Source organism: Lineus longissimus, chromosome 10 (genome assembly GCF_910592395.1).
Source record: "Lineus longissimus chromosome 10, tnLinLong1.2, whole genome shotgun sequence".
Lineage (NCBI taxonomy): Eukaryota > Metazoa > Nemertea > Pilidiophora > Heteronemertea > Lineidae > Lineus > Lineus longissimus.
Genome location: NC_088317.1, coordinates 6,619,247 through 6,691,335, shown reverse-complemented (window position 1 = coordinate 6,691,335; position 72,089 = coordinate 6,619,247). Strand labels below are relative to the sequence as shown.

Genomic DNA, 72,089 nt, shown 5'->3' with positions numbered 1-72,089 from the left:
AAAATAGTTGCATCCGATATATAAATCTATCCATCACACACTGAGTGAAATTGCAAAGCGACATGACCATCAACTTTGGTGTTATGACTGCATACAAAGTCCACCATGAAACTGTTGCTTAGTTATCCTTCCACATCTTTTGTGTGGTCTTCAAAGAAACAATTACGAGATTCCACACTTCAGAATATCCCTCGATGCCTGCGAAATGAATGTGCCCACCAAATGGAACCGGTTTTATTTCAACTAATTCAATAAAATGTCTATGCTTTCGTTTTTTCCTTGAATCTGGCAAGCCCAATTGACGAGATGCCTTCAGCAATTGATTTTTTTTCTCCAAGGTGATATAATGAATAGCCACTGCCATGCCTTTCATAGTCCACATCTTTCGACAGTTTTTCAGTTCCCAATTACTGGTCGCCAACAGGTGAGAGGTTTCAAGTACCATAGAAAACACGAAGATGGTCCTCAACATTGATCAGATAGACCAAATAAAAAGCCATATGCACAACACTTTGCCTTTGGCCTATACATATTTTACACGTATAGTATGCACGGTATATCTGGCTTGTGGTATTCGACTCGGTGACTCGACGACGCGATGACTCGATGACGCGATCGAGTTGGACATTTTTTGAAGAATATCACTGCTTAGAATGTAATTTATACATATAATCATAAGTGGAGGAAAATGCAATAAGTACCAAACGTTACAACCCCCTTTCTAGCTGTTTACACCGTATTTAACCCGTCCATTTCTCGTTTCCCACAAGTTCGCATTTTCGTTAAAACGATGCGCCATGTTTTTATGGAAGCCAATTCAACTGATACCCGTCCCAATTTTGCATGAAGACAGTAAGAAAAGATAGTCTGGTTCTTATCGCTGTTGATACGCGGCGCTGGGGTAGCTTTGGATCCGTTTAGCACGGCGGAAGTGGAAATGTGAACCATAATGATAGCGATGGCGCATTTGCCCCACATCCTTCCATAGCTGGTACTCCAATAGCAGGGGTATTGGGATGCGCGGTAGCCCAGATCATGGGATTCCGTATTTTAGCAAAATCCATAGCAACGATCGCGTCATCGAGTCATCGCGTCGTTGAGTCATCGAGTCGAATACCACAAGCCGGTATATCTGTACCGTACATGGTCATGCAAGGCTACAGAGAGGCCTCGTCAGACACATCTCTCCGTTATTCGATCTATACCATGTATACAGACACACACACACACTTTTTTGGGAGGGGGGGAAATAATTTACCAAAACATACCGATGGTTATTTTTTTGGAATAAAAAATAAGCTGGTTAAACTATGGGTCGCATCTTAAAGGGACAACTTGGGCATGAGATATGCTGGTTTTTCATACAAAACTGGCTTCCAGCTGGACCGCAACTTCTCCAAATAGGATACTTAAAGGTCTCTGAACTGCAAATGTATTAGAACGGGGTATAAACAAAGGCCTTCCCGAAAAGTTATGCCATGTCGAAAACTGCCTTGCAATTCTGGCGAAAATCCTTATCAGAGATCAGCATTTGCTCGATACAACAAGTGGCGGCGCATGGTGGCAAACATGGGTATTATCCTCCTTGCCAGGGTAATCCCACGGCCAAGTTGTCTCTTTAAGGAACCTTGTTTAAGGAAGATATGTCTTGTAAATCCTTGTGTAACGTTTGGAAATGGTGTCCATATGGATATTTCATACTTTACTTTTTGGCAAAATTCAGGATTAAGGGTGGGCATAAATCTGAATTATAGCCGGGCATAAATGGGTATTCGAAAAAGCTGGATTACTGGACGGCTGGATTTATTGTATTGTGACTCATGGATCACCACCGCCTGGATGGATTGCCCAGTTCCAAAATCTCTACCATTTTCAACCATTCGTGCTTCAAGTGCCGGCATAGATTTCTCACAGAGGAGTCACCAGGCTGGACCACGCGTGAGCGTAGGGTTGAAGAACCTATCTGATCAATACATGTATATACACATGCATATCATATCCCATTTTGGTAACGATTCCCATTCCAGGCGGTGGTGATCTATGAGTCACAATCCATGGAATCTATGCCAGCAGTCCAGCGATCCAGGGTTTCGAAAACCCGTAAAAGACTGGTCTTCCAAGACGTTGCTGACTAGTTTTATTCAAATGGCGCCTGCAGGAGCTGGATCTATATAATGATAATGATAATGATAATGATAATGATGATGATGGTTATGATGATTGATGGATACGACGACGACGACGACAATGAAACTCTCTTTTTAAAAGCTCCGTTCGTTTAAAGATTCGGAAATTGAACTTGAATTGAAAATTACAAGCCGCCGAAAAATGAAGTTATGACCATCGGACATATTTGTACCGCCAAGCCGTTAATTGTCTATATGCAAATTGAACATGTTGAATACCATCGAACGACTAATTCCATCATCTTTTCAGAAACGGTTTTAAATCGGCGAAACTAGAGCATTCAGTAACAATGTTGTCGTCTGTTGTTTGCTCTCGAGCCAGCCGAGCTGGGTGGATCTACAACTATTTCAAAGGAATTAGTTCAGAGAATCGGCTTCTACGACCTTTTAACCATTTGATATGAAAAGCGCAGTTGCAAAAATGATTGCCCGATATTCCTTTAAGCCATGCAGATGTGCATGTGTTTAGGCCTTCCTCTTCATCTTCATCCTCATAATGATCGGGTTCCTTTCGGGACGTAATTGATCATGTGGTGCTGTTTGCGTGCTTAGCGATAAAACATTTAGTCGGTGCGGTTTAAAACTATGTACAATGCTTAAGGCTGGATTTTAGAGTATGGAGAGAGAGGCTAGTTGGGACTAGAAGGCCTAAAGGTTTTCCAGCTCTCTCATGTCTTCAAGGAGACGGTTCCGCATGGGGATGGTACGGTGGAAGAAGGATTGGCGCTCTTGGGAGGTGTCACAACGCTCTTTGAAGAATTTCTTTTTCCTCTTGTTCTTGTGTCGTTTGCATTAAGGTATGATGGGGAGATGTCGACGATGTTGTTGGTAATTCGAAAGAGGGCTATTAAAGATGCTTGCTTTCTACTTTGTTCTAGGAGGCTCCAATTTAGGTCTTTTAGGAGGGAAGTTGATTATCCTCTGGCGCTTGTTAGGCTGCAAACATGAGTGTTCAACATCCATCGAACTACATCAAATTGGATGCGGATTGATGACTCTCATCAGCTTCAGCATGTCGTCTGCCAACTGCACTGCTGCTTTCCTCATGTTTTGAAATTATAAAAGCTGAACGAGTTTATCTCATCACTGCGTGCTGTACCAATATATCATGAATGAGAAAACATTAACTGGTTTAAATTATCATGACAAGCCTATCGGCCTCAGGTTCACTATTGAATTAATAATACCTCCATGGTAAGACCACAGGCCACTGAAACCTATGTACTGTTTAATAACTTGATATACATTTGGCACATCGCCATCGCCAATTGCCATTCGCCAGGTATTGAACTAACCCATGAAAAAGCTCGCGGTCACATAACATACAAAGTGGTGGACGAACCAGAAGTATTAAGGTAGCAGGAAGGGGTGGGCGTTTGTGGTTTCTGAGTGTGAGGGGGTATAGTGGTGTCTGTTGACTGTGCTTTAAGAGAGACTAGGCATGATGCCAGTCGCTCGTGCTTTAAGAGAGACTAGCCATGATGCCAGTCTCTTTTTAAGCACAGTCAACAGACATGTGGTTTCAGTATTAGGTCTTATATTGTAGCAAGGCGAAAATATAAGCAAATATTTTGGTTTGGTCCGTCATTTTTCATCACCGAGTAGCTTCTACTCTTGATTACGGCGGCCGCCTCAGCGCCACCACGCGGGGCCTAATGGTATTAGGCTAAGTAGCTTCGCGCGATATGCACCATTCTGGGAAAACTTAATGGAAGTATGCTCATTAGCATAATCTATTCTTAGCTCCAGCTCGAGGTAATCTTGCGCAGTGTTTCTTCTGCCCATATACTTTGTGGTGGAAAACGTCTAGTACAAAGAACGCCTGGCTTGCGCCAGACTAATAAGTAAAGAAGGTCTGGCTGCGCGAAACTACTATGATAAAAATGACGATTGTAGAGACTCTGTGACGTAGGCATGTACTTTTTACAATTAAAAATGCTCTCAAAAGACGATAAGGAATGATCATTTATTAACATTTCCTGGACTGTATACCTTCTAATTATCACTTTACATAAATAGGTTGGCGTTAGGTCGCGTGCTTTTCTTTCCTCGTGACTATATACAGCAAAATAGTTAAAACACCATAATCGCGCTATAAGTCCATAATGAGATCACGGTCACCCGCTATAGATGTTTCGCCAGCTTCGATATTTTGGCGCTACGCGGCGCGTTGGGTCCTTGCGGCCAGAAAATGTAAACAGCGAGATTTCAACATGAAAATTATCAACAAAAACACCTCGACGGACTTGATCTTCTCTTGCAAAAGATTGGATACATAATTTAAAACATGGGGATGACGAAGGCATAGTTGTCATTAAAAACAAAAGCAATCTTACGGACAAAAACGCTACCGTAGTCGTTTCAATATTCAGCTTTCAGCCCTTCGATTCCTATTTTACCGCCTTGAAACCTTAGAAGGCGGCCCGCACTTACAAAAATCAATGACATAATACTCTATAAATAAACGTCAAAATGATCCTCAAAAGTAAGAAATAAATTGCAATAAACATATAAAACGTGGACACATGAATTTTGGCCACGGCATTCTCAAAGGGAAAGGTTCTAATTCATGAAGTGAATATTATACTCTCATCACTGTGGATATATTTTCGTCATTCCCGCTTAACTGTTCAACAGTCAGCATCCAACGACAATCCCACTCGATAAATAGTAATATTGATTCATAACAAATACCTTAAAAACCTTTGATTTGATTTTAAAATCAGTTATCGAGTAAACGGACATCACGAAAATACCCACGAAATAAACGGACAAATGACCACAAAAACACCTTTTCTCAAAAAAAGACTAGCGATTTAATCTGACGGGAGACAAAACTGTATACAAATTTAGCTAGGGTATGAAAAATGATAAGACATGTAGTGATAGATTTCAAGGAGAAAATCGATGAAGAAAAAATTGAAAGGCAAAAAAAAGGATCACAATTGTGAACCAAAAATTAGCCCTGAATTATACATTTCGCCATTTTTGGTATTTTTGTATTGGTGATAGATCGATCATAAGGCAAATTCATTTGGCATTGAAGCGTTCAATTCGATCAACTGATATACATCTAGTTGTCTGATAAAGTGTTCTTTTCCTGTCATAAAATTTTCCTTCCAAAGTCCCTTGACAGGGACTGTTAACTGAAAACGATCTCCCGTATTGTGCTTACATGTAGCTTAGTATACGGCCATCATGTATGTACACTGTGCGTTGTGTCTATGGTACAAATGTATTTGAAATCTGTGTCGCTCTCGTTAGGAGAATACAATGGAATTTGTCCGTCTGCAGTCCAGCAATGTAGCAACGACCACATTTGCCTTTTTTGCAGACCAAAACCGAAATCACATTCTAAATGCATACCCGGTCCGGTGTGGCGGGGATAGTAGTCCTAGGGCTGATAGTCCGTGTAACAATAGCCCGCATTGCTAAATGTTTTGGTTAGGGTTAGCGGTACAATAGACCATGCTGCTTAATTGGTCAAATACAATGCTACCGGACTATGACTCCAGGGGGACTATATCCGCTGTCACACCGGTAACTCCTTCAAAATGGGACTCCATTTTATACCAGCCATGTATTGCTTCTTACATACTTTACTCTCGGTTTTAAACGACCAGTTCAGTAGTTGGTGTGTCCGGTCCCTTTTCAACAATGAGTCGGTCATAATTTAGCATTGCTATAACGCTCAGGCCAATCCGGGCCATAGGCCCGCAGTGTGTAATCTTGCCGCTTATTGAAGAAAGGGTGTCAATTACTAGTTGGTCAAAATGGTAGTTGATAAAGCTTGGAATCAGTGAAACCTTCGAACCAGTGATAAACCTTGGAATAGTCAGTACTAAACCGTGGAATCACTGTGCAAGTACCGCGTGAAATCGGGTGCGTTTCTTCCACGATTTATACACTTCCAACTGCCAATCTCGTCCCAGCTGACTTAATTGACAGCAATTTGCCAGTAGTTCCAGAAACCACCTTTTTGTGGAGGATGACGTCATCATGGAATGCATTTGAAATGCGTTGTTGTCGTTAAAAAATAAACTTATATTCATGACGGGCCGCAAGTGCAAATATCTAATGGTTTCTTTTCAAAGAAAGCAAAAGAAAGGTTTTGTGATTGTTTTGTATTCCATATGCTAAAATAAAACGTTTTTATTAGAAAAATCATTTTGTCTATATAATGCTCTGATTAAGCTTGGTAGATAGGACAAACATGCACACGGGAATCACTAAAAAATTTGTCCACTTAGAACTGGTGACATCACGAAAAGATATCTACATCCCTCGATGTGTACATGAAGATGTACGAAATCGCTCACAGCGAAGGAATTTCACATTTTTCATCTCCAAACCCGGCTACAACCTTCGGTAATAAACCTTCATCTACGTTTCTTGTCATATTTAAGATGATGTACGGATAAGTGCCAGCCGGTACTGCATGATGTAGTCAATCTTCTCTGTATCACCCTGTATGATCACACCGCTCCGTAGCTCAAATAGGCCCCGTATGGTGGCGTAGTAAGCGGAGCGCTGATTGGTCCATATTTTGGGTGTGTGGTGGGCGTGTCGTGACGTGCATGCCCATATTTGGGAGATCAGTAATGTACACTGGAGGCGAGGTATGACAGGGTTGTTCTAAAATATAGCTTGTTGAATCGGATATGCGACTGGTTTCTAAACTACCGTCAAATTCCGATCTGATCATGTAAAAATAATCTCCAAATATTGATTCGTAACCACCTTAGGTTCCGATGGCATTATTTCATGTTTTTATGCATTTTTAGGACTGATTCCAAGGTTTATCACTGGTTTCAAGGTTTCACTGATTCCAAGCTTTATCAACTACCGGTCAAAATACCAGAATGATGACCAACCGGTTACGACAAATCTGTCAATTCATTGCTGAACTAGCCTATCCAGACAGAATTCGTGTTTGAAGACATGCCTCCGTTCATGAATGTGGCTATGCAGTATTGTAATCGTGGATTGGGGCATGGCCAACGGACTGGTCGTTTGAAACCGAGAATAAAGTACTCTCTTTTACACATTAAGATGTCAGTCCTTGTAAACTTGGTTATGCCACCCATTATTAATATTGGAAGGTCAAATATACCAATATAGGCCCTATATCAAGCCCGATTGGTCAGAAATTCATGTACATTTCCATAAGGTCAATCAAAAGATTGATAACCACCTGTTAGTAATGACCACTATTGGAAATGTACAATTCTGGTAGCCAATGGAACATAGAATTGGGGTGTGTTACCTGTCAATCATGTTTTCTGTACACTCTTGAGACTGACCTCTTAAAGGTCATATATCAAGGTTTGAAAACATGCTTGATACTCATGAAATATGTTGAGGGTTAAAAAAACAAGATCCCAGACATTAAAAAAATTCTAATAATAAAGTCATTATTTAGTTATTTCAATTTTCAATTTTAAACTATTTGAATTTCCCACCACACACAACTTTAGATTAGTTCCACATGTGGCCGCTAGGGATTTTTTGATGACGTAGGTCAGGTCAGTCAGAACAAAGCAAGATGGCTTCCGCATACAGTTCAGAGAGTGAGAGCAGTGAATTTGAGGATGTTTTGGTCGATACAGAAGGATATTTAAACGTCAAAAGTTGACAGAATTTGTGGTTAATCAATTTGCATGGCAGACCTGCCGATATAGCAAAGAAGACATTGATAGATGGTTGCAGATGCATAACATGTATGATTTTTGAACAGACTAATGTTGCACAATATTGTTTCGCCTCGTCTGTGTTGTATCGCCAGTTATGTCATGACGCTGAACTACTATTGAAAAGTGACGGTATTATGCACAATCATCTTGACGTGACGATATAATGCCGTGCAACGTTAGATAGGCCTAGATGTCAGATGACAATAATCTGTCATTGACAGTGGCTGTCACTGACACTGACCTTTGTCGCTGTCACCTCGCTGTCACCTTGCTATGGCTGGAACACAAGAAGACACTATGCGGTATCACAGGCCCCAATAGGGCCTACACATTATGTATAACAACCGACCTCAGCAGCCTCGGGCATTAAATGCAATTGACATGGTTGTGTAGCCACTGTACAGTGGATGACATGTGCCATTTGGGTAGTATGAGTGTTGTGTGCATCAGCAGTGTATAAATCATGAAATAGTGTTCAACTCACTTCTTGATGTTTACGTTTTTTGGCTAACGAACGTTCCTTTGGAGGCTGTCGCATGTAAGTGGGGTTGGTCAAATCGAATACAGATGGAACAGCTGTTTTTAACAAGTGGCATTTAATATTCAGTTGGATGCAGATATCCGGCTTCATGTGATAATCCGTATCGATAAAGTGATCACTGCAAAGTTTGGCCGAAGGCCCAGGCTTCCAACACTCCAAACGTTTGCACTTCCGAATCCACAGCTTCCTCCTCTCTCGTTCAACTGGCTTTGGAAATTCATGAAAATGGGTCCCATCCGTCATTCGATTGTTCTTTGTGCTAGCCTTGACACAATTCGGAGCCACACAATACACCATAGCAAGGAGGATACCGCGGTGACGTCACATCACGTGATCCCGACCCATATTAGTGATCGCTATGGCCAATCAGATTCAGTCTACTGACAGCACCAGCACTGAACACATCTCCACGTCTCACTGTCTGGTGCGCTCCTGTACACAAAAACACCAATAGACATGAAATATTGCAATACCTAGTATGGATTCTTCCTGTGTAAAATAAAATTTACAGAGCAGATTAACTTCTACGAATAAAAAAGACGTTTCGCGTGGCCAAAGTGCGGAAATAATGTCTCCGCTAAAATACACTACGAAATACACTAAGCAATACACTACGCAATATACAGTAGAGATGCAGTTGAGTTTGTTATTGTTTTGACTTAGAAGCCCGCCCATATCATAATATATTCATGTATTCATGAAGTATGAACTCATTTCTGTCCCATACAACTCTAAGAACAGTCAATTTCTCCTTAAATCATCACCGAAACCGCGATATCCGCAGGAAGATTTCGTTCTAGTGTCCGAAAATGCATGATCTTACAGGGGCGCTAACTCGACAAATAGAGGGGATCTATGGGGATCTATGCGAGTTTTAGATATTACAGGTCTCGAACTTGTAAAATCTGTAAACATTCCTCCAAATCCCATTATGATAATGAAGAGATTGCCCCATATCTGGGAGACTGTTTTGAAACCATCGCTGATTTTGGAAGATCGGTGCCGGCTATTTGGTTTAAAAAACCCTATTTTTCCCCATCAAAATAGCACTTTTTATTATTCAAATGATAGCTTATTGTCTGAAGACTTATTTCATAGCAGAAAAGTACTAATAACTCTGACTTGATGCGAAAAATCTAACTTTTTTGATGACTTGATTTTCCCTTGGCCGTGGATCGAGTTTGTTTACAATATGCAGCGCCATCTTGGAAAAGCCGTGACGTCACCGCGGTATCCTCCTTGACACCATAGTGAATGAAACACATTACTTCCAGGTGTGCATAATTAATTAAGGCCCTCCTGCTTTTATGATTGCATGACATGTACAGATGACCTGATCTACATCACAACTTTTGCTGAACCCGCCGCCTGGCTCTAACAAGCCAGTTGCTAGCCTGATCAGGTAATCAAGTTGTCAAACACATAATTGGCTATATCTTCAAAATGGATGGAGCTAATTGCATTTGGTTTTCTGTATTGTATAAAGTGTTAGGTACACTTTTGAAATCGTCTTACAGCAGAAAATGGCAAAAAACCTTGATATATGACCTTTAATGTGTAAAAGAGAGTATACTCTCCTTTCGTCTTCCTGAGGTTTATTCCAAATATTTAGGCCCAACCCCCTAGTTACCAATACGATGCACCATTTACTGTCTTATTTAGCATTTTTATCCAATGGCTGAATTGCCGCTGTTTGCACCGGTCGCGACGGTTGACAGTAAGTAGACTGGCCATGTTATCAAATGGATCGATTTCATATGGCAACCACAGTCAATCGGATCAATCAATAGCTGGCCTCACTTAATGGTAATGCAATGTACCATGAAAAATGCTGCTATCTAGCCAATGGTGTGGCTTTAACTAGAGACACCAGTAACTTTGAAAATATTTTATTTCGAAATAATATTAGATAAACTATTATAAAACCTCAAATGTATCATTGTTGGTCCAGAAAGGGTTAACATTGTATCTAAATCAGATAGATTTATGATCAAATAATATAGTTCAGGTATAATAATAAAGAAACCTAGCATCTTCATGATTTATGACAGGATATATCGAGCTATTTATAGGGGCTACAAATACCCCGAACCAACGGGCTACAAGTACCCCGAGGGTACCTTGGTCAGAAAAGTGTCTCTGAAAAATTAGATTTTAATAATTACATCAAATGCCGCATACAACATCCTCTTCACTCAATACTGATCACTGAACCGAGTTTAAAGTATATAAATGCTCTATAAGAGTGGAAAATTCATACTTGCAAAAAGTTCGATCCCAACCTTTTTTGTGCATATGGCTGATTTGTTTACTTCTTATGGCCAAAGCTCTTACATAACATTTTGCATAATCCAAAACTATTAATGGTGTGATAAGAGTCACCTCTTTAATATCCATGCTTTGGTTGGCTGAATAATTCTATGGTTACCGGAATATGAATCAAAAACATTTCCAGGGGCTACAATTAGTAGACCGGGGCTACAAATACCCCATTTTACCTTTCGTGAGGAAACAGAGTATGTTAACCTTATGTTAACCCAGACACCTAAAATTGTGGTTCAGGTTAACATCCTGTTTATCATGGTGTTGACATCATCTTGCTTCTTTCAATGACATACCACTGTGGATTGACAGATCTATTTACATATCTGTTACAATAACTACGAATGTGAACTCGACACAAACATTGGTGTTGCATACATAATACTGGCATTAGTGTGACAGATCTGTTGAAAACAAATATTTTCTGTTAAACCAAACAGATCTGTAACAGGGGATGTTGACTTAATCACAGCAAGCTGGGTCTGTTAAATCATTGATGTAATTATTTTCATATTTTTAGTGGATCTTTACAGTTTTTTCGCAAAGATATTGCTTTTGGTCAATACAAAGAGGAATAGTTGCCTCTCTACGATCATTTTATCAATACCATTGATTTTAGAAAACTTCATTAACACAAACCGCTAGAGGTTTAGCTGGTGTAATATCGTCATGATTTCAGAGCTCAGATCTGTTAGCAGTCATCTACAAAAGCACATTTAGAGCAAGATGATGATGGAGCGCCAATATTCCAGCTTTATTGATTGCATGGCATGTACAAAACCTTAGAGACAGCGGGCAGCGGGTTTACTGACATAGATCAGGCTGATGTTGGCTTTCTTACCAAAATATTATTACCTTATCTTATTCTAAGGTATTACCATAATGATAGTATAAAGTATCGTATAAATTGATACATTTGATACAATTTTCTGTGAATATAATCGAACTAATAATCAAAATTTGCCTAAATTGTCTATAAAACCTAAATTGGACTATTTGTTGGGGTCTATGTTGTTTTTGGGATTGATTTAGTTTTTTCACTTCAGGCATTAGCTCAAATAAAACTTTTTAGAATTCACTGAAATATGTATGGCAAGTGTGTATATAATGAGGATGCATGTTCCAGGTGTGACCTCATGTTCACAAAGGTCACGTAGGGCAAAGTTCAATAGTAAATGATTGGTCCAACGACTAATTAACGACGTAAATACTCTAACTTCACACTGCTATTGTACGATTTTCTTTTCATAGGCGGTCTTTGAATTGTTCTCCAAATATTTTACTTTGGGAATGGTGTACATTATATAAAGCTGTGGTGTGAGGCCTACAGATATGTGGAGATATATCAACATATCAGTTACACTAACACCAACACAAACACACATGTAACACAAATCAGTTCATATTTATAATTAGTGTAACATATCTGCTCCAAATATGTTACACTAACACCTCAACACCAGGTTTAATCAGCAATGTGAACTCACCCATTGCCTGGGTTTATTTATCCAATCATGTTCCAGAGGTTGTTTGCCCTGTATGTTGTAGGTGGTCTAAACCGGGCTTTATGAAGGTACCTTAGAAAAACAAAAGGAGAGTATAGCGCGAATGATTGGTTTCCTTTTCGAATCAAGGTTTGAATATTTTTTTTTACAATAATGCCGATCGATTTACACGCATGTAGGATTCAATATGTCACCTATCACGGTTAAACGTGTCACTCTATCGTGCATCTTGGTTTAAAAAGTAACACTTCGTGGCGTGTCATGGAGGTGAGAGGCTACATCGTGAATACTATGTCGCCTGCCCTATGTGGTAACGACTTGTTCGTTATTAAAGTGACATATTACACGTGGCAACGAGAACTCTATGTAAGCTCAGCTTAGTTCAGAATTCGAAAATGAAAAACAAAGGAATCTAAAAAGCATTTGAAGCAAACTTCATTTTCTGATAAATCCTTGGACAATTTCAAGTTCTACAAGCCTAGTTTCGATTTTGTTTCTGATGACATTATTTTCAGTAGAATTAGCAACTCTTTCTGTATCGCTTGCAAGCTAAAACAAACATGTACGTGTTCACAGCGCATGCCATGCATGATAACGGCCATACCCACGTTCAAGGTCAACCTCTGCCACTTCCGAACATATGGAGTTTCCTCAGTTTGCCAAGCATTCCAAAACTCGGTATCTGAATAGGAAGGGAAGAAATAACAAAAGCATGAGTTCGCAATTACAATCTCAAACTTTTCGAAGTGCATTGCCCGCTGTAGACCAATGAAATCGCCAAGGCTATGGCAGTAGCAATGCGCGCTTTCTTCATCAAGCGAACTGATCGCCTAAGCGGCCGTGTAAGTGTGATGAATCGATCAACAGCTATTGCTGTAAGTAAAAACGGCAGCCCCTAGAAAACAACGTGACTACAAAAAGACAATACAGTAAGGTCCCCCCAAGATTGGCAGATAACTTTGGCAAGATTGACATGACATAGCGTAATCTCTTATCAATAGCTTAAGAGATTTTAACTTTGACCCCTTTTAAAAAGGGGGTCAAAAATAGCCAAACAGCACACCCCATAGGGAAGCAAGTTCTCGAGTAACTGTATTTGCCATTGTGCATGAAAGCGTAGCTGAAACTGTTCCCAATGATGTCAGCAACGATTAAAAGTGGCGGAAGAATGAATTCAAAACTTGCAAAAGACTCTCTCGACGTAGAGTAATCCCTCCGACTAATGACGACGGCGCCTCATTTGTCATCTGTGCGGGAGCAGCGTTCGGTTCAATATGGACTAAAATGTTTTACCTCTGGCTCACCCAGTATGTTCATATAGGCTTTTACTTAGATAGACTAAACTGACATAATTACCAGGGAGAGCATTTGAAGTTTGAAATCGTAGTTCAAAAACTGACTTCGAAATTCAAGACCAGGGACCTGTTTCATAAAGCCTAATAAAGTACATTTAGCCCTAATGCTAGGATAAAGTCACTCCTAAAGGAAGAACGCGTTTCATAAACGTGCCTTTAAAATATCTAGGTTAATGTTACCATTAAGAGTGTTTCAGGAAGTGGTTTTATCCTGTCTTTATTTTATTGGGTTCCTTTAAACCTGAAGGTAGTCTAGAGTTCCTTTATTCGCGAGGACTTCGTCCAGGGTGGACGCAGAATCACATTGCGCTTGATTCAGGAACGGAATAGGCGAAATCTTCGACGAGAACGGATATTCAGGGATCGATTCAATCCGCTGGATTCCATGAGAGATGATTTATTCATCAAGAGATATCGTTTCCCGAAGAACATATGTTTCGGTTTTGTCGTCAGCTGTCGGAGGAGTTGGAGCATCCTACTCAGAGAAATGACGCCCTCCCAGTATCATTGCAAGTGTGTATAGCATTACGATATTTCGCAACCGGGCATGAACAATCTAGTATCGGTGATATTCACCATGTGAGCACTGCGACAATATCGAAGTGTATTGGCGCTGTGTCATCCGCGTTTGCAGCACGCATTGACCAACACGTTCACTTCGAGAGGGACCTCCAGAAGGTCAAAACCAAATTTTTTGATAACACGGGTTTTCCAAGAGTAATTGGATCGATCGATGGCACCCATTGTCGTATACGCAAGAATCACATCAACGAAAACGTGTATATCAATCGGAAAGGATACCACAGCATTAATGTCATGCTAGTTTGTGATTGGGATATGATCATAAATAACTGTGTGGCACGTTTTCCAGGAGGGTCTCATGACGCCTTCGTTCTGCACAGTTCAGCCCTTAGCCAGGCATTTGAAAACAATCCACCGAATGGTTGGATGTTGGGAGACTCGGGGTATCCTTGCAAGAGGTGGCTTCTGACACCTCTTGCCAATGCCCAAATCAGACAGGAAAGGACATTCCAGCGGATGCAAATAAGAACCAGATGCATCATAGAACGATCTCCTAAAGCAACGGTTCAGATGCCTCCGCAAGGAGATTCAATACACACCACAAAAGGCAAGCATTATTATTCAGTCCTGCTGCCTGCTCCACAACATTGCTGTCCGGGATAGATTGCCCTTAGTGGAGGATTCAGATGACGATGACGATGATGACGAGGACTCTGATGATGACGCAGGGATGATGACTTTCCTCCTCGAGACATGGATGTTAACGGCAATCAAATTCGCCAGCTTGTAATTGAGTTCTGAGTAGAACTCCACTAAAACATCAAATTCAGTATCAGCCCAATTGCGAGATCGCTGTCTCTTGGCCATGTTCCCGGCACAGAGTTAATGCATGGAAAGAAAGTTTTGTATGTCGAAAGGGCATTCATATAGTGTATAGGAACCAAAGACACTGAAATTGAAACATTTTGCCACGGCTCGATCATGTATTACGAATCTCAACACAATAAATCACTCTGCGTTCGAGTTTTTTTTTTCACCAATGAGGTACACCATACAATCATTTATTAATGGCAGGCCTGTTAAATTTCATGTAATGGCAGAGTAAAAACTAGTTATGAAACGCTTTTAATACGCAGCTTTAAATAGACGTTATATCCTTCCTCTATGGTACCTTGAAGGAAGTCTGTTAAAAAGTGTTATGAAACAGGCCCCTGACTTCGAAATCTAAAACGACTTTGAAATTCAAAAACCGATTTCGAAATTCAACTTCAAAGTTGAAACCTAACTTAAAATTTTCAAACATCGGTTCAGAAATTGACTATTCAAACGTGTCATCGAAGTTCAGTCGGCTACCTTCACCTTGGCCAAGTTCGCTGCCTCGATGATTGGTCGCACACGAGGCTGCCTTAGGTGACAGAAACGAAGGTGGTCACATCTTACGTTTTAAAAGACAGGAATTTGATATCTTTATCTTCTGACAAACCCTTTATAGTCGGAAAAAACACATTTTGTCGAAATATCTGAAAGCCCTCTCATCAAAAACCCACATCTCGATCCTCAGCATGTTTTTCATCCTCGGTATGATGGTTAGCTCTGTCACGATTGCTAAAGTGCCTTGGCATGAAGTTCGCCAAAGATCTGCTGGTGTAAGCACATAGCAGCAGACTGATCAGAACGACGCTGACCAACAAGACAGCTTTCCAGGATTTTAGGAAACGCCCAGGGAAGGCATGCAACATACTACAGACGGTCGAAGAACGATGTACACAACGAACAAGCCTATAGAATGGTTCTGGCACATTGAGAATGTTGTATTTTATTAAACATGTGTCACCGTTTAAACCTCGTCCTCAGATGCCATCTTAATGTCTCAGTTTAGATTTGCCAACTACAGTAATAGGATAATGAGAGTAAGACAAACAACGACTATTCCTAAAACAAGCATAAAAAACATTCGTTTTCTAGCTAAATTCAGGTAAAAGGCCATTTCTAGTCTTACCACTTTTTCCTATTACTAGGGATAAGCTTGTGTTATTAGTAGTGATGTTACAAAATAAAACAAGTGGTTTAGCACTAAATAAATAGAAATGGAAGCACTACCAGATTTTTGGCATGGCAGGAATCATTGGTCCCCTGAACGGGATTTTATTCGACCAGCAACAGTGGTTACCCCACCCAAAAAGTGGCTAGCCCACCCAAAAAAGTTGTTAGATATAAGATTTATTACCCACTAGCAACTCAACATAAGGATTATGTTACCCTAATAGTTTTTTCACAAAATTAACATAACGGGTTAACATACGGATTTAAAAAATAGAAAGGACTGTCTAGAGAGACGAAAAATCCATTATTCATTTATCAAAATCTATTTAACATGGCTGTATTGTTTGCAACAACTTGTTTGCAACAACTGGTTGTTGGGAATCTAGGTAAAATAAGCAACGGAAAAAAAGACAACGGAAAAAAAGCCCGGTAAAAAAGACAACGGTAAAAAAGACAACGGGTAAAAAGACAACAGGTAAAAAAGACAACGGAAAAAAGACAACGGGTAAAAAAAGCAACGGAAAAAAATAATATAATAATAATTTCTAATTCGACCCTATAAATTCATTCAGGAATTTTGTCAGGGCTTGAACAGATTGGGGGCAAATAACTTTCTATTAAAATGATGAAGAGGTCGACGGTGACAGGTATAAAAATAATTGGGTCAATCAAAATTGAAGCGAAATTTCAAATTATGCAAAAATAGCAAACTGGAGTGGCAAACCACCGAAAAAAGTGCTCAAAAGTAGTGTAAACAGGTCTTTACTGTCAGGAATAAGCAGAATTCATATACCGACGCGAGATTGCCCCAATCAAAGACATGTTGCTGACAATTTGTTGATCCATCCCTTCATTTTGTCAGAGGAGTACAGACCAACTCAGGCGCATCTCCTCAACCAAAATGGTGTTCGACCAAGGATGGACCTACACTCGCCAAATAGAGCGATGATAAAAAATATTGAGTTGAGAGCTGAGCGTCAACTTGGACAATATTATCTCTTAAATCATATTGGGCAATTGTAAAGCAAACTTGTACATGTACAATGTAGAAGGAAACCGGATACGACAGAGGGAACCACCCACTCTATGACATAAAGTGCCGGACAGACCGGGAATTTAACACGGGACCTCGGAGGTGTGGTGACAGGCGCTGATGTTTCAACTGCACAGCCGGCACTCCGACAGCCCTATCATGCCTAGAGCCCTAGAGCGATGATGTTCCTCCCTTTAATGACGCTTTGTTGGCTAATAAGATGGAACCCTTCCTCTGGAAATGAGGCAATACTGAATACTAGTAAATCAATACAACTAATTTGGCTGTAGTGTGAAGTTAATTGGGTCCTCTTTGATAGTAGTCATCTTTTTTACCTGTTGTCTTTTTTACCTAGATGGTTGTCTTTCTTTCCGTTGCTTTTTTACCCGTTGTCTTTTTTACCGTTGCTTTTTTACCTGTTGTCTTTTTTTCCGTTGCCTCTTTTACCGTTGCCTTTTTTACCTGTTGTCTTTTTTACCGGGCTTTTTTTTCCGTTGTCTTTTTTTCCGTTGCTTTTTTTACCGTATACCGGTTGTTGGATTTCAATCAACGACAGTGATCCAATGATAAGATCATTTTACAAGCTTCACAGCTTTTACCAAAACTTGGACAGTTACTTAGCGAGTTTAAACTAAATGATGAATATGATTTGAAAGTTTTTGAAAGTAATAACGGTTGGAAATCCTGGAGTGTACCGGATTTTGATCCAATGGTAACCGATCCAAGTTATTTCGTAAAAATAAGTAAAATCGCAAAAACAGTTCTCATTCGAAAAAGTAAGAGAAAACAACATACGTACCTCCAATGTTTAAAGAAGAATGGGAAGATGTATTGGATAAATTCGGAGGTTTCTATTTTGCATACAAGAACACTATCACCCCACATAAAAATGTAGTTGATGTAAGCAAACAGAAACCATGTCAAACATACCAACAATTAATGATACTGAAGTCAAATTGTTTCTCTAATCCAGGAATACAAAGTTTGAATGATTCTATCAGAACTTATGTTTATTGCATACTTGGTGCACAGGCGCTCATAAGAACCCCCATTACAGGTCGAGCAGGAACACAATTAGATGCTCAGAAGGAATTCATCAAACTTTTCCAAGATTCGATTGATTAAGATCCTGATATCCCCACTTCCATTCAAAGGTACCAGAAATCATTGTATGGTACACATACAAGACTGTATTATGTAATAACCCCGGGACTGTACCTCATTGGATCTGATATAATACTTAAGATTGGTAAATTAGTTAGTTACAATAACAATATCTTTATTGCGAATCCAGGTAAAAAAAGGCACTGGTAAAAAAGGCAACGGTAAAAAAGGCCCAGTAAAATAGGCACTGGTAAAAAAGGCATTGGTAAAAAGGCACCAGTAAAAAAGGCACTGGTGAAAAAGGCACAAAAAATTAAGGGGGTAGGTAAAAAAGGCACTACCACCGAAAATGCATGGCTTGTACATGCTTGTTATGTAGCATAAATATGATGCTTTACTTTCATTTATAACTGCATATTTCAAGACATGTTTTGACATTTTCAAATGAAATTGCACTCAGTGTAATGCGCGTTGGGACAGATTTTCAAACTTTTTTTTCATGGAAGACCTCCTAATTTCCTGTTCTTGAAGTCCAATGTAAAAAAAATCGAAAAAAATCAAGGATTAAAAAGTTCATTTTTGGGCCTTTTTTCAACTGCCTGTTACGTAATCATGGAATATCAAAATTTCATGAAACACATATGGGAAAGTTGCCCAAGAAAAATTCTTACATTATGGTATAAAAAACCGCATAAAATTATATCAAGAAATGACTGAGATACAAGCAAAACATTGTGTCGATTTACTTTTTTGGAGGACTGTCCAAGCCATGCATTTTCGGTGGTAGTGCCTTTTTTACCTACCCCCCTAATTTCTTGTGCCTTTTTTACCAGTGCCTTTTTTACCAGTGCCTTTTTTACTGAGCCTTTTTTACCGGTGCCTTTTTTACCAGTGCCTTTTTTACCGTATACCGTTACCCCTAATAGTTTTTTAACTGTAAAAAATTAACATAACGGGTTAACATACGGATTTAAAAAATAGAAAGGACTGTCTAGACAGACGAAAAATCAATTGCTCATTTATCAAAATCTATTTAACATGGCTGTATTGTTTGCAACAACTGGTTTGCAACACCTGGTTGTTGGATATCAATCAAAAACAGTGATCCAATGATGATAAGATCATTTTACAAGTTTCACAGCTTTTACCAAAACTTGGACAGTTACTTAGCGAGTTTAAACTAAATGATGAATATGATTTCTCGGTTTTTGAAAGTAATAACGGTTGGAAATCCTGGATTTCATTAAAGAAACTCGGTTTATTAGCTAATAAACAAGGTTGTTTTTAAAAAAACTATATTTTTTCCAAATAAACTTAGTTTATTAGGTAAAAAACCAGGTTTTTTTTGAATAAATCTAGGTTTTTTTAATTACTGGACACTCCGCTTGCCATATGCTTATCAGTAATGCTTTGAAACATGTTCCCAAACCAGGACCAGGACCAGAACCACCTTAGCCAGACCCTAAACCTTCGATACCAGATAATGATAAAGATGGCCTTAAGAAGTTTACTGAATGGCTTAAAGAAATGGCCAAGAAATCAACTGCAGCTTTACCAGGAATAATAGGGTCTATCGTTTCATTCCTATTAAATCCAGTAGGTGCTGTTTTTGGTTTTTTGGCTGAAAATATGGTCATCCTATTGGTGATGGCTGTTAGCTGTGTAGTCTACAGGTTAACAGAAGGTGTTAAAGCCATTTAACAAAGGAAATAAATCTATATAGATTTTTCAATCTGTATAAATAGAATGGTCTGGGCAGGTTGTTTGAATGGCGGATTGTACTGTTCCAACTGTTGCGCACAGCAACACATCTCGAAACCATAGCTTTTGTTATGTATGAATCAGTACTTTATCATGACGTTTTGTCTACAGTATTAAGAACCATCACGTTGTCTTAAAGGGCCAATATAGGCAGCAGCTAGGCAGGCAAGATAAAGTTACACGAAGCCACCAATTGGTGTCTTTCACGTCTCACAGTAAGTCGAAATGATTCACGCTTGTACGACGAGTACATTTAGTGCTGAATCTGACATGACCTTGGGCCCTTACTGTGTATATTAGTCACCTGAAGATGGCAAAATTAGCCCCTGCTCCTGCCTGTAGTCCCCCTTTAAGCCGGAACGTGGCATGGAGCAATATATACATGTAAATGTTTATTCGTTCTATGAGTACAGAAAATCTGTGCAAGTGCATGAAACATTTTGTGCGGGTGAAGACAAAGGAACAAACCGATTTCTCGTTAATCACCCTTTACACATCCTTACGATGAATCCTTGTAAATACATCTTATATATATAACACATAGTTACTAAATCACGCAGTGCACAAAAAATCTAAAAGTACTTTTATTTCTGCACTTGAAAAAAAGTTGCTCCCTGATCCCTTATTTCCAAAAGTTCCCTAATTTGAAATCTCACCCTAGTTTGACCTGCAATTTTGCATGAATCTTATTTAACATACAATGTATATCCCAAAGATGGCAAATTGTACCTATTCCAATTGTTTTTCTGAGTAATGTAAGTAAAAGTTTTCCCTAGTGGCGAACTGCTACCTGGAATTATTAACTAGATACATTCACGGATGTACGTGTGCTTGTCTTTTGCAACCAACATGCCATTTATGAATTTTACCATTCTCTTTTCCAGTTGTATTTGGATACATCATCATCATCGATCGACTGCGCAGCAGGCGGCCACAAGCTTCCTCCAACCAACCCTATCCTGGGCCAATTCCTCAATTTTGAGTTGGTTCCAGCGGTCCTATGAGAGATTTGATATACGTCAGATAAGGCATTCGCTGGCGGCCAGGGCGTCTCCTGCCGTGCGTCGGTTGGTATAGTGCATACAATCTAGCTGGCTCATTGCTTGGCATCCGTAAAATGTGTCCCAGGAACGTCAATTGGCGGAGGTGCACACAATGTATTAGGGGGGTGCACTTCACCAGTGAGTACACTGTTGTATTTGATACATGGTCGGTTCGCTTGATATTTAACATGATCCTGTAGAATGATGTTGCAAACGCGTTGATGTTGTTTTCCATGTGTTTGGTAATCACCCAGGACTCACATCCGTATAACAGTACGGTGAGGCAGGTGGTAGTGAAGAGGCGCACTTTTGTACTGATCGATATGGTTTTACTTCTCCAGAGTTTCTCGAGCTTCCAGAAGGCAGACCAGGCGAGGGCTTTTCTTCTCTTCAGGTCAGCTGCACTTGAGTCCATCATGGAGCCCAGATACTTGAAGTCAGTCACATGCTGTATGGGTTCTCCATATACTTTAGTGGTGTACTTGTATCGCAGTGGCGTGTCATATACTCTGTTTTTGGGACGTTTATCATCAATCCGATGTCTTTGGCACTGTCCGTCGTTCTGTCGATCTGGTGCTGTGCGTGTGGTGTTATAGACTCCAAGAGTGCGATATCATCTGCGAAGTCCAGATCATTGAGCCGCCTTGCAGGATATCGCCTAGAAGCGCGGGGATGAGTTACAACTCCACTGTCACCACCTAAGGTGGCCTTTTGCAGCAGGTAGTCTACCAAGATGATGAATAGGAATGGAGCAAGAACATCACCCTGGAGCACTCCTGTTGTGACACCAAAGGTTTCCGAGATGCCACCATTGACTGTTACAGCGCTTTGGGAGTCTGTGTACAGGACCTTTATGGCGTCCACTAACTTCTTCGGGATTCCATAGCTGCGCAGGATGGCAAACATAGCAGTCCTGTTGATGGAGTCAAAGGCCTTCCTAAAGTCAATGAAAGTGACATTCAGTGGGAGTTGGTGGTCCTGGAAGCCCTCCATAATCCTTCGTAGGGTATGTGTCTGCTGGATACAGCTTCTTCCCCTCCGGAAGCCAGCCTGGTTATTTCTCAGGAGTGGATCGACTTGATCACGCGATGTCGTTTACAGCATTTTCGAACCCTTCATACCGCTCGCTGATGGGTAATGATGGGCTGTTGCACTGCAGAGCTTCAAATCTGTTCGAGAGCTCAACCCGGAATTGTTCCCTGGTAGCGGGGTCTTGAAGTTTTCCCCAGTTGAATTTTGCTCGTCTGCAGGGTTGTCGCTTTGGTGCCTGCAGACTGGATACCAGGCGGATGCTGACTACTCGGTGGTCTGAGTCCAGCTCCACGGTGTTGTAGGCTCTGCACTTCCTTAAGGAATTTATCCACTTTCCATTGATGAGAATGTGGTCGAGTTGGTGTTTTGACCCGGTGGGGTGCATCCATGTCCAGCGACGTAACTGTGGCTGCGGAAATCTGGTTTGTGCTGGCTTTAGCCTGTGTTCCTCGCATAGGGATACTAGCCTCTCTCCATTATCATTCGAGGTATCGTAGAAGCAGTGTCTTCCAATTTTATTTATTTATTTAATCGTACATAATAGTACATTCAACAGAGTGCAGTGCTGTATTGTGCAGTGAGAAAAATAAATAGATGGGAGAACATTTTAAAAACAAGTTAGAAACAGGTAGCAAATGCCACAACTAATTACCAGTGATACTCAATTGAACTTGTTTATACAGATATTATATTGGCCATCAACAAATTATTCAGTCTCAGGTGTCTGTAAAATTTAGTTTACACATAAATCATTTAATATAGTATTAATCTCATCAAGATTAAAGAAATTGCGGTCTCTATTGTCTCTCGAGCTTATCATATCTCTGATGACATTTGCCTTGTCTCTTAGAATGACTGTTGCATCATTTAAAAAAACAGTTTTATTTATAGAAATCTGTGTAACATCATATTTTGTAACACCCGCTTTTGCACACACGGTATTGATGTTGTTAGCGACCTGTGAATTATGACCGGCAATTCATAGCAATGGGTTAGTGCTTCTTGCTATCCCACCAATGAATTTTAAGAAGCGCGTATGGAGTTGCAGTTCTGGGGGTAGGTCTTCACAGATGAGTGGGAGCAGATTAGAGTGTGTCAAATAGGACACATTACATAATTTCCTGACACATTTCCTCCAGGCGACGCAGAATCGATCAAGTTTTCTGGGGGTAAAATTCCAGAGCACGCATCCATATAGTGCCATTGCGAATGATTTGAATAACTTGTATTTTGTTACTGAGTGGCAATGTCCAAATTGAGCAACCAAAGTATTTACTCTAGAATACAAAAGCGTTGATGGCATTTTCAAGGTTTTTCCCATCACTATTCTCTCCAACAATATGACCAAGGTGAGTGGCCCAAGATACGACATTAATCACATGACCCTCCCAGGCAAAAGGGGGGTGATTCTCTACTCCTTCCCCTGAATACACTAGTTGACATTTTGTTTGATTGAAAATAACCTGGTATTCTTTTGAGAATACCGAACATATTTGTAAGAGCATGCGTAACCCATGCCTAGTTGGGGATAATATTACTATATCATCAGCGTAAGCAAATACTCCCATAAATATATTTCCTACATAGCATCCGTAACCAGAATCCTTTAACCTTGACAACAGTTCATCGGTGTAAATACAAAAAAGTATCGGGGAGAGAACACCTCCTTGCTTAACACCATTTCGCACACCAAAATTTCTACTTCTGTGACCGTTCCAAGATACATTGACTGTTTGGTATGTATACAGGATAGCGAGGAACCTAGTTATGATAGGACAGCATCCCTTTTTAAGTAATAACTTGAATAATTTGATGTAATTCACTCTATCAAATGCCTTACTTGCATCTAAAAACATGGAGTAAATACCACTTCCTCTGTTTCTATAATACTGAATCGTCTCATTATAAACGAAAGTACACTGAGTCGTGGACATTTTCTTCTTAAACCCGAATTGTAAATCACAGGATGAAAACACTTTTTCGTTTTTTGACATCAGAACATGGTCTAACACCTTTCCTAAAATACTACTAAGAGTAATCCCTCTATAGTTGTCAGAGTCTTTCAGCGATTTTCTTTTATCTTTTGGGATAGGAATGACAGAAGGATTTGTTGCGTGGCTGTTCAGACCAATCCTGGCATTGAAGTCGCCCAGTACAGCATGCATGTTGTGCCTCTTGACCTGCTCAAAGTGGTTAGCAAGATCTTCATAGAACGCATCTTTGTCAGTTGGAGTGGCTGATTCCGTTGGTGCATAGATGACAGTAGCTGTAAGTTCTGGGTTCCCATGGAAGCTTGCAGTGAGGATCCTACTGGAGACGGGTTCCACGCAGCGCAGGCATTCTGTACATACTTGCGCTCATCAGAAGACCAACTCCCCCTTGTCTTTTGTTGGACTCACTGCTGTAGACCAGCACGCTTTCCCTGTCGCATGACCATACCTCGTCGGTGGCAGAAGTAGTGATCAGCCGATGCTCCTGTATGCCTGCAATTTCAATGCCTGCTTCTTGGCGGCCAGTGAACAGTTGGTGTATCTTTCCTTGTTGGTAAAGTGTTCGCACATTGTACGTTGAAATGACCAGCGATCTGAAGGTAGCTAGGCGGCACTTATCTGGATCAGCGGTCCTTCCGGTTTCCCCCTGATCCTTTATATGGTCCCTCAAGGACTGTGGCTTTGCTTTCCTTTGTCGTCTGGTTGGTTGGTTTTTCTTGTTAGCTTTCGTAATCGTTGTTTTCCAGTTTTATTTATGCTCCGTCTGGCAGCTGGTCGGGTGATTGGCCCTGGCCAGCCTATTGGAGTGGTGGTTTAATTTCGGAGTATCCTTCTCCTAGATGTCTTGCCAACCAAGACTAACGAGTGACATCTCCCCGGGTTTGTTTTCGGAGTGTTCCTTCTCCTAGACTGGTTGCCAGCCAAGGCCAAGAAGGCCAATCTCCCCCCTGAAACAGGTAGCACTGGCTTACAGGATACCAGTGGCGGGTAGTCAAACCTACAGGCAGACCTGCATCCGACAACACCTGTTTTGACATGGCCAGAGGCTGATCTAAGCAGATGGACTGGTTTAGTGGTTGCCAGTGATAATACCTCCTGCGGGCAGCCTGTACCTCCGACTGACCTGACCTGACTATACAACAATTTGGATACAACAATCTTGAATAATATCTGGCAACAGCTTATTATGTGTACGATATGAGAGATGTCTGTCTAATGCATGTAAAGGTCTTCCATATATGGTTTTGTCAGGTCTAATAATTGGTAACCATATGAGGACATACAAATTGTCTTAAACAATCTATATCTTGTGCTGTAGTTGGCAAATCTAAACTGAGGCGAAAAAAACACATTCGGATCGGATCCGGATGCGATCCGATCGAACCTCATTCAGGCTCCTAAAATGGCGCATTTAGACGATCAGCGCAATCCAGTCTCATCTGGACGCATTTCTGCAGATGGGGAACTCTCCAGTACCTGTTGCTTGTGGAGGTGTTAAACAATACGTTAGAGAGCATGCGCCGAGGTAAAATGAATCCGGATTCGGTATCCATTTTGGTTTAGACGACGCTTTTGATCCGGATGCTCCCGGATGCATCATTTTGCATTTAGACGAGAAAAATTTAAACCACATTCGGATTCAATCGGATCTTATGTGGCTTTTTCCTGCCGTCTAAACGGCCCTATGACATCTGAAGACGAGGTTTAAACGGTGACACATGTTTAATAAAATACAACATTCTCAATGTGCCAGAACCATTCTACAGGCTTGTTCGTTGTGTATCGTTCTTCGACCGTCTGTTAGTATGTTGCATGCCTTCCCTAGGCGTTTCCTAAAATCCTGGAAAGCTGTCTTGTTGGTCAGCGTCGTTCTGATCAGTCTGCTGCTATGTGCTCACACCAGCAGATCTTTGGCGAACTTCATGCCAAGGCACTTTAGCAATCGTGACAGAGCTAACCATCATACCGAGGATGAAAAACATACCATTGGCGACCAGTCACCATTGAAACCGGCTGTGCGCAGTTATACCGGCAAGATGAAGTCAACAGCTAGCTGCGATAAGGTACGCCCTAAACAAACTTACAGTAGTCTGGTAGCCTTGGTTGTGGCAGTCGGAGAAATCGTAGTGCAGACCATTATTATGATTATGAATTGTGCTTTCACACACATTGATGATGTAATCCATAGAGTAGAGTTGAGTAGAGTAGAGTAGAGTAGAGTGAGATAATCGTAGTCCAGGTGAAACCCTGTCTACCCCGGCCGATTGATCATTCACTTCTGTACCGTCTCACTCAAGTGGAACATGCCGCCGAAGTTTCGTTTCTCTCAATAGCAGGGTGAGCTGCTGCTGAGAGAAGTTGTCGCTGTGTACCCCAAAGGAAGCAGTGGATCCATGTTCGGGTGTTGATCAATACGGACCACACTGTCTAGAGTTGCCGAGGTAATTCATTGAATAGCCGTGCACAACAGGCCCTGGAAGGCCAAGAAATGTTCGCGCAGGATTCGATTGTCATTACAGGTCACATTAAAACATTATATAAATGAGTTATAAGGCCTAGTCCTGGTCTTTCCTGACTTGGATCAGTGTCAGCTAATGAACATTTTACGTTTACCGGGAATTCAATGTGTGTTTCTTAACCCAACTAACGTTATTTCTTCACGATAAACCTAATGACGTCATTGTCGTTACCGTTGTCGTTTATCGTTCGAGTTTTTAACCTCCCTAATAAGGGCAATATTACCCAGCTGTCGGTTGTGCCTAGTCACCTCCGGATCCTACTATATATTGTAAGTGGCTTTAATCAATGAATTGCTTATAAAAAGAAAACAAAATCAAGATCGGACAATGATGTTGACTCCGATTTGACCCTAGTTAGCCCTCCATTCATCGATCCTCTCCACGTGGACCCATGCACTAGTATTAAGGCGCTGCCTGGAGCTGTGTGTCTAAACATTGACGTCATTTCGTATCTATTGAGTTTTCCTTGTTACTTTGCGAGTCGGGGAAAGCCCAAATCAACCTTGGTGGCGGATTACTTCACTTGTTATTGTAAAAGATTACAGCGGACATTCGTCACCTTTTTCTAACGTGGCTTCGAACAATAGGAAAATGTGAAAAGGGAAAGGCATAATTTGCAAGGCTCTAGCCCCCTCCCCCTCCCACCCCACCCCCACCCCCATACGTTTTATTACACCTGAAAATAAGAACAAAACTTTTAAAAACGCCAAAAACATAAAAAATTATAAAAATCTAGATTTATAACGAACCGTAGTTTACAGTGTAAATGCACTATGCTGCAATGAAGCCTCATTTTGAATTCAGCGGTTATGGTTAGGCAACCATAACCGCTTGGGTTGGTGCAAAAAATATGGAAGCAGCCAAGAAGCATTTAAAACCACTTTATTCTGTATTTAATTTGTGATGTTTTACAATAGAAATTAATACCGAACTGGCGGTATTGATCGTCTCACCAAAACCGCTCGGGTGGAGGAAAAACCGAGGCGTCTCGCGGTTTTGGTGTGACAACCAAATACCTCCAGTTCGGTACCAATTCCTTCAAAGAAACAAGAGAAGAATCACATTGAACTAAAAAGCCACCCATTCCTTTAAATGTAAACCTGCCCCATTATTTCCACCCCGTGGCCAGGGGTCACCACCAATTTGGTGTCGAGTTTAGAGTGACTCAACCAATCTCTTGATTACGTTACAGAGAGTGGCCTGGAACTGGCCAATAGTGGTTACGTTACACACTGGCCACCTGGCGGGACAACGTTTATAAAAGAAGTTGGTTGTCGATTTTCAAACATGGAATATTTTATTGGATTTAATATGCTTGTCCATACTAACAATCAAATTGGTGTAATTTATGACTGAAACAGACAACTTATACGAAAAACCAACTGTAAGAACTTTTTTGGCGTCGTTTATAAAGCATTAAAACATATCATCCATTTATATGCAATCTATATCCAACTGAAGTTGATCGGCTGTTCCTCACTCACAACCGGCAACGTTGTACACACGACGTTAACAAGCTATAGTGTGATGCCACTGACCATCGTTGGTCTGATATCTCGGAAAGTGTAGCGTTTTTGTGTCTCATTCAAAACCCACAAAATAGTTTGCATTGAAATAACGCAGTCTCTAGAGAAGATTAGATGGGCAAACAAAGTGAAGTTGTTTTTATGAGTTCATGTTAGCAGCGCAGTGGTCATAGAAAGTGAGTTTTGTGGGATGGGAAAACAGGTTCACCATATGTTGCTTTATGCTACAGTATACCGGTTTTTTCTTCAATATGTTTGTTCTTCTCCTGTTTTATTAGTAGACTAAGTTTATGTTCGACGTTTTTTCCCACTCTTTGATAGCAGATCGATAAGCCATTATTCCTTATTTGTAGCGCGTACGCGGCCTATCGCGGGAAACATCTTCCGGCTGCCCGAGTGCACCCTAGGTCGACCTTCATCCGTCTTTTACAAAGCAACGTTATTCCTATTATCTAAGGTGACACCATGTACTAGCCCTGAGGTGAGACAAGCACGCGTGTCTCCTTGTAGGCCATGGGACGAGTGGCAAAAATGTGTCTAGAAAAAGGATTCCGTTTGACAAATTAGCGGGCAAATTGAAAACAGTCTTTTTTTGGTAATATGGGGGTGCTGATTTCAAAAATCAATTTTTCTCCCGCGTAAAGTTGCACATTAAGTCAGAAATGAGACCCTTAATAGGGCCTAATGGTCCCAAGGTAGGGGTCAAAAAGTTGATGTCATCGAAACATGTCAACATGGGTATCAAAATGAAGGTCTATGGGGGTACTTTAACATTGCATAGTTTTTGGCCCCCTTAACGAACCGTGGGACCCCCCAGGGAGGGTCAAAAAGGGCAAAAGTGTTAACTTTGACCCTGTCCCACGATCTTCATAGGGACTGCCAATGGATAAAAACTGTTTTATTTGACAGTAATCGTATAGACCTTCAAAATGATACCCATGACAACACTCTCGGGGTAAGGGTTGCCGAGATAGTAATTTTGACCCCTTTTTAGGCTCCAAATGTAAGATCTCAAAAACCTTTTGCCCAAGGGTGTCATCATGGGTATCTATGAAAAGGTCTATGTGAGTACTGTCGAATAAAACAGTTTTTATCCACATGCGGTGCCCATGAAGCTCATGGGAGGCGGTCAAAGTTTCCACTTTTGCCCTTTTTGACCCTCCCTGGGGGGTCCCACGGTTCGTTTAGGGGCCAAAAACTATGCAATGTTAAAGTACCCCCATATACCTTCATTTAAATACCCACGTTGACATGTTTCGATGACATCAACTTTTTTGACCCCTACTTTGGGACCATTAGGCCCTATTAAGGGTCTCATTTCTGACTTAATGTGCAATTTTACGCGGGAGAAAAATTGATTTTTGAAATCAGCACCCCCATATTACCCAAAAACGACTGTTTTCAATTTGCCCGCTAATTTGTCAAACGGATTTCACATTTTTCACACTCGTCCCATGGCCTAAAACGGAACCGTATCAAGATAGCGGAGCATTCAATTTTCCTGGTTAATTCGGTCCATGCTGTGAAGGATTCCTCCCTGGCATCGGCTGAAAACTATCAACAGTACTGGTAATCTTCTGTAGGGCTTCATTTTGGATGGGCTATTAAGTGATATACTCTCTTATATCGTTCTTAAGTATAGTTCAATATGAATTTCTAAAAATAGCGCGGAATCTACGGAATCCGCGGATTTGAACTGCCGTCTCTGTGTGGTGGATAGCCTGCGGGCCCTACTACATTCACACCGTTTTAAACACCGCATTTCCAGGGATAAACAACTTGCAAATCTTTTATTGAAATCATGTTAACCCATTGTTATTGTAATACTATTGCCGTATTTACTGCTGTTTGTGTGATGTAGTGTTTTGATTACTGCGGTATTTTATTAGTAAGATGCAATGTAATGTTTTATCCGGTCTCTGTAGTAAGCAGTTTGTATTCTTTTATTGTCTGTACATGTATTGTATTCTTCTATTGTTATTATTATTATTATTACTAGCATATAATACCCGTGGCGCGGGTTGTTTTAGGGGGATGGCTTAGTGTGGGGCCGGGGCAATTTGGGTGAAATGAAATTATATGTCTGGGGGTTGCGATGTTGTCTTGATTTTGATATGCGTAAAATAGGTCGATGTGTGATGTGAAGCACTCCACGCCGACCCAAGTGTTTACAAATCGAACATGATGATTTGGGGGGATGATTTTCCTCCAAATTACTTACACTAAACGCGTTTTTGGCAAAACGACCGGAAAAATCAAACTCCACCACTCTTCAAAGTGGTCTCGACTTATTTTGACGAACTATTTCGCGAATGGTGAAGAGTTGGCGTGTTACGAACTTAGTACAACACAGTGGGTGGCAGCACCAGACGGAGGAAGTAGTTCGCCTAGGCTTTTTTCGACACCCTCCGCACGGACTCCACTCGTTCCGGAACACTCACTTACTTGTTAATCTGCAGTGGTTAGCCTGTTTTTATCACAGTAAAGAAATGTTAATCGGGATTTTATATCATATTTTATATTTGCCCCGGGTATTCATATAGGGAGCTGTGCGCTACTTTGCGCCCAGTGCTTGGGTCGGGTGAGGCGGTTTTGTTATGATGAGACGTGTAACACGTGATGAATTCCCATACGGTACTTAGAAAAATTAAGAGCGATTTTAAAACAACGTAAGGTGAAAGAGTACGACCAAAATAAAGGGGGAAAATTGCGGAAATGGATGAATGCTTTAAACATATAGTGGCCCCAATACTTTCCCGGCATATTTTTGTATAATCCCACACTTTTGATTTAACAGATGGCCCCATATGCAAATCAGACCTGCTGAAAAGGCCCCTTATGTCCATGAGTATGCCCATATATAGAAAGAACAAAAGGTGCTATTTCTCCGAGATCGCTGCAAATTTTACCAATTTAACCCGGCGAGGTGCATCTCCATATCAACCACGACTTTCAGGAAAAGTTTCGAGGTCATCCGATCTGAATTGGCGGAGGAGATGTGTGACAAACTATTTCAGCTCTACGTCCATTATAGTAGTGATTATTATTATTATCATTATTATAGCCACTGCGCTGTACGTCTTCAATGCATCGAACCTCTCAAAGATGATTGCTGCACGGGGTCAAGTTGAGGAATAGAAATCGAAAAGCGTGATAATTTAGTCAGATTTTGAATTTGACTTTTTTGGTAATTCAATGATGAGAAATATATACTGCATACTGGAAGATTTCAGGGCAGCAGAGAAGTAGTGACCTTATAAAGTTTAGAAAAATGATGCAAATAGCTATAAGGTATCCTCTCTCCTAACACTACCCCCCCCCCCCCGCCTCCCACACACATGCACGCACGCAGAGCCCTGAATGCGGCGAATTCCTTATGCCGAAGGGTTTCTTTAATCTTGAAGATGTGGTATATAATTTTCATTGTTTGTTTACTCGTTATTCACTGCACCGGACTTTCTCTTCTCAGAAGAACGACTCTGTTGATAACTAACTGTTCGCTTATTCATTTCAGATAACTCCGCATCAGGGGCGACTGACCTGCGAGAAATGGGTGGTAGTCACGGCAATTTTCAATTTAACCAAAGCTCTCAAGGACTTGCTGAAGATGCCAAAGTGGTGCCTGGTGCTGGTCGGTGACAAGAAGGGCCCAAAAGAGGTTCCGCCGATGCCCAATCTTGTCTTTCTCGACGTGGCCTGGCAGGAGCGGTGTCCATACCACATCTGCCGACATCTGCCCTGGAATCACTACGCCCGGAAGAACATCGGCTTCATGTACGCCGTGGCCAACGGGGCCAAGTGGATCTTCGACACCGACGACGATAACTTCCCCAAGTTTCCTAAAAGTGAGCCGCTCATGGATGCTTCCATTAAATTCGATCAAATACAGGTCGCAGGACACGTGTACAATCCCTACATTCCATACATCAAACCCAACACCACTTTCTGGCCGAGAGGGTTGCTGCTGGACAAAATCAAAGATTCCAACACGAAAAACATGAAAGTAATCGGTGCCGTCAAGCCGGAGAAGGTGGGAGTGATCAGCTTCCTAGCCCAAACCGACCCAGATGTGGACGCCATCTATAGGCTAACACAGAAGATTCCATTTCAGTTTGAGATGGTGGAGAAATATCACGCACTATCGCATTACGTCATGTCGCCCTACAACGCCCAGACATCATTGCATGCTCAGTTCGCCTTCTGGGGTCTGCTGCTGCCGGCAAGCGTTCACGGGCGCGTGTCGGATATATGGAGGGCGTATTTCACTCAACGGTTGGTTTGGGACACTGACGGTCACATCGCTTTCGGTCCGCCATACGTCAATCAAATCCGTAACGCGCATTCGTATATGGTCGATTTTCACAACGAAATGGATGTCTACTGTAAAACAAGTCGACTGATCAAATTCCTGGTCAACTGGATCCCGAAAACCGTTTCGTTGGCGCAGAACATGATAGACCTTTACATTGAACTCTACCAGATCGATATTATCGGGCGGGCAGATATCGATTTAGCCATGGCTTGGATACGTGATCTGGAATGTTTCGGCTACACTTTTCCGCCAGTGAAAGTTGCTAAAGACTTCGTGTACTTGATACAAGGCCCAAGCGTCGAAATGAACCTTGGCCTGGTATCTAACTCAAATCGAGATGTTCTTTGGCTGACATACAAGACGGACTCCGGCGACCTATACCGACCGGATAGCACATGGACCACTGGGAGGAATCTTCAGTTGGAGCATGCCGTTGAACGTGGGAGTCGAATGTCAAAGAAGGGTTATCAGTATTTTATCTTTCTCGACGATGACGTCACGGTATCGTTCAGGTATAAGAATCGACGTTGGAAAGGAAAAGGTGGATGTGACGGTGACGACGTTTGGATCTGCTTCGAAGAGTTCCTGCTCGCTCACGAGCCAGCAGTGAGCTTTCCGTCTTACTTCATCCATCACGTCAACGAGATGTCACTCGTTAATCTGAACTACTACTACGATTTGTGTGTAGTGGCTTACCACCGCGACACACTGTCTCTCCTTCTGCCATACATTACTGTCTTCGAGTATAAGTCTTGGTGGGCTTCTACTACTCTCAATAATGCCCTGACCAATGTTTTGTATAGTTCAAGCAGGTATCAGTGCAATTTCCTTCTGACTACCAATAAGAGGTCCAATTATCATCACAAATATAAAATTGATCACAACCGTGTTGACAAATTGCAGTACCTGCTTTCGGCCTTTCGGCCAGATATCGACGGAAAACCAAATCCATTCTTAAAAAGTGTCTCGCCGAACCAGCCAAGAATGTTACCCGGCCAGCCTAAATTAAAAAAGGATAAAAGCTACATAGTGGACTATGCGTTCGTTAAAAGGTATTTCAAAATCGAACACAACTTCACGCAGAATAAACTGACCAACTGGCTGAACAAGCCCGCGCTTAAAACTATTCTCTTTGGGGGAAGGGACTTTAAAGAATTTGACAATGCATTCAAACCTAATTATTCCATTTTGAAATGAGGTACGCCAACTTTGAAATCAGATAGACTATAAGTTATTCAAAAGTTTTTGTATGCCACTGTATGGTTACCAGTTGCTAGATTGTTCAAAACCATACATGGAAGAATTGTATATTGCATGGCGTAAATGTATTCGTCAGATTTTGTGTTTGCCTTATCGCACTCATAATGACCTGTTACCAGCCATTATAAAGGACTGTAGCGTTCAAACTCAATTGGAGAAAAGGTTCGTAAAATTCATCAACGGAGTGCGGAAATCAGGAAATACACTCGTAAAGGTTACAGTTGGATTATTATTTGCCGGGAGCGTCTCATCAGTGGGGAAAAGTCTAACTATGGTGTTACAAAAGTACAACTGGAATTGGGATCAGCTGCCTGATGAATGTATAATGCTAAGGGACATCAATAGGGAAATTTGGGGATTGGGGCATAATAGGGTTGCCATCCAAGTTAGGGAATGGCTTGAAATGAGCTTTTGTGAATAAGGCCCCTGGTGCGATAGGGCCGCCTTTCACAAATGAAGTAGTGACCAAGGGCCTTATTCACAAAAGTCTCGCTAAGTATTTGCGAAGCGAAGCGTTTGCGAAACCCATGCGCAATCGCTAACTTAGCGAAGCGAGCGTTTCACAAAGGCCTTCGCAATATTTCGCTATGTCTTCGCTGTCCCTCTCTGCTAGCGAATTCGCTAAAGTTCCGCAAGCGCGATTACTGATTACGTGATCCATTAACAATGTCCGAATGACTCATACCGATGCGTGTATGCATTGACCGGGAAGCCTTAACACACCTTTCTGGGGAAAGGGTTAGAACCCCGCCTGGAAAAACTGAAAGGCCCATTACTAGTACATTATATTGTTCTCGTGCAAAGTATGTTTTAGGAGGTCTTAGTCTGGGGGAATCCCATGGAACTATTATATACCGGTACTTCAAAGTTTCAACAAAAGAATTGCTTTCAGTCATGGTAGGGACTTAATGAATACGAGTCCAGCCTCCTGACGGCCACATTCGATGATTAAGTCGACCATTTGAATAATGTGTCAGCTTACCATATTTGTGGAAGCAAAGCCATCTCATTTTCCATCGTCCGAATGCGTTCTCGATCTTCTGCCGAATTCTTCTGTGGTGGGCATTGAATTCGTCCTCCGCCGCATCTCGTGGGTGACGTAGGGAGTGATCAACCAAGGAAGCAATGGGTAGGCACTATCACCCAATAAAAAGCCATTTGGGAGCCCATCGTTCTGAAATTTACGATTTAATCTACAGTTGTTCCAGATAAAGGCATCATGAGTACTACCTGGCCATTTTGCCACCAAATTGGTAAACTTCAAGGTATGGTCACATATGCCTTGCACGTTGATTGCGTGGGAATGTTTTCGGCTGACGTAGGCTTCTTCTTGGACCGAGGGAGCCTTTATGCCAACCAAGCTTCCATCTACACAGCCAAGTACATTTGGTATGCGGCGGCGCTCTTGATTATAGAAACCCTCTTTTACTTCTTGTTGGAGATGGTGATCTCGTGGAAATGTTATAACGTGCGACGCCTTCCTTTCCAGTGATGTGGAAACTCTATAAACAATTCGTGACACAGATGCTTGACTAATGCCATTGAGGTCCCCACTTACAAACTGCAGATCTCCCGTTGCATAATAACGGAGGGCGCACATCACCTGTAAACTTGCCGGTAAAGCATGAGATCGTTGTGTTGGATGTTCTACATCTTCTTTGATCAAATCCACAACTTCCAGAATAACGTGACGTGGCATACGAAACCTCTTCATCAAGTCTTCGTCATCGTAAATGTCCAGCGGATTTACCCGGTCTCTAAATATCCTATTTCGGCGAAAATGTCGTTGATTTTCCTCTTCTATTGCAAAAAGGAGCGCCATGTTTTCTTCGTGTGAATGCTTTGCGAGAGCCCAAAAGCTCTCGCTAAAATTATGGAGTTAACGAGGGTTGAGCGACCACACTGCGATTGCGAAGCGTGAGCGATGTCTTCATGAAATCACCCGCAATGCGTGCGAGGAGTTTGTGAAGACACTGTGAATTCGCTAAATTACCGACGACCTGGCGAAGCGATTGCGTAGCGAGGCTTTTGTGATTAGAAAATTTTGCTAGGCGAGGTGTTTGCGATTGCGAAGCGTTTGCGAGGCTTTTGTGAATAAGGCCCCTGATCTCGTGCCTTGAAGCGCATGCCCAGTATGAATCGAGCGCCGCGCTAGTAATCGATCACGAAATCGCGCGATGAGTAATCATTATTTTCTGCCCCAAGATTTTCTATACTTCTACTGCCGTAAAATTCTCCATTCAATGGCAGCGGGACTGAAGACAACACAAAGGCTACATGCAGCTATCTCCAAACACACGACCGACTTTCAGGGAATTAAGCGATAATCTCTGACGAACTCGTAGCAGCTAAAATCCATATCCATAATCCATAAGAGTGCTACTTTGCAAACTATTTTTAAGAGGCCACTGAGGATCAGCTTCGTTCACTTGCATTCTACCGCGAGGGGGCATGGCATGCAGCACGAGCTGGTGCAAGAGGTATTGGTATGATTCAGTGGAGTTATTTTTAATTGTACATTGGCCGAAAGCCGTTTTGTAAAGTCACACTTCGGGGATTTGCAATGTTTTGTCAATAATCTATGTGTTCAGCTTTGATGATACTAGTAATGCAATCATAACACATCTTAGACACTCAATTTAAACAATAGCTTCACGGCAAGTATGGAATCTCACTGATCATGAAATGTCAACAGAAAATCGGTGAGATCGGAATTGGTTTGTGACAGTACCATGAATAGAAAAAAATCCCGCATCGAAGTGTAAATCAAAATAAGGATAGCTCCTACAATAGCCTTGGTCTCATGAATGTTCGTCTTTTCAGGTTCCATATTTGCAATACAATCTGCAGCGGGTGGTACACCCACCGAGGTTGGCATCTCGCGATTTCACATTCTACATCTCGCGGTTTATAATAAGCCGCCAATATGCCAGAAAAATTTGTACAGATCATCACTGAATAGAGTTCTATGACATGTTTTGGTGTGCAGAATGTCGTTTTTCACTCTAAAAACATATTTTATGCTGCTTACAAGAGGGAGATGTTTCGCGTAAAGGAGAATATGGTTGATTTCTTGTACCAAGAGGTACCAAGCCTACCATTTTGCTGTTGACGTGATTGAAAAGTATGGTAGGCCTTAATTAAAATTGTAGCCTGCCTTTGTGGTCGCAAATTCCCTCAGTATTAATGCTGTGGTATTGCTTCCTGCAAACGAAGTTTGATTCGTATGTAGGCCTGAGAAACGGAGTCGGTTCGAAGTTTCAAAGGTGTTTTGCACACCAGTGGAGGAGTACGATACCAAAGCTTCAATTTGGTACGATGAAAGGTCTAGGAGGAGACATCACTTTTGGACGGACTGACCTTAGAGTACATACGGAGTGACGGCGAACGGTAATACAATATGTCCCCCACTTTTTCGGAAAGCGGGGAGATAATAGATTCGTAGCTGTCGTTGTTACTAAAATTAAAAAATCTGTTTGGTTTCGTAACCTAGATCAATAAATACCAGCTTTAAAAATATCCGACCAGTAAGTAGCTCACGTCTCTGCCCAAACAATACAGACCCCCCCCCCCCCCCCCTCCCCCGCCCCGGAGAATCCATTCATCAGCTTGCCGAGAATCGTATCTTAATCTTGTGTAGGCCTATTCCAAAAAAAACAACTGTGCGCTCATTATTGTTAGATTTACGAAGACATTCATACACATTACAACAACCAACTCCTTAGTAGTGCACACACAAATCAGTTTAGACCTACAGTCATGCGGGGTAATATGGCCATCAGGGTATGGCCCCTCCTTAAAAAACTCTCCCCGGATGGAAGCACGTTTGTTTGAGTCGAAACAGTTGACATATTTCTTGATAGGAGTAGAAGATGTTACTTATGTTTCAAGGTTTCTTCCATGCCATTCGAAATAAGGCACCCTCGTCAGTTTTCGTGATTGTCTTCACGCGATATGTATTCAAAAACAACCCTGTTATAAGGGTCAGTCACAAACTCCAGAAGATAGTACCAGCAATATCCACTACGTTAGGCAGCTACTTTAATACCGATGTGAAAAAAGACGATTTGGCTGGCCAATTGGGCTGGCGGAGGCAGACGGTGATGGTCACATAATAAGATTCTTGAGTCTCCAGATTAAGCGGGAAATTTGAAATTGCTCCTTCACAAATTTATAATTGGATAACTTCCAACAAGACACTTCAATCCGATATCAGAGTGATTTGAGTGTCGAAAAATGGGTTTATCGTAACTCGTTCTAAAGCATAGGGCCATTATTACCCCTTTCGATGTTTTTTAGCCCGCTTCAAGTTCTTATATTAGTTCGACATTATAAAAGGAAGACCGAGAGAAGATTGATGGGGCATAGGGCCGATGGAATCTGTCATTAAACCTGTGGGAGGGGTACAACAGCATGTCTAATTATGGGGTCAATGGCCATCATTGAAACGTTATGTGACACAAATATAAATATGTTTATTACTACCTTAAAATTGTACATTTATAGGTTATAAGCAGTGATAAACTAAGCATGCAGGGATGATAACAGACATAAAGTTATAAAAGTACAAAAGGTATGAAGAAGGAGAAATCAGTCATCCTGTAAAGCCTTCATCTTGAGATCAAGAGCTTTTTCAATAGGCTATGAGGCTCCTTACGGTACTTGGCATCTTGACCCGCAATGTTTTGAGCTCGATATAGTGGTGACGCAAGCGCAGGAGAGTCAGGATGGGTACTAAGCAGAACGGCGGAATATCGAAACTTACTGTGGTCCATTCGTTATCACCCTGTCTTAGTGCAATTAAATTATGTAAATAGTCATTCGTGGTAAGGGAAAGATCGTCTTTTTGTTCTTCTTCTGTTTCATCAGTAAACTATTTTTCTGAACGTGTAGTGAAGCTCTTTGAAAGTTGAAAAACGCGTTATTCATTGGTGCGAAAGACTTTTCCGCCACGTGAGTGCACGCCGAGATCCGAGTTTACGTCACCTCGCTTTTAAGACGCAAGGTTATTTCCAATATCTTGATATTGGGTGATATGAATAAAGACTAGTAAATGATTTTACTTCAATTTTGTACAGAAAGGCCTTGTGTAAATGTACATGGGGTTTTCAGTAAAAGCAATTGCTAGTCTTTATTCATATCACCCATTGTAAAACAAAAAAGTAAGAGGTCTTCACTTACACGCATAAGGATAAGTAATCATCCTCTCCAAATTGAGACTGGCAGATATCATAAACCAATAGTTCCGAAGTCCGAACGCTTTTGTACCTTTTGTCAATCTATGATATCTGCGCAGTTGCAGATGAAAAAAAACATTTATGGGCAACCACGCAATAGGGCCCGGGTTCGATCCCGGGGAGAACCCAGGATTGTATTTCTGGATGAACCGGCATTGTCTGTCGAATAAAAGCCATGGTCCCTTGTACCTGAGTGTAGACCTGTGCCGGGGCAAGTAAATGCAAGTTTATTATTTCGTCGTTCCGCTAAGTTCAATGAGCCTATATCATGTTCATAAACCTGACAATAGAGGGCAAAGTTGTGCTTCTGGCGATCACGAAAACAAGATATCAATATTTTACTGATAAAAACGATAATATTTTGCCTCTGGATGGCAATGTGTGATTGTTATCGATAGCTAAGTATGAAATGCGGCTTCATGTGTTATTTCTGAGAGTATGAAAGAATAGGCCAAAGAATATGCCTGGCTAATAGTAATAGACGGCTTGCGAAAATAAATTTCGGCCACGGTGTATTAATACACGTGGTAGTGTACACGAGTGCGAGACAATACACAGCACGCATCTCGTCTCATCTGCACTACCAATAATTCCAATATAGGCCTACCGTGTTCGGCCATATTTTGAAAAGGAGTTTTCACAGGCAGTGTGAGTTTACCATGAATGACATAAAAGTAATGTTTTAAATCAAATAATCACAAAAAGCATTCGAAATATCATGAACATTTGAAGACATGGACAGCTTGAAGTAAATTGTTTGAATAAGCTTGCTTAAATATATTTGAAGTACATGTACTTTTATTCCATGGTAAACAGTCCGTGAAAAGGGTCTTTTCAAAATGGCCGAACTTTATTTACGCAGGCTGTCTATTGAAATTCTTCTTCTGTTTCTTAACTTTGATTTTACATGTTTCTTCTAGCTCTCGTATGTCGTTATGCCTCATACGGATCATTTCAAAGTGGAAATCCTGGTTGGAGATCGGCCCATCCCTGAGTATGAAAAAGATGGTAATATCTACGTTGAGAGCAACCTAAATGTCTCAGGATTATCTTACCATGTCCGGCAGCGTGACAGGGTTGGAGTAGAGTATGAATCACAGGTAATAAGAGTTAATAAGACCATGTACAGTGGAACCTCCCTTAGCGGACACCTCTCTATTAAGGACAACCTGTCTATAAAGGACACTAGTTTTGGCCCCAAATGGGTTGTTTCCATTCAATTTCACCTCTTTAATCAGGACACCTCTCGATTAAGGACAGCAGTTGTCGGGAACTTATAGGTTAGTCTGGTTATACTCTTAACTAAAAAGCCATCATCAAGAAGAGGAACGTATAGGGAATAACATCTACGTAAACTGCGTATTCTTAAAAACAACTGTGGCTCTTGGTTTTATAAATAAACAAACACTAATGAGTGAAATGGATGATTTTAATTGCTTATTTTTGAATCAAGTATGCCGCCATCTTGGTGGATTTTAATCTGGTCTCTCCTCCAAACGGAGAGCCAATGACGTCATGGATGCAGCCATTGTGACAATCAGCTGTTCGAACAATGGCGAATGCTTGGAATGACAGATGACAGTTCTTCGATTTCTTCGGGTTCTTCGTCGACGTCCGGCGATGAATCCTTCGATTACAACCATGCATCAGCAGAAGAACGAGCAGGTCTAGTTCCCTATGCGTTTGAGCCAAGGTACCAGGGCCAAAAAAGGTCTGGAAACCTAGTGGAAACGAGTAGTACTCGCCTTGATGAAAAAAACCCACTGCATCCATGACGTCATTCGCCCGGGAGATTTGAACAAACATGGCTACCCCCACAAACTGCTTATTAAATGCAATTTTCTGCACTATCTAGGAATATTCATCATATCCTTGGTGTGGAGTATTTGTTTGTCATGTAACTTGGTATGTATTTGTTTAAAAAAATATTTGATTTTGCTGCATCAATTTATTCCCATAGCTTCCCTTTAAGGGTTAAACACCACTTTCTGAATCGTTTTCAGAGATGGCCTGTCACACCATACAAGATCTGTATTCTTCCTCAACGTGGCATACCAAAGCGTTACTTTGACATCTTTGTTGACGGAGTAAAGGTGAAGAGTTGCAGCGCTGATGGTAGCAAAGAAAGGTAACAAATTGCGCCAAACATTACCTTTCATATTTGAAGTGGCTACGTACACAGCAGACTCCTGTAGTATTGGGAAGCCCTATCATTTCCTCCAAGTCAAATCCAACATGGCCGCCGACTGGGTGGTGGACGCTGGTACATTTTAGACAACAACTCGCTAATCTAGCAGACAAATGTCATGAAACGATCAGGAAATGTGGAAAATGTCCTGCTTTTCGTTTATGACCATCAGATTTTATTTTGATGGCTTTAAGTATGCTTTTAAACGCTTTTGGACGCTGTTTAGTATGACCCGTTAAATTGATTAGTCGCTTGGAAGTCTCTCATACTAGGGTATGATACAAACATCACAATCATCTTGCTTGTCCAAGATTGTGGTACAGATCACATCTGAACCTCCAGCAACTATCTTTTATATCATCACTGGTTTTAAAAAATAAAAAATTCTCTCTTGACTGACAGAAACAAACAGCTGAGCTCTAAATTGATGTACTGTTGAAAAAATCGGGGACATCACCAAGCCATTGTCCTGTTCTGCAACTTGCTATGCTACTTGCTGTAAGGATTGTTTTACTATAAACTTCTGACTTCGTCTCATTCCCAGGATAATATCAGGATTCAAGGACAAGAACTGTGTGAGGGAATTCTTGTTTTCCTTGCCAAGATTTGCCAAAGACGAGGTAAGGAGTATTTCTTCCCCAAGAAGAGATCAGTGTTGTTAAATGGGGTGTTACTTCGGTGATTGGGCTCAATAGGCCTTGCGACTCCTGATTTAGCCGAGGTCAGTAAAAGAATCCTTGCAAGCCACTGTCCACTTGAACAGGGTCTTTGGCTTGCCATAGCGTAGACCCTTTCAAAAGATGTTAGAATCAGAGTAAACCAACTTGCTAAGACAAGACATGGCAGGGCTCCAAATGAGCAGAGATTCAAACCCTCATGACTTTGTTTCTGGCTGTTCTATCAGTAAAGTCTGGTCGATGTAAGAAATAAGATCTAAACTTTAAAAAAAAAATTGTTGTACATTTGACAATTCTTAACGAGAACTGACTTGAGACTTGCTTCAGTCTACAGACTGTAGGCCATTTAATGAGCAAATGTACAGCAATAAAAGAACCCTAAATGGCTTGAAAAATTGGCTGTACTTTCTTGTTCATGTTGTTCTTGGCGATGTCCGATTCTGGCGAAGGGAGTTTTTTTGGACTCTGAAGTTTCAGGTGAATTGAACAAGATAATTTCAGCAGCGTTTATCATCTCCGAGGCTTTAGAACTCTAATGACAAGTCACAGATTCAGTTCATTGAAGAAGATGGCCAACATGAGAAGTTCATCGTTTATAATCCCTTTGTTTACAGGAAGACCGTCTGACTACAGGGCGTGAGACAAGAGTTAGTACAATTGAGGTTGAGTGCTATGATGCATTGCTGATGTCAACAAAAGTTAAGTCGAGAAAACAACTCAATTACGACCAGGCGAATAAGAAGGACTGTGTCAGGGTCACGCAAGGTAAGTTTTTCTTGGATTAGGGGTGAGCATTTTTGTGTTAGAATAGATTCAGTGGAAATCGGCCTACGATCTCTTTTTGGGAGGCATGTAACCGAACAGTTCTTGCTCGGGTTGTTCAGGTTGTCGGGCAGCTCAGTTAGTTGAATGCCAAGCAGCCAGGACCATGTACATTGTAATGCAGTGGTCACTACAAACCTTGTATCCGCCCTGTTCAGGGACCCATGTCAAATTGACAGCGTTCCAAAATTTGTTTACACTTTTCCTGGGGGACCAATTGAGAAAATCTTGCGAAAGAATTGTCGATACCATGACCTCACCTTTGCTAATTTTAGACCTGTTAGCCATTTGCCTTTCATTTCAAAAGTAGTTGAGAGAGTAGTCGTGAAGCAGCTTCAGGGGCACAGTGACTCCTTTGCCCCACTCCCCAAGTTTCAATCAGCTTACCGTCAGAACTTCTCTACAGAGACTGCATTGGTAAAGGCACAGTGACTCCTTTGCTCCACTCCCCAAGTTTCAATCAGCTTACCGTCAGAACTTCTCTACAGAGACTGCATTGGTAAAGGTCCAGAGTGATATCTTAATGAAAATGGACAAACAAGAAGTGTGCTTGTTAGTCCTCCTAGACTTAAGTGCGGCATTTGACACTGTCAATGTGACAAATCTTCTAAGCATAATGAAAGAGGATTTCGGTATCTCTGGAACAGTTCTAAAGTGGTTGGAGTCCTACCTTGTAGGAAGAGGCGAACAAATTGTCCTGGGCGACTGGCATTCAAAGCGCTTCAATCTGAACTGTAGTGTCCCACAAGGAAGCTGTCTGGGCCCAGTCCTTTTTCTGTTTTACCTGTCCCGTCTGTACCATCTGTTGGCTCTACATGCCCCTGGGTTTCATGGTTACTCTGACGATAACCAGCTGTACATGTCATTCAGACCAGTCACAGTCGAAAATGTGCAGGGGGCTGTGGAGACAGTGGTTCGGTGCATACGTGGTGCGCGCATGGTTTATTGACAACCATCTCTGCATAAATGACACTAAGACAGAATGCATGTTGATTGGCTCCAGGCAGCAGCTTGAGAAGGTGAGCATTGACGGAGTCAGGGTGGGGAACTCGACAGTCAGCAATCTGGGTGTCTTTTTTGACGAACACATGTCGATGGAAACTAATGTCAGTAAAGTCTGCTCTAGAGCTGTCTTTGGCCTCTACAAGATTCGTCAGATTCGCGGGTTTCTGACTGTCGGCACCACCAAAACTCTGGTGCATGCGTTTGTTACATCTCACCTGGGCTACTGCAATGCTCTCCTCTACGGCATCACGGAACAGCAGTATGGCAGGTTGCAGCGTGTTCTAAATGCTGCAGCCAGGGTTACATGCTTGATTCCCAAGCGGCAACGGCTTACCTGACTGATATGGTACAACGCCGACGTGGGTCAGCCGATTCCCTCAGGGCTGATGCCGCTTTCCTTCTACAGGAGCCACGCACGAAGTGCATACGTTTTGGTGACAGATCCTTCTACAAGGCGGCGCCACTCCTATGGAATGGGCTGCCCACACACATTAGACTTGCGGAGTCAAAGGCAGCTTTTGGAACAATGCTAAAAGCACACCTTTTTCGAGTATATTTCAAAGGCGCCTGAGAGTTGGTGAAATTTTTCACCAAATTTGGCGCTTTAGAAATGTCATATTTGATTGATTGATTGAACCATGAACCATGACCGCTTTAAGATATTGCCCGATTCTTGACAGATACAGATTGTTAGTTGTATTGTAATTGTTGCAAGACTTTCATTTCTTCATCAAAACAATGCAGAATTCTCTTCCCATGGGCTATTTTCATCTTGTTCTCTCTATTTCAAGGCCAGTTCACCATGTCAACAACCAAAGTTGGTAATGTGCTCTACCGGAAGTATCCTCACCGAGTTGTGCATGTTTGGAGACGACTGGACTTCCTCAGCAAAGTGACCATCCACTACCGCATGGGTCACTCACTTCAGGAGATGGGGTTTAGACTCAAGGTAAGCCATTTTAAACCTTCCAAAAGTTATTTTTTATATCGTTCTGGCCAATGTACTTATGTGACCAGATGCATTTACCAAAGGATAGTGGTGTTCGATTATCCTTTGGGTGGGCCGAACCAATTCTCTTTCATAATTCATAGTGTCAAACACTTTAGAATGCTTTGAAGAATTGTTAAACAGCACACAGATACATGTACAACGAGATGATCATGAATATGTCCAGTTTTTAAGGGGCTATAGTGACATAAAAGTGAAGCCAATAGTTAAACGAAAAATTTCGTTTGGGGGAGGGGGTTAGGGGGTCATTATATTTTTTTCGTTTTTTTCTCCAAAATAAGCCTCAATTTTTTTTTAGGGGTATATTTTATTATTTATGGCCCTTCCTGAAGCGTTTTTTGGCCCTCGAAATGCCCAAATCTGCTCCTAAATGCCTGGTAGCCTCCTACTTTTCCTGGGTAGTCTGTTACTACCAGAACTTTCAAACTCCCTGTTTAACCACTTGCCCTCAAGCAGACTAGGATCCCGCCTTGAAGTATGTCCCAAAGTGCCAAAAGTCAACGTAGGTGCAGCACAAGGCTAGGGAAAATAAAGCTGCAAATCGTCATTTTTAGTTTCTGAGGGGGAGGGGTTGGAGGAAAAACTAAAATATTTCGTTTCTATAAGCTTCACTTTAATTTTGCAACAGCCCCTAACTGTGATTACTATGAACGGTAACTGAATCAGTGGTGTAGTAGCCGTAATGATTGGGACCCGGACTTATCACTCATAGGTCATGGATTCAATGAAAAAGTTTGATTGCATCAGAAACTACAGTGTCCTTGAGCAAGACACTTTAAACCCTGCAGTTGCTTCTCTCAGTCCAGGAGTATGAATGGGTACCTGTCGCAGAGGAATAGGAGAGCACTCTATGTACATGTATGACCCGCTCCCTTAGTTCCCCGGAAATGTTTCGGAAGAGACTGTGACGTATCATGCGAACCTGGCTGATGATGTCAATTGTTGTGGATACCTCAACCAACCTTTACTGTTAGTGTACATGGACCGAGTACCCTTTTCCTCATTCAGTCCTGAAAACCTGTTACAGAATGATGGCAGCTACATTATTTAGACAACAGATCGTAAAACACTAGGCATTTTTTTTATTGAAGTAGATCCCAAGTCTTCTATTGTGGTTTGGTCAGTGCAAATTTAAAAGTACTTGTTTCACCTTTTTCAGCCTTACCTAACACTAGCGAGAAGTGGATCATCGAGTGATGACGATGGCAATGCTATACCATCAACATCCAATGGAAAACGCCATAAGCCACAGAATTCAAATCCGAAAAAGTTAAAAAACAGGATCTCGAATAATGAGCCAATTGTTCTTCGTGACAGTGATAGTGACGCTGATGGCAATTGTGTACAAATAGAAGACAATAAAGCAAAACTTCCAATTTTGGTTGATCTGACTGGAGACGAGGAAGGTGGGCCAAGTGAATCAGGAGATGGAGACGCCCAGGTGAAAGTGCCGTCGATTAACATTGAAAATAATAGCTGGCAGAAAGTCGATGCTTGCATACCTCGAGTCAAAAGTGAAAAGAACGAGAGATCACTACCAAAGTTACAAAGGACAAATTCAGATTCACCCCTGTTGCGTTTGTCGCATAACTCTCATGAGAATTCTCCAATTGCTCTGAATCTGCCTGCAGCGCAAGCGCCATCTATGGGGCACAAGTCTGGGGCTGTATTTAGTTCCCCAAGTCCACCAGTATCAGAAACTTTTTCAAATCCGCAGGCTCCTTCAGATTCTAGTCCATATGATGCAAAACTTTTGTCTGTTGTTTCTATGCACAGTTCACCTTTGGTAGCTATTGCATCTGAGATGATGAAGTCGCCACTGGCGAAATGTACAACTGTGCGTAGTTCAACAGAGGCAGGAAGTTCAATAGGAGAAGCCAGCGTGTCTATCACTGGTAGTTCCCCGCTCGTGGCTAATGTGCCTTTGCGAGCGAGTACGTCTTCAGCATGTACTCATGAAAGTGAAAATGGAGAAAATGGGGGATATGCAGTATTTTGAGATGTCCGTTGGTAATTTTAGTACGTTACTTGTGTGTGTATTGATAAAATTGAACATTTTGGTTTAAATCTGTCTTCAATCTTGCCAATTTGTTGTCGTTCCTGGCTGTGTTAATGTCGAATCAGTTAACTTGTAATATTGTTAATACCTTGACATGACATAAGCGTGGTGTGACATCACGTAAATTTTTAGATTTTCTTAACCATTTGCCATCTTTCCTTTACTCAAGGAACTACGATTTTTTTACAATGTAATTCCTTGGTTTTATCACTGTCAATAACATGGGTCAGTTATCTTTTGTTATCATGACAAGCAAGAAATTAAAGCACAGTGGCTTATTGCAGTCCGAGCATATAGCTTGTGATCGGAAGGACTTGGATTCGAGGCCTTAGTCAAGAAATTCTTTACTCCCGATGCATGGTTTTCGTAAGATTTTAACATTTTTGATGGGGAATCTTGGAAAACCTATGCCTCTGAGATGTTGTCAGTTTATCCATTAGCTTGCTGGCAGTGACGTAATCTTTTAAGTCGTACATTGGGTGACTTAGGCCGGACCAGTGGCAATCTGTACTCTAAACTGGCCCTAAGTTGCCAAGTGTAGCATGGTATGTGTGTTTCTTGGTTTTTACAAAAAGGTTCTTGGTTAGGCTGGGGAGGAATTAAGGTAAAGCACTTTTTTGAATATATACATATCTTTATTCAGAAAAATGTGACATTAAAAATACATTTCAGGAAAGGGGGAGCATAAAAAAGCAAAGAAATTATTAAACCCAATGCCCCCTACAGTTTCAAATTTATAAATCTAACGTCGGCACAAAGAACAGTCCCTACCAAAAAGAAAATCTTGCAATGTAAGTATTAAAAAGGGGTGGTGGAAATCGTTGATGAAGTTCACGGTAAAGAACTTTGTTATTGAGACTGTACAAAAGTTAAAGATGGTTGATAAGAACTTCCATTTTATTGTAATATATATTGTGTGGAAGACTTCCATAAATCATTTATGAGATGCTTTCATTCTTCACTCGAGGAATTGTACGTCATATTGTGGCAAATGTCTCGACAGCCGGAACATTTCACTCAAAAAGGCATCCGAAATTTGTTGATTGAGCAGAGCACAAAGGTCAGCAGAGCTAGTCAAATAACCTAGGAAAATGTCTGTCTGTATACTGTCACACCCCAAAAAATTGGTTTTGGCCGACGTTTTTTAACGGGGAGGGCTGCACCAGATCTATTGACGTACAATTGTTGCCCTATGAAAGGGCTACAAATTCTTTTTGAAAATTCTGCCGATCGCCCTTTTTTCTGGCCGCCAGGCGCCCGGGAATCGTGAAGGCAATATTCGCTCGGGGATAAAACAGTCCATTGCGACCAAGCTTGTTTGAATCCTACGCTGCCAAATCCTAAAAATTTGCCAAATTTAGTTTGAAATTTTATCACCTGGGGCGCTACAAGGTAAAACATGTTCAAAATATGCTAATGTTCCCGCCGATTGACGTCAACACATTCGTCGTCATAATTATGGTGACCCAATTCGTTGGTCCTGGTAGATTTCATGCTCACAAAATCCTTTTGACCATATATTTTTCAATGCATCATCATGCTGTTATGAATAAAGGGAATAAACACTCACAAATAACTGTTTGTTAGTCAATTATTTTCAAGGAATATGTGGTTTTAGACGGGACAAAATGTTGAGGCGCGACCTAATTTTTACGCGAGCAAGCGACAAAATTTGCATACCGGAATCTGGGTCAAATTGCCGAACTGTCTTCCATGTAGACCACTTACTCGCTCGGCCGAGCTGAGATCACCATACTGCGAAAGTTTGGCGTTTTCAGCAAATATTTAATCCGCGGGCGGCCGTTCGAGTCGGCTGGGAATCGCAATCGACCAACCCCAGTTTCCCCGAGTGAGCAATCGACGGAGGTCGTCGGTAATATCCGGAGGTTGAACTAACATCGCGGAGCCATATTATGGCATGCAATTACTTCGTGGACCTACATTATGGGATGTTTCCACATGTTGTACGCGGCGTGGTCGAACAGTATGATTTCTAGAATCCAGAAGTATTAAGGTAGCAGGAAGGGTTGGGCGTTTGTGGTTTCTGAGTCTGAGGGGGTTGGTGTCTGTTGACTGTGCTTTAAGAGAGACTAGGCATGGCGCCAGTCTCTCTTAAAGCACAGTCAACAGGCATTTGGTCTCAGTATTTGGGTTTTGATTGCCATGACTGTACCCCTGTAAAAGTCAGAGGAGAAGTTTGGAATGATGAAAGCATTGAAGAAGAAGAAATGTTATTATTGAGGAAAGCAAAATTTATTATGAGACTAGAAGGCAGTGTCCTGACTTGATTATTTTGAAAATGGCGGTCTGAACACATTAAAAGGTGGAACATGGCATTTTATCGACTTTGAAGTGTTCCGCAGTTAAAGGGAGACTATAGGCAGCAGCTAGGTAGGCAAGATAAAGTCATACAAATTTGCCAATAGGGGTCAGTCATATCTCTAGGCATGGCGCCAGTCTCTCTTAAAGCACAGTCAACAGGCATTTGGTCTTAGTATTTGGGTAAGTACAGAATCAAGGCAGCTCAGAGAGCAATGATTGAACGATGGTGTGGACAAGTCCAAGGATACTGCATCAGTCACGACCAACTTCTCATCAGAAAGCGTCACCACCAGCATATTCAATGTTCAGTTCCAACCTGTACCAGTCCAATGCACGCCTGTCATGGTCAGCAGTGGTCAGCTTAGCGCGATATGGAACATTCTTCTGAAACTCAAGCGAGGGAAGTCTGCTCATTAGCCTATCTCGCGCACTGCTCCTTCTTGTCAAACATCGTAGTGAAATCGTGGTACAGTGGGGCGTCCTCGAGGATTGCAGCTGGTCGGACAGACGTGAGGTGGAATGTGGGCGGCTGCACTTCTTCGTTGATGTGCGATGGCAGATAGCACAGTTGTTGCGTTGCATGACAGCTGAAAGTGAATGTGATATCATAGAAGTGAGGCGTTTGCAATGAGACTATAGGTGAAGTAGAAGCAAGGAGTGAAATGGGCCATCTTCCAGTGACTAATATACAGAGTAAGGGCACTGGGTGTTGTTAGATTCAGCATTGAATGTATTCCTCGTACAAGCGTGAATAGTATGGACATACAGTGAGAGGTGAGAGACCCCTATTGACTACTTCTTGTAACTTTATCTTGGATATTATATTAGTATTGAACTTCTAGCCATGGAATAATGAAGAAATTGAAGTTGTAGGCATGGAATATGAAAAATTATTCAACGGTGAAAGACATTATTCCATGAGGCTTTGCCGTGATCGCAAAGGACGCGACGCGATTGGTTCACATGCTAATGAGGTATGATAATGATAATTACCTCTATAATGATACTTGGATAGCGACTGTGTCGTTGATTGCAACAGTGGTCAGGTCTATGTCAATTTGTGCCTGTAATGTCAATGAAGTATGATGAGGTGATGACGATAGTGCAATTATTAAATATTGGCAAGAGATCATACTACAACATAGGTCTTGTTTTTGACAGATGACTGTGCGACATTCCCATTGGGTCTTGTTAGAGTCAGCGCTGCATGTATTCCTTGTACAAACTTGAATAGTTGTGACAGACTTTGAGGGGTGAGAGACCCCTATCGGCTACTTCGGCTAACTTTATCTTATGCACTGGCCAGTGCACTTTCTGCACGTCGTCATGGTCATGTGTTATACCTTGCATATTTTGTTTTTTGAATGCGCATGCTTTTTGGGCAAAATCACTTGTACCAACACTAATGAATAATGTCTTCTTATCCCTATGACTCCATACACAGTGAGGGCATTGTCCCATTCCCATCAAATGGTAACTTATTGTACCGTATTCGGGTGGAAGTTGGGGAGCAGATACCTCCCGTTGCACGCCTGTCATAAATCAGCAGTGATGAGCTTAGCGCGATATGGAACATTCTTCAGAAACTCAAGCGAGGGAAGTCTGCTCATTAGCATACCTCGCGCACTGCTCCTTCTTGTCAAACATCGTAGTGAAATCGTAATGGAAAACGTCTGGCTTTGCGCCAGACGTTGAGACTAATAAGTGAAGAACTAATAGGTAAAGAACTTCTACCTACGCGAGACTGCTCTGATAAAATTATCATTGCAGAGACTACGGTGACGTACACATATATTTTTTACAATCAAAAATGCCCTCAAAAGACGACATGGAATGATTATTTTATTGATATTTCCTACTATATACCTTCCAATTATCACTTTATACAAATAGATCGGCGTTAGGTCGCATGCTTTTCTTTCCTGGTGACACTATAAAGCAAAATAGTTGCAACCCCGTAAATGCGCTATAAGTCCAATAATAAGTGACGGTGACCCGTTATAAATGTTTCGCCAGCTTCGCTTTTTTGCCGCTACGCGGCGCGTTGGGCCCTTGCGTCTAGTGGTCTGAATCACTAAGAGAATGACGTATGCGTTCTTTTGAATACCAAGATTCGATCGATCTGATATTAGAAGATGGTATTGCCTCGGGAACAGCTAGCTGCACTTTGACAGATAGACAAAAATGGGGTTCCTATGTTAGGCCCGATCTCTGATCTGCCGCGTTCGATTCATGTAGCCTAGACCATGTGCAGTGCATGGTGATCGTGCGGCGCTTTCTTAATTTTGACATCAGTTGATATACGTACCCTCACTTTAAACTGAGGGTTAGAAGGTATTTTTCATACCCGCTAACTATTGAGTTTGATAGATGAACAATATCCTGACTCCTATTCATTCCTGTACATTTGTGTACAATATGCATGCATTCTGTTGTCGAATGACCTGTTTTTGGACTAACAGTGACTTGCTCAGTAGCTACGACGAATCAACATGCCTCTGGAAGAATTCAATGAAATGGCCAGGGCCATTGTGCTCACCTCATGTGGAGGAAAGATGGATAAAGAGCATGGTATTGTGTCATGTAGCGTTAGGTTTGATGTAGGTCCAAGCAATTACAATTTCCCCAAAATGGCCAATTTACATAACATTCGACCTCTGTGACCTTGAAAAGTAGGTCAAATCAAAGAAGACCCGGGTGACACATTGAATGGTTGTTAGAATTAGATGTACCTATGATATAAAATTGGTGCCAATCGGGCAAGTCATTACTAGGAATAATGGCATTTTGAAGAATTTAGGATTTGGCCCCTCCCTGGAGGCTAAACGGCAAATCAGATCGCACCAAACTTCGGTACCTGACATCACCTGACCAAGGGGTACATGTGTACCTAATTTTTGATCGATAGTCATTGCAGTTAAGAAACGTGCCATAGTTACGGCCTGACGGCGAATTTACACCATTTGACCTTTGTGACCTTGACAAGAAGGTCAAATTAAAAACCTGTGTGACATATACTGTATGGTGGTTAGATGTACCCATGATATCAAATTGGTGGCAATCGGGCAAGAAGTTAAGGAATAATCACATTTTTAAGGTTTTTGGATTTTGCCCCCTGGTGGTCAAGTGGTGAATCATATTGGACCAAACTTCAGTCCCTGAGATCACCTGACTAATGGGTAAATGTGTACCAAATTTGGTATCAATAGTCATTGCAGTTTAGAAACGTGCCATCGTTACATCCTAACGGCCAATTTACACCATTTGACCTCTGTGACCTTGAAAAGGAGGTCAAATCAAAAACCCGGAGGATATATGATGCACATTTGCTAGAAGTACCTACCATATTTTTTTCAAAATTTCCCAACTACTATTAAGGGAGATATTGCATATTTTCACTTTTAACGTTTGGCCCCCTGGTGGCCAAACCATGAAACGAATCGGACCGAAACTTGGTCTCCAAGGTGTCATTACATAAGGGTACATGTGTACCAAGTTTCAACTCAATAGCTCTAACAGTTACGAAACGTGCCCTGCTAACGGACGACGGACGACGACGACGACGACGACGACGACGACGGACGACGGACGCCACGGTATGGGATAAGCTCACCTCTGCTAAGAGGTGAGCTAAAAACCCAGTGATTGTGCTGAATCGTCCCCATAAATTTATAGCGCCGTGGTATAGTGTATACAATATAGAAGTTACGGACGAGGTTGGCTAGAGGTCAAAGGTTACGTCGGCGGACGTGAGATGGAAAACCTAACGCATAAACGTGGCCCTTTAACTCCATGTGACCTCATGACCTTTGACCCCAGCAGAAATGTATGCATAAATTTGCTCGAAATACACTACGAACATTCAATTCAGAAGAACCAACCAACAATTCAAACTTTTCCATTAATCTATTTTCAGTTCTGATCTGTTGTTGATAGCAGAAGTGATGAATTTGTTGGTTACTGTAGACCATGAAATTTTCACAGGCCTTTCAATCTGGCAGTTTCACAGATGCCATAATCTACAAAATTAAGCGTGAATTAAGCGTATATTCGAGCTGAGTCTCACGAAAATATAATGCGTGAATTACTGAAGAACTTCAGTGTCAGTAAAGTAAAAATGCCATGTAGATTTCATCGTCTACAGTATTTCTACAGTGAGTTTTTTTAATCAATTCTTAACTATTTTTCTTGTTGTTTTTGGCTCACCGTAGGGGAGTCTATACGATACCGCAGTGTCTGTCGTCCGTCGTCGTCGTCGTCCGTCGTATCCTAGTTCAAAAACAGTGGCACGTTTTTTAACCGCTAGGCCTATGAACTTAAAACTTTGTACACATGACCCCCTAGGTCAGATGACCCGTGACACTAAATCTCTGTCGGATCTGATTCTCTACTTGGCCACCAGGGGGCCAAATGTGGATATCTAAAAAGTGTGATATCTCGCTTATTAGTGACTTGTTTTCGATAAAACTTTTGTGGTAGGTACTCATAGCAAGGATACATCATATATCTTACGGGTTTTTAATTTGATCTACTTTTCAAGGTCGCAGAGGTCTAATGGCGTGAATTGGCCGTTTGAGTGTAACTATGGCACGTTTCTCAACCACCAAAGCTATGAGCTTGAAACTTGGTACATATAACCCCCTATGTCAGATAACCTCTGGTGCTGAATTTCAGCCTGATCTGATTCTTGACTTTGCCACCAGGGGGCCAAAACAGAAAAAGTAAGAAGTGCAATAGCCTGCTTATTAGCAAATTGTTTTTGATGAAATTTTTATGGCAGGAACCCCTAGCAAGGTTACCTCAGATGTTGCACGATTTTTCGGATTTGACCTACTTTTTAAGGTCGCAGAGGTCAAATGTCGTAAATTTGCCGTTTGAGTGTAACTATGGCACGTTTCTCAACCCCAACAGTTATGGACTTGAAACTTTGAACAAATGACCCCCTAGGTCAGTTGACCTTTTACACTGAATTTTGGTTCGGTCTGACTGTTAACTTGGCCACCAGGGGGCCCAAACTCAAAACTCAAAAAGTGTGATTTCTCGCTTATTACTGATTTGTTTTTGATAAAAGTTTCATGGTAGGTACTCCCAGCAAGGATACATCACATATCTTACGGGTTTTTGATTTGACCCACCTTTCAAGTTCACAGAGGTCTAAGTTGAAAACTTTACCGTTCTTGGTACGTTTTGTCGTTGTTCAATGTAAAGAGTTTTAATTTTGTGTAATGATGCATCTAAGAAGCCACTATTTGTATGCCAAGTTTCAGCCAGATCGGAATTCAAATATGGCCGAAATTGCATGTTTTGTGGGTTTTTCCTCGTATTGTGGCAATCCAAAGGTCGTGAGTTCAAACCCCGGTCAAGGACAGCCAAAAATATTTTTATTTTTCATCTTTTCCTTTTTTCTTTTCTGAGTTCTATCTTACATTTTCTTTATTTTTTGATTTATTTGGTGCCATAGATTTAATTAGGCGGCCATCTTGGAAATCGTTTTTTGCCGATTGCTGTAGTGTAACCAGTGATGAAATTGTTATGGTCAGGTGGATGTGTCTACATCACATATCACCCTGGTTTGTTATTTGACCTACCTGCCAGGGTCACTGAGGTCAAAGTTAAAAATATATTCACCATTGTCATGGAGTGGCACGTTTCTTCACTATCATTTTCACCTAGACTCTACAAGCTTTGAACCACAAGTCTCGGATTCACCACTTGGCCAGGGCCGGCTCTGAACTGGTCACAGATGCATGTATAAATTATGAGAGGCCTACATACTGTAGCACTTTCTGTATCTGTCTACTAAAAATACTTACGGTGAGCACAATGGCCCCTGGCCGTTTCATTTTTCAGATCTCGTTTGTACATTGATGTGCTGAAATTGGTGGCTGTTACTTCAACCTACCTTCTTTCTTGAAAGCAAGACCTTGCTGAAAGGCAACGTCAACCTCATTGCCGCGAGGCAATCAAACAAAACTTCTCAAAGTATTTGTTGCAAGGCAACCAAAGTGAACTTCGCAAACAATAAACCCTATGGCAATAGAAAAACCCTCTTGAAGAATTTGTGTCAAGGACACCAGAAAGAAAACTTTTTACCTTGAATTTGCTGTTTGCTACTATTATACTAAAGAAAACCTCTCAAAGAATTTGCCTTGGGGCAACATAAAAACCTCTTGAAGAATTTGTGTCAAGGACACCAGAAAGAAAACTTTTTACCTTGAATTTGCTGTTTGCTACTATTATACTAAAGAAAACCTCTCAAAGAATTTGCCTTGGGGCAACATAAAAACCTCTTGAAGAATTTGTGTCAAGGACACCAGAAAGAAAACTTTTTACCTTGAATTTGCTGTTTGCTACTATTATACTAAAGAAAACCTCTCAAAGAATTTGCCTTGGGGCAACATAAAAACCTCTTGAAGAATTTGCTGCAAAGCAACTTGATATTTACCATCTGGTAAGCAAGGAAAAGCTGTTTGTATAACTGAACAGCAATTAACTGCAAGGCAACTAAAATCATTTGAAGTGTTTTGTGGTATATCTTAAGAATTTCCCTGAACAGTTGTATGAAGCTGTGAGGCAGGTGAATAGAAATTCTCTTGGAGGTACTAGAACACCTTTTTTAGAAAATATACTAGTAACACGGGGCAACTTGAATAATTTGACATCATCTTGAAAGATAATATTCAGCAACATGGGTGTTGACATCACTCAGTATCGGTGTACTGTTGGTCTTTATGTACCTATCTCGAAATTGAAGAGTCAGCCACCAATATCCGATCACTGTGCTTGTTATAAAATGAATACTGCTCATGAATATCTTGATTTAACAGGTGTCACTTGGAATTCAGATGATGGGGAACTAGACCAGAGAACTATTTGGTTATTTTCTTCAATTTGGTTTGTATCGGCATACATTTATGAATTGCAAGTCTTCTTGCAAAGTAATGACAAATCCTCGACGAAAGAATTAGATGACTACAAAGATGAAAAATGGTTCCAAAAAATATTGGCGAACTATCAAGAAAGACAAAGACATCTTCGAATATCATGGAATGCATCTGTAGATCTTGTTCTATGTGTCTTTTATCAGTTATATTCCTTAAATATTCTGCAGCAATCTAATGATATTGAACTGAATCCTGGCCCATTGAACAAAAATGCTTATCGAAGTATAATGGGTTCATTTCACCAGGGTAGTAATCGCTATTTGGCTGAATCGGCTGGAAAACAGTGCGTCACCAATGCTGCTACTGCCCTCATGTATTCTCTCATTGTCTCCCCCGAGTATTGGCAAACACAAGATACTGATCATATATTAGATGAAGGTGATGCTTGGTATAGAAAGTTGATTTTACAGATTGCTACTGTTGCTGGTTACTTAGCCATTGACCAGCATCCAAAATATCATTCTTGTTTTGGTGAATACTTCAAGCTTACTACTGTTGGTATTTCTCAGAATATTAGTTTACAGTACAATGATAATTCCTCTGCCATATCGGTAGGTGATTTCATCTATCAGCTAGAAGAACAGAACACATGTACTTACATCATGATCATTGGCTTTGATGCGTTTGCGGTCAGTAAAATAAACCATGAATATTATATCTTTGATTCTCACAGCCGGGATGAAAGGGGTCATCTTTCACCAGATGGAATGTCCATTTTACTTCAGTTACCAAATTCAACCTGCTTAAAGTCCTACCTATGTGATTATGCAGAAAATATGAAACAAATTATCATTGAAGTAACTTCGCTTAAAGTGAAGAAAATAACTCACGATTGTTTCAGACTTGCTATGAAAAGGCAGAATTCAAAGAATTCTGATGCAGTTTCATGCAGTGTCAAAGAAAGTGACAATATACAAAATGTTACAGAAAATCCTAAAGTTAGCACAACAAATGAATTACTTAACTTTTATCTTGTGGATCAGTCAAAGAAGGCCATCGAGAAAGTGGCTTCCATGGAAAGAGCGAAGACATCTAAAAATGAAATCATAAGTAGCCATAAAAAGTGCATTGCCCAAAGGACACCATCATTGAAGGTAACCAAATGTAGGAACACTTTACAGAAAATGCTCAAGCGTTCATGCTCTGAACTGACTGATGATCAACCTTGCATACACAGATCAAAAAAAATGAAGATGACCGATAGTAATGCATTTCAAGGAGATTTCAAAATAGATGCAAAAAATTGTGAAATGAAAAGAAAATCAGACCAAAAACGGAAGCAAAGATCGAGAAAAAAAGAAACCATCAAAATAAAGGAAAGATTGGCACAGAAAGACTACCAGCAAAGAGTTCAGCAGGATGAAATTAAAAGAAAACAAAACCAAATGGCAATTAAAAGCTACAGGCAAAATGAAACCTTCAGAAAAAGTGAAAGAATTGTTGACAAAGAACGAAGGAGAAAAACTAGACAAAATGAAACCTTCAGAAAAAGTGAAAGAATTGTTGACAAAGAACGAAGGAAAAAAAGCAAGGCAAAATGAAACAAAACGCAAAAATGACAGACAGCATGAAAGGCAAAGTAAAAAATCAATAAGAAAGAGTAATGGACATTCAAAAGATGCTGATGGTATACATCATAACTCAAATTTGACTTCATTGCAAACTAAGAAATATGGAATTAATCTTAAAGAGAATTCAGATATATTCAACCAGATAATATCACCAGGTCCTGTTTATGTGTGTACATGCTGTCACCAAACTTGGTTTAAACATTCCGTAAAGCCTTCAGAAAAATGGCCTAAAAGATTACAATCTGATTTTATTCAAAGTTGCCTCACAGATTTAAGATCCATCGAAGATGAAAGGTGGTTGTGCAATACATGTTTTGACTGCCTTCTTTCTGGCAAAGTACCAAAATTAGCGGTTGTTAATGGCATGAAATTCCCTGAAAGACCCCCTGAGTAAGAGTTATACCAGCTAGAGGAAAGACTAATTGCCTTAAGGATACCTTTCATGCAAATTAGACAGTTGCCGAGAGGTTCACAGTTATCTATCAAAGGATCAGTTGTAAATGTACCTACAGATGTTGAAACAACTGTTAATTCTCTCCCAAGAACTATGGATAAAACATGCACCATACCAATCAAATTAAAAAGAAAACTGTCATATAAGCATGCTGTTACTACTCAAAATGTGAGACCTGCTGCCATTATGACTGCACTTGATTATTTATTGAAACATAGCTGTTTATATCAAAATGCTAATATATCTGTCAACAGTCATTGGCTTCAAAGTTATGAAGAAATTGAGAATGCAGAATATTTGGAAAAAGCTTCCTCTTCAGAAAACAGCCACTCCGATACAACGTTTCAAGATGATGATGATAATAAGATGATTGAAGAGATAAATTCACCTGAAATCAAAGCAAATTGCTCAAGTAATGACACGATTGACAACCGTATTGAAGATGACAGTAGCGGAAATCTGGACACCTTGCTGGATGAGCCAGAAATATCGAATGTTGAGGCATATTCTTTTGCACTTGGTGAGAACCAAAGACCACTAAGTCTATTCCAAGATCAAAATTCCGAGTACTTGTCATTTCCAACAATATATATTGGACAAAGAAGGCCAGATAATAAGGAAAGAAAAGTACGTGTTCATTACAGTGATACTTGCAAATGGGAACTTCGAGCTGTTGATAGACGAGTTGCTACTTCAGTTCCAAATTTGTTTTTTAAGATGAAAAAACTGCAAATAAAACAGTTGAAAGACAAAATTCATCTGGCTATGCGTCGGTGTAAAACTAAGGGAAAAACTTATCATGCTGGAGATCTTCTAAATCCTGTTGTTTTAGAAAAAATTACTAGGCTTGATGAAGGATATCGTATTTTTAGAACAGTTCGAAGTTCACCAACTTATTTTGAAGCAAGAAAAAAGGATTTATTCGCTTTGATAAGACAGTTAGGATTGCCCACATGGTTCATGTCCTTGTCCGCTGCAGAAACAAGATGGCCTGATCTCTTACGCATTTTAGGTAGATTACTGGACAATAAAGTTTATAGTGATGAAGAAATTAGTCACTTTGATTGGTTTAAGAAAAATGAATTGATCCAGGCTGATCCTGTAACTTGCGTGCGATATTTCGATCACCGTGTTAATACATTCATCCACACAGTGTTGCTTAGTCCTCATAATCCTGTTGGTAAAATCACAGATTATTTTTACAGGGTTGAGTTTCAGCAAAGGGGATCGCCACACATTCATATGGTAATTTGGGTGGAAAATGCACCAGTATTTGAGAAAAATACCCCTAAAGAAATTACAAGCTTTATTGACCAATATGTTTCATTCTCACTCGAAGATTTGTGTGAAGGAAGTTTCATTGATTTACAGTTACATAGGCATACTCGAACATGTCTTGGAAAGGGCAGTGTATGTCGCTTTGACTTTCCATTACCACCCATGCCTGGCACCAAGATATTGCTGCCATTTGACACTGAGCCTGAAGACTTTGAAAAGTATAAGTTGAACTACAAGAGAATTTGTGATGAACTAGATCTGATACAAGAAGATTCAAACATGACATACTTAGAATTCCTAACTAAATTAGAAATATCTGAAGAGGAATATGACCTAGCAGTAAGGAGCTCCCTTCGTGGTCCAAAAATCTTTCTGAAACGTAAACCTGCAGAGTGTAGAGTCAATGGTTACATAAAATCACTCATTAACTGTTGGAAAGCAAATCATGACATGCAATTTGTCTTAGATGCATTTGCCTGTGCTGTATATGTTGTCTCGTACATCAGTAAATCTGCAAGAGGAATGAGTAACCTTCATAATGCTTGCAAAGAAGCTAAAGAAGGCAACACAAATTTGAGACAACAAGTGCGATATATTGGAAATAAGTTTGTCAATGCTTGCGAAATATCTGCTCAAGAGTCTGCTTATCTCGTACTTCAGCTCCCTCTTACTAAAGCAACCCGAGAAGTAATTTTCATTCCGACTGCACCGCCAGAAGAACGCACATTCTTAATGAAAAGTATGGCTGAATTAGAGAAATTACCAGCAAATTCAACTGATATTCAAACTGGCAATTTGATAACCAGATACTCAAGGAGACCGAAACAACTTGAAAATTGGTGCCTGGCTGATTTTGCTTCAAAAATTGTGATTATTTACCCTAAAAAGTCATTTGAAGATCCTTTTGAAGATAATTTTGACGATGGTTACTTGACAGAAGAAAACGACCATGTGGATTATAAAGCAGATGAATTACTGTCTGAATTTCACTTCGAAGGGCGTTACTTACAAATTGAAAAAAAATCATCGTGTCATTCGTTACATTCGATATAACAAAGCAATTGACCTAGAAAATTGCAGCCGAGAGCGCATTCTCCTATTTTTACCATCGGAAAGCAAAGATTTGCTTGGGGGACATGAAACATACTTTGAAAATCACAATGCACACAAGTCTGTCATTGATGCTAAAAGGAAACAGTATGAGCATAATGCAGATATCATAGATGAAGCACAACGAATGGCAGAATCGGACTCCTTTGGTAACATCGCACCAAATGCCATGCATACTGAAGAAACAGATGCTTCACAAACACCAAATGATGATGATAATCTAGCCTTTTTTAATCCTGCTAACATAGACCATCCCGTAAGTACCTATGACATAGGGATAGACCTTAACCTTCCACCTAGACAAGAATCCTATTCCTTGGAAAATATACCTGGTATGCTGTCTGACAATGAGTATTACTCATTAATCAGAAAATTAAATGAAAGACAACAAACAGTATTGAAGCACATTTCAAAACATATAAAAACTAGTCATGAAAAGCTTAGGCTCACATTCCTGTCGGGTGCTGGCACAGGTAAAAGTGTCACCATCAACGCTGTTTATCAAAGTTTACTTCGTATTCTGTCAGGGAAGGCAGGAGATGATCCCGAAGATTGTAGAGTGCTCTTGTTGGCACCAACTGGTACTGCTGCATTCAATATTCATGCTTCAACAATTCACTCAGCTCTGCACATTCTACCTAATCAGGGGTTTAAGTTCAAGAAATTGCCCACAAACATCCGTGACAAATTTGTTCAGCGTTACAGAAATTTGACAGTTCTCATAATTGATGAAATTAGTATGGTTGGAAAAAAAATGTTTCAATTGATCTCACTTAGATTGCAAGAAATTACAGGCAGATCTGAACCCTTCGGTGGTATCCACATAATTGCATTTGGTGATCTCTATCAATTAGCTCCTGTTATGGATAAATGGATTTTCTGGAGTGCTGAAGATGAAGAAGAAAAAAAGAAAAAGAAAAAAACTAGTGCTTTAGATGACAGTGCCCTTTCAACTAACCTCTCGACTGAGGACGAAAAAAAATCTGATTCCTCTACATGTATAAGTTCAACTAGTTCTAACAAAACGCATGTAGTGGATTATGATGCTCTAGCAACAAACCTCTGGACTGATGACAAACAAAAATGTGTTGGCCATACAACTGACTCTGCTTCTGGTGAGGCTGATTGCTCATGCAACGCTGAGTATGCTACCAACTCAAACAAAGATTTTAAGCTGTTCGAACTCACAGAAATAATGCGACAAAAAGATGACATGGCTTTTGCTATGTTACTAAGTCGTCTAAGGGTTGGACAACACACAGAAGAGGACATAGCGATTCTTAATAGTCGATTGATATCAACTTCTGACCCAGAATACCCACGTAATGCTGTTCATCTATTTTGCACCAATTACGCAGTTCAAAAACATAATCAATTAACATTTGATATAGTAGTTTTTTCACAATGTGCCTTATTGACACTGTTATTGCTGATTTGTCTAAAGAAGTGAAACAGAAAATAATTAACAGTACCAGATGATGTTTCTGTAACAGCTGGTCTTGTAAACAAACTGAATGTCGGTGTCGGCCTTAAATACATAATCACTTGCAATGTGAACACTCAAGATGGGTTGACCAATGGTACAATCTGCACTATGAAAAAGATTCAGTATATGGAAAACTTCCGTTACCCAGCTATTTTGTGGGTCCAGTTTGACAATGCTGATGTTGGACAAGCCGTCCGCTCTAAATATAAGTCTCATCATATACATTATGTGGCATTAAGCAGAGTAACGAGCTTGGAAGGCTTGTATATTTTAAACTTAAATGATAAAAAAATTGCTGTTAACCAACAGGTCGATAGAGAAATGAATAGATTGAAGCATCAATCTCTACTGAAATTAAACTTCATTCATCCCTGTTCAGTTCCTAACACTTTTATCAAGATATTTTTTCATAATACCAGATCGCTGCATCTTCATTTTCAAGACATTTTGGCTGATAAACATCTAATGATGGGAGACATTTTTCTCTTTGCAGAATCTAGATTGATTCAATCAGATATTGATGAAGATTTTCATGTCCAGAATTTTCACCTTTTCAGAAATGACCAATAATCATCAGGGAGACGCCCTCCTCATGGTTTGGCATCATATCTTTCTGACAAATTGGCTACTAATGCTACTTTGAATCATTTCTCAGCAAAAGAATTTGAAGCAACACTCATCAGTATAAAACAAGACCAGCAACACTTGCAAATCATTTCTATTTACAAAGCACCAAATTGCTCCTTTGCATATATACTCAGTAAACTTCATTCCATAGCTTCAGAAATAGATTTAACCGCACCGACTATTTTCCTTGGTGATTTTAACTTTGATATTATACCAATGATCAAAATGTTGCAGGCTTAAATATGATTTCAAGAATCCTGAACTGTAAACAGTTAGTGAAAGAAGTCACCACCGATTATGGCACTACCATTGACCTAGTCTTCAGCAACATTCCATCTGTCATTACATCAACTATTGAGAGTATGTGGTCTGATCATAAGATTCTGTTTGTGGCTGTACCAACTCCATCTCATTCAACTTAATCACAACCCTTCCTTTAATCTCCAATTGCATCTCCCATACCCGATTATCAATTTCTGCCACCACATACCCTACGTCGGAAATCATTGATTCCAACTTTGTAACGATATTAGCCCTGCCATCTGAAGACATTTTTCATTCACTAAAGGGCAATTCTATGCAAAATGATACCTCAGGGCCCCCCAAAAAAGTGCATCAGTTTGATAAATTTTGAAGATGCCTGACATGTCCCCTACACAGTCCATTAAGATTTCCCCATCCCGTAAAAATAAACGGGAAAATAAACAGTGTAAACCCACTTGATCTAATACCAGTGAAAAATCCCAAAATGGGTGCGGTATACAGCACGAGTTCTAGTATGTGCATCAGAGGGTTAAAGAGGTTGAATAGCGCCTCCAGAAGCAAGCAACAGCGCCACCCGTAGCAGAAATAAGAACTGCTTACTGCCTCATGGTTTCCATATACGGCATCTCATTTGCATATTTCTACAACCTTATTTACTACGAGTTATAAATATGCCAGTAGCACGTGGATCATGCCGGGCGGCGCTGTCAGGTGTTTCCACTATGGGTTACATAATCGGCTACAAAGAGGCCAGTGTTCTAGTAAATGAAGTTAGCAATGATAGCGAAAGAATGTTAGTGTATGTTACGCAGTCAATAGCGATAGTAGTGAGTTGGAGAGAGGAGAAAATGGAAAATGGAGAGAATAGTAGTATGGATTTCGAGTCCCAAGAAGAAACTTTGCAAAGTTTTCATCAAACTGATAATCATATTCCTTCCTTCTCTGTCTCCAACAATTAAAAGTTGCTGCAGTCAACCTGATGCGTTTATCCGCGAGCGATTCGACGAGACGAAGCATTTTTCAAGCATCCGAATGGTACCTTACAGATCCGCAAGGGGCGCGTTACCGAAAATGTTGCAAAAATCAATAACGTGATCGTAAATATTGTCATACTTTTCAAAATGAGAGTATGTAAATGATACGCAGACGGTAAACCAATGAAAGGCCAGTATCTATTGAACCTTACAAGTGATTTGGGGGCCTTGAAACTCCTTATATTTATCAATGAAACCTTATTCCCGCATAAGGTTTTGACCGGGCCGTCCAAAACTCCCCATTTTTTGGCGGGCGCGCCATTCCCTTTAAAATAGACTGCTGCCTGACTTTCACAATGGCCATGCTCCTAATACCAGCTATTTGACCGACCTCTAGTGTTTCCGCACGAAATTTAAAAACCTTCAGAATATCAATTTATGTATCGGAATCCAATGCATGAAAAAAATAGAAACACAGGTCTGCTTTTGAGTTGTATGTATCTATTTGTATAAACAAACTTCACGCATATTCTCCCTGCCACATCAGTATTAGCTCCCAGCACGTATGTAGTGCTATACAACCTGGTCCATGGTGCAGGGCCTAGGTATTAGCAGGGAGATTAATGATTAGCCTGTGTTCTATTTTAGTTCTATTCGAGAAACACTGACCTGAGTGATAAGGCAAATTCTGCAGAGTGGCCTACCGGAACATGCAGTCAGGGTATCAATAAACAGTTATGCCAGGATGGACAAGAGACAAGACCACTAATGAATATTCATAGGTTGGAGGGTCCAGGCCTATCTATTAGACGAGTGCATGTTTTTTACTCTCAAGTACATATTTGGAGAGGTATTGAAAAAATATTTGTTGTGGCAAGTCTACAGATATAAAGAAATTATTTGATGAAAAAATTAATTTCGAATTTTGCTAATTGGGTAATAGGGGGCGTGTTTTGAGTTTTTTCTGCCAGTTGGCTGAAAAGAGTGGAAATATCAAAGTCTGTCTAATTTGTCGATTAAAAAAAAATTTCCGTGGTCAATCACCATTTTATTTTTCACCATTTACTTGCCCGACTGTCCGGAATAACATAATCTAAATTTCAGATTCACAACACCACGCGTTCTTTGATGCGTCGCGGTCAAACATTGACAATTTAACTGCTAAAAGGCTTAAAAAATCAATTGTGGTCTTGTCTCACAAAATATGTACAGTGGCCAGCGCTTGCTCTTTGATTTATTCTTTACTGACTGATGTTGTCAGTTTGAATTGCGTTCTGCATCTCTCCATGCGCCTGGCTTTGGTCCGACAGTGGCATTGGGTACGGTGGGTAGGTGATATGCCTAATATGTGAGGGTCTTATTTGGAACAGGACCTGCTGTCACTGGTCTCAATGCATTGTGCAAAATAGCGTACTCCAATCAATCTATTGGGGGCTGCATGTAGATAGCAGCAATATGTCCCTAAATGCAGTTAATTTCGTGTTTAACCTTTAATAAAACTTCAGTAACGTTAGAAATTTAATGTAGCTCAATCATCGTGCCCATTTAACTAATGTATATTACATTTCAACTTTGCCCGCTCCATGGGTAGTTTGTATAACTTGCAGTCATCAGCTGTGGTTAGGACAGGAAGTGGTGGAGAGATCGGGGGGGGGGGGGGGTATTTTAGGATGGCAGGAGGAACATGTTGACATTGTATATTGATACACTTGATGAATGATAAAAAACTGGAAAGTCATCATATCATGCTGTACAAAACTTCTGCTCACTGTGTACACATAAGGACAACAAAGAACTGTCAATTCAAAAAATGCAGGAGTTGGAAACTATATGGAATACGGATTGTTATTCATGGATGATTTCAACACCACTGCAAGGAAGATCCGCAATGCTGAAAAATACAATAAATACTAGTTGCAGGATCCTGTAAGTCCAACACAAGGAGTTCATTTTCAAGTGCACTTCCCTTTAATCTATTATACTATTATTACTTACTTACATTTCAGACTCAAATTAATTGTCTACAACTCCATTTATGACTGATTCTGGCTGTACTGTATTTCTTCCCTTCTCTCCATCAAAGATTTATAGCAACTGCCAACTCCTGACAGTACTCAAGCCATGTTGTATTTTCATCATTCCAGCTCTAACTATTGTAAGATGGACGCCACTAAGCCAAAGGATAAAAACAAAGAGAGAAGTGATACATCAGACACATTGAAGAAGAAAAAAGATGAGCCATCAGCACACTGCAGGTAAGAGCTGGCTGTAGACATCTGACCACCTCTCCCAATCCCAGCTAATCTGCGAATGATAATTATTACCATGAATTTTGGACCTAAATTGATTACTCTTAGTCTTCTAAGGTATCATCGCAACAAAGCAGACTCCCGATTCACAATACCATCCCCTTTCCCCTTGGCACCTTCATCTCTAAAAACTATAACTGATACACCACCAACTACCACAGCAAGAAAATATTTTCAGAAATTACTCTTTACAACACTGCCCATGAAATTCACCCTGTACAATCTGTAGTATGTAATCCTAATTTCTTCTCTTCCAGTACCAAATGGAAAACTGACACACAAAAAAGGCCATTCGATGACAAGTCGGTTCTTGGCTATCTACATAATACCTCGCCGGTGAAACGTTCGAAAGCAAATAACCCCTACTTCGATGCTGAACTCCAGACTGGACCTTCCCAATACTCACGTGCTGTGTGCTTTAACAAACGCCACCACCAATTCTTCAAGGAGTCTGAAGAAAAACGGTAAGAGTCCCTATTCTCCTTGAATTATAATGATCAAATAATGACGTTTGTATCATGCTAACACCGTGAAGAACCAGCCACAACCTCTCCTCACCTCTACTGACCCCCCCCCCCCCCCCGACCCCATTGTGCAACTCCGTTCAATGGCTCTCTCTGCAACACAGCTTACAGTACTGGTCAGAATAGTTATCTCCGATATCATGTACTGTGCCACGCAGCAATGTAGAGAACTGCATGCACAACATCTAGGGAAAGCATGCGTGCAGTAAGTCTACACAGTCCTCAGAAAGAGTGCCCATGCACAGTATGGGGAGAGGACGCACACAATACGAGAAGAGAGGGCACACATAAAAAAGAGTTAACCTGCCACCTTCATTCTTATCGATCACTTCCTTAAAGTTATACCCCCATACAAGATATCAAATTCATTAGCCATTGGATTCCAATTATGTATTTTCATACTTTTCAGAAGACCAATCAAGCTCATGAATATTGTCACCGCACCAAACTGGCAGGATAAAAGTAAAACTGATATCAAGGTTACGAAAGATACAACCCTAGAAGCAAACAAGAAAACTCTCGCTTTTAAACCACAGCAGCCACCAGTGATACAACCGATAACAACTACGGTTACAGAATTTGTCCGAAATATCCCATCGACAGAAAAAAAAAGGTAACTTAATGAAACAATTTCAACAGTCCTACGCAGTGATAATATATTTAGTAATTTCCAAACCAACTCAAATATACAACATATTGAAGTTGATGTTGTAAAATTCAGATTCACCATGTGATTGCTCAAAATACTGTATGCTGTAAAAACCATCTGCAATCATCTTGAAGTATGAAGTTCGCATGCACCCTATACTGACTCTTACCTTAGCCCACAAGAAACACAAGTTGTGCCAGACACGGAAATTAAAGTAATTAAATCATTTAAATCAAACTACTCTGATACTTCATTGATGAGACTGTTCTATGATAAACAAACAACAAGGAAGGTATTCTGTGATATGTGAAGAACTGAGTCCAAGCCTTCATCCTGATTGACATTACTTTTGAAAGAGAAAACTCTTTACCGGTACAGAAATACTTTACCATTATGTTGGAAGTGATATCACTTAGGATTATCTAACTAACTTGTAACCCTTAAATCTGCGACTGCAAAATTCTCTTCATTTTGTCTTTCACTTTTCTTCAATGTTAGCTGTATTATTCCAGACAATGTACATTTTAACACCAACTGCAACCTATAAACTTTTCACAATTTCAGATCAATCTCACAGCTTATGTCAGCGGTGTCGTCGAAGAGGAATGTGAAATAACATTGAGCTACCGCTCAGAACCCACAAAGAATAAAGTGTACGCTATTGCGGACGAGAACACTTCCACGAAACTTACTGCATGGGCAACGATTATCGACAGCATCCAAGTACACAATACTTACAAGTTCGAAAACCTGTCGGTGTCTAACTTTAACATCAAACACTTGCAAACCACCTTCTCCACTATCGTTACGAAGACCGACAGCATGGATAACCCATGTTTGGACTTGCCAACTACCGAAGAATTGACAGAACTCACTCAAGCAAAGTGTGAAACAGTACAGTCCGAAATCGTAATTTCCTGCAACAGCTGCCAAGCCAGTATTGATATTGATGACCTGTATGATGATACTCTAGACTCGGCTCTAAGACACCATGCCAGTAAAAACTAGTGAACCTGCCCACATTATATTTATTCAGAGACTCATTTATAGTTATTCCTTTGTTAGGATTCATCATAGGCCTTGATTGGTGCGGGGATTCTCTGAATGACAAGTCACCGGGCAAGCCACGCTGTTGGTCATTATGAAATTACAGGCCATGTCGATGGTTGTCATAAACTGTTACGCACACTGTTATTCTTCAAGGTTCAATTAGGCCTATTAAAGGTATAGAATTAGGATACAATGACCGGGCCTGAATGGATTATTTGGTTCAAGACTAATGAACCAATACAGAATGTCACAAAATGAATGTCACCATTTTCTTTTTCGGGATGCTCCTCTCCGGAGTCTTTTGAATCGCTTCCTTGACATAAAATTCTTATAATGATTTCTTGGCCAATTGGCAATAAATAGCCTGGGGCGAATTAAAGAAAAATACACATTTTCACTTATGCACTCTCTGTATTCTAGCTTAGAATAACACTGAATTCACACATTGACTGGAAACTAGAGTTCGTCTTCTACAATTTCAACAAAATTCAGTCCCGCGTTTTCGTCATCCAGGTTAACGAAGTTTTGTGGTCCATCCTCAATGTCGTCATCATTCCTGAACACCGCCGCCTCGAATCCATTCTCGATAACTTCAGGAGTCACAGCATCCAGGCATTGCTGATAATGTTTGTAACGTCTAGTGGTGAGACAGGCGGACACCGACCCTCCTCATCTGTATTCTCGACTTTCCAATTTTTCCAAGCCTTCTTGGAGTGATTTTTGAATGATTTCATTACACTGACATCCAGTGACTGTGCGAGTGAAGTACATCCCGCTGGAATAAAGTCAAGGATCCCTCCCATCTCGGTGATGTCACCTCCAAATTCCTCGGTCCTGTGAACTCTGTAGCGGTCTACAAGCAGGAGAAACAGTTCGCAGGAGTGGTCGGCCTCGACATGGGGTTGAAACACGTGTTCAATCCAGTGGCGAATGGTTTCCTGCTTCATCCATCCAGTACCAGAAGAAGTGAAATGTACATTAACCGGAATATCCTGCTGTTCGAGTGCTTCCAACTGTCTCACAAAGCCCCGACGTGGGAATGTAATATGGGCAGGTAACTTATCCCCAGCTGCTGTGACACACAATGACACGGTACATCCTAATTTGGTGTTTGATTTGGATGTTCTAACATCAACAGATTTGGTTCCTTTTAAGTGTTGCAGGTGTAAAGTGGTCGACAGTCAAAAAGTACGAAGGTTTGGTCCATGTTGAACACGAATTGTAGGACAATTTCGAATTGTCTCTGAACACCCTTACTCTTGCAGCAGCATCCGCAGAAAGACCTGTCGTGTTCTTGTTCACCTTCCGAAATGAAACGTCCTTTCTTTTCATGAAGTCGTGAACCCAACCGCTTGATGCACGAAAGTGATGAAGAATTGGCATAGATTGTTCAATTTCCTCGCGCCGAACTTGCGTAAGTGCGTCCCATCTAATTTGAAACAACTCCATCGCCTTTTCTTGGACGTCATGAACGGCTACAGGCAGACGTTTTTCTCTTTGTTGCAGCAACCATCGATGAAGGTCATCTTCTACATTTGGCCACAGCCCAACCAGTTTAGCTTTCACTTTACGTGCAGCACCGTTATTTTCCTGCATGGCAAGTTCCAGCACGGCCCTATTCCATCTACGAAACGTTTCCACAGGAATCCTGTCGTGGTCAGCAAACTGACGGAGGCTGGTGACTGTCCCATTTGCTAGGGCCGTTTCTAGATCTCTAAGATACTGCAGTTTTTCTGATACACTGTAACTTCTTTTTCTCTTTTTCAATGGCTCAGGGACTTCCATACTGCCTCAGTTCTCTGCCAGATCAACATTGCGAAAAGTGCCAACACGAAACATCATAAAAGCCTGTCTACACGTAACTCTTGTCTTGTCTCGTCCTATTTGGACTCATCAATTTCAATGACCAATGATTAAAAGGACCTATGTGGTATTCATCCCTTATCTGTCATACAATGCATTATTATGGGCCCACCCTAGCTATCAGTCGTTCTTCATGGAACAAGGCCTTGGTACTAGTCAATGAAATAGACACGGCTTCCCAGACCATGGCACAATAACCCGACCATTGCTATTGGTCCTATGACACAAAAGAGTAATGAATAAATATCATGTGGGCAGGTTCACTAGTTTTTGCTGGCATGGTGTCTTAGAGCCGAGTCTAGAGTATGTACAAATGTAACAGCTGTGGGATGCGTCAGTTATCCAATTCAGTAATCAAACAAGTAAAAGTTAAACTCAATTTATCTGACCATGGTGTAAAATACCGTATCAATGCCCGCAACCCAGCATTGTCTGATTTCATGAAATTTCACCAGGCCCCAATGGACACAACAGAAGAAGTTGACGGATTCTTCCTCCGAGCTGAGCCCTTCGGGGTAAAATTCAACACCAATCTCATGGCAGTATCATTCAGCACGGAGTCTTAAATCACTTGAAACTTTAATCACTTGCTAAAAACAAGTCTCCCACTGCCAACTTGAATACACGGTGACCAGAAACAATTGCAACCCATAAAGGTACTTGTCACATCCACTCCTGAAAAGGTACATATGCTTCATATTTCATCTACATGTACTCTCCTGAAAGTTTCAATTCCATCAGTTCAACGGTCTTGTCTAGTCACCCTGTACTTATGTAGTATCATTACAAGTTTAACCAAGTTAACTTCTATACTTGATTCATGAGTATTAAGTTATGTCAATCATTCATGTTCGTTTACCCTGTATTGTTCAAACTTTGTAAAGTCTTGTGTATTAGTAAAAAGACACCACTTCCTACATTATTTCTGTTAATAATTTTACTAGTATTTTTGTTTCTTAATCAATATTTCTATATGTGATTTGCTACATTGAAATTCTGATAACCTGCTGGAGAAAATCCATCCAAACTTGCCATAGGCCTATACAGGGTGTCCCAGAAAAAAGGAAACCAAGATATATCAGTGTATTCCTTGGTTATTGCTAAATATTGGAGAAATTGGAAACCACCATCTGTTGCATGATTCTCTCCTCTTTCGCATGATAGCTGATTTGTCTTCATCGATCGTCTAGCACTGAATACCAAAACCAACCTCGTCAAAAATGCTCATACACCACTAACACCTAAATTCACCTGCTGATTTTGTGACAATGAACGACTAAAGCAGAAATCAGAGACCACTAAGACCACCATCTGTCACATAATTATTTCCTCTTTTGCGGGACATCCTGACATTCAATTTTATCTCCATGGATGACCAAGCACTGTCTACTGAGACGCACCATGTCGAATCTGACCTTGCTCCATTTTTGGCGGAGTCAATTTTGCAACACTGAATGGACCAGTACCAATGTCCTATTCAAAGCTTTGCTAACAAATTTAATTTACCTTTAAATCTTCCATTTCAACCCAATGAAACTTCGACGTTTTCATTGACAATTAACTGATGTTGATGTAAAATCATTTCTGACATGGTCAGTTTTGGTAGTCAGTGCTGGGTCATCCATTACGATAAATCAGATATGATGTCAGAGGAGAAAATTATGTAACAACTAGTGGTTTTTCATTTTTCCCAGTAACCAAGGAATTTAAGGTGTAACTCAGTTTCCTTTTTTGGAACACCCTCTGTAATAAAACTTGCATTTATCATTTTTACCCTGTTACTACCAGTCCCGATTTCATAAGAATTACAAAATAAACAAAATCATAGAAAATTGCTGAAAGCTCACATCAAGCACTTACAAATAATAGCAATGAGGGAAAATTCCACTTATTTTCATGGTTTTTCCATTTTTTGGTAC

The 72,089-nt window shown here is 40.8% G+C and overlaps 2 protein-coding genes across 3 annotated transcripts; both read left to right on the top strand.

The window, feature by feature from the left end:
* Window positions 1–25,970: 25,970 nt before the first annotated feature.
* LOC135494838 (uncharacterized) lies at window positions 25,971–33,738 on the top strand. Its single transcript, XM_064783126.1, has 2 exons — window positions 25,971–26,194; window positions 31,691–33,738. The coding sequence occupies exons 1-2, from the start codon at window positions 26,054–26,056 to the stop codon at window positions 33,683–33,685; spliced, it is 2,136 nt and encodes a 711-aa protein (XP_064639196.1). The 5' UTR covers window positions 25,971–26,053; the 3' UTR covers window positions 33,686–33,738.
* Window positions 33,739–39,284: 5,546 nt separating this feature from the next.
* Window positions 39,285–48,298, top strand: LOC135494999 (uncharacterized). Of its 2 annotated transcripts, XM_064783383.1 has the most exons (7): window positions 39,285–39,387; window positions 39,906–40,085; window positions 40,989–41,113; window positions 41,718–41,793; window positions 42,465–42,615; window positions 44,469–44,626; window positions 45,846–48,298. In XM_064783383.1, exons 2-7 carry the CDS (start codon window positions 39,921–39,923, stop codon window positions 46,683–46,685), a joined length of 1,515 nt encoding a protein of 504 aa, XP_064639453.1. In that variant the 5' UTR covers window positions 39,285–39,387; window positions 39,906–39,920; the 3' UTR covers window positions 46,686–48,298. The 2 variants fall into 2 exon arrangements, with proteins under 2 accessions (XP_064639453.1, XP_064639455.1); XM_064783385.1 differs by having other exon boundaries at window positions 39,296–40,085.
* Window positions 48,299–72,089: the final 23,791 nt, after the last annotated feature.

What these genes read in the sequence shown, in the direction of transcription:
- LOC135494838 (XM_064783126.1), top strand. Translation starts at nt 26,054, where the DNA reads ATGCCAAGGCACTTTAGCAATCGTGACAGAGCTAACCATCATACCGAG. An exon ending in CAACAGCTAGCTGCGATAAG is followed by an intron (nt 26,195 to 31,690) that starts GTACGCCCTAAA and finishes TATTCATTTCAG; the next exon opens with ATAACTCCGCATCAGGGGCG.
- LOC135494999 (XM_064783383.1), top strand. Translation starts at nt 39,921, where the DNA reads ATGCCTCATACGGATCATTTCAAAGTGGAAATCCTGGTTGGAGATCGG. An exon ending in GAGTAGAGTATGAATCACAG is followed by an intron (nt 40,086 to 40,988) that starts GTAATAAGAGTT and finishes AATCGTTTTCAG; the next exon opens with AGATGGCCTGTCACACCATA. An exon ending in GCTGATGGTAGCAAAGAAAG is followed by an intron (nt 41,114 to 41,717) that starts GTAACAAATTGC and finishes TCTCATTCCCAG; the next exon opens with GATAATATCAGGATTCAAGG.